The sequence below is a fragment of the Bos taurus genome, chromosome 1 (assembly GCF_002263795.3).
Source record: "Bos taurus isolate L1 Dominette 01449 registration number 42190680 breed Hereford chromosome 1, ARS-UCD2.0, whole genome shotgun sequence".
In the NCBI taxonomy this organism is placed as follows: Eukaryota; Metazoa; Chordata; class Mammalia; order Artiodactyla; family Bovidae; genus Bos; species Bos taurus.
Window position 1 is genome coordinate 8,167,123 of NC_037328.1, and position 72,089 is coordinate 8,239,211.

Below are 72,089 nucleotides of genomic sequence, written 5' to 3' on the forward strand. Positions count from 1 at the left end.
GGTGTTCTGGTTTCGGCTATGCTGGCCAGCAGGTGAAGACACTGAGATCCCCCTTCTCCTTCTGGAACTGGCAGGTAAGGTTCTGCTGTCTCCTATTAGGAGGGAGGCAGAATGGCAATTGAAGTGTCATTGAGTGGAAATTGAAGAAAGTAGGGAAAACCTCTAGACAATTCAGGTATGACCTAAATCAAATCCCTTATGATTATACAGTGGAAGTGAGAAATAGATTTAAGGGACTAGATCTGATAGAGTGCCTGATGAACTATGGATGGAGGTTCGTGACATTGTACAGGAGACAGGGATCAAGACCATCCCCATGGGAAAGAAATGCAAAAAAGCAAAATGGCTGTCTGGTGAGGTCTTACAAATAGCTGTGAAAAGAATAGACGTGAAAAGCAAAGGAGAAAAGGAAAGATATAAGCATCTGAATGCAGAGTTCCAAAGAATAGCAAGAATTCATAAGAAAGCCTTCCTCAGCGATCAATACAAAGAAATAGAGGAAAACAACAGAATGGGAAAGACTAGAGATCGCTTGAAGAAGATTAGAGATACCAAGGGAACATTTCATGCAAAGATGGGCTCGATAAAGGACAAAAATGGTATGGACCTAACAGAAGCAGAGGATATGAAGAAGAGGTGGCAAGAACACACAAAAGAACTGTACAGAAAAGATCTTCACGACCCAGATAATCACAATAGTGTGATCACTGACCTAGAGCCAGACATCCTGGAATGTGAAGTCAAGTGGGCATTAGAAAGGATCACTACGAACAAAGCTAGTACAGGTGATGAAATTCCAGTTGAGCTATTTCAAATCCAGTAAGATGATGCTGTGAAAGTGCTGCACTCAATATGCCAGCAAATTTGGAAAACTCAGCAGTGGCCACAGGACTGGAAAAGGTCAGATTTCTTTCCAATCCCAAAGAAAGGCAATGCCAAAGAATGCTCAAACTACTGCACAATTGCACTCATCTCACACGCTAGTAAAGTGATGCTCAAAATTCTCCAAGCCAGGCTTCGGCACTACATGCACCATGAACTTCTAGATGTTCAAGCTGGTTTAGAAAAGGCAGAGGAACCAGAGAACAAGTTGCCAACATCCGCTGGATCGTCAAAAAAGCAAGAGAGTTCCAGAAAAACATCTATTTCTGCTTCATTGACTATGCCAAATCCTTTGACTGTGTGGATCACAATAAACTGTGGAATCACAATAAACTGTGGATCACAATAAACTGTGGAAAATTCTGAAAGAGATGAGAATACCAGACCACCTGACTTGCCTCTTCAGAAACTTATATGCAAGTCAGGAAGCAACAGTTAGAACTGGACATGGAAGAACAGACTGGTTCCAAATAGGAAAAGGAGTACGTCAAGGCTGTCTATTGTCACCCTGCTTTTTAACTTCTATGCAGAGTACATCATGAGAAACACTGCACTGGAAGAAGCACAAGCTGGAATCCATATTGCCGGGAGAAATATCAATAACCTCATATATGCAGATGACACCACCCTTATGGCAGAAAGTGAAGAGGAACTCAAAAGCCTCTTGATGAAAGTGAAAGAGAGAATGAAAAAGTTGGCTTAAAGCTCAACATTCAGAAGATGAAGATCATGGCATCTGGTCCCATCATCTCATGGGAAATAGATGGAGAAACAGTGTCAGACTTTATTTTTTTGGGGCTCCAAAATCACTGCAGATGGTGATTGCAACCATGAAGTTGGAAGACGCTTACTCCTTGGAAGGAAAGTTATGACCCACCTAGATAGCATATTCAAAAGCAGAGACATTACTTTGTCAACAAAGTTCCATCTAGTCAAGGCTATAGATTTTCCAGTCCTCATGTATGAATGTGAGAGTTGGACTGTGAAGAAAGCTGAGTGCTGAAGAATTGATGCTTTTGAACTGTGGTGTTGGAGAAGACTCTTGAGAGTCCCTTGGTCTGCAAGGAGATCCAACCAGTCCATTGTGAAGGAGATCAGCCCTGGGATTTCTTTGGAAGGAATGATGCTAAAGCTGAAACTCTAGTACTTTGGCCACCTCATGAGAAGACTTGACTCATTGGAAAAGACTCTGATGCTGGGAGGGATTGTGGGCAGGAGGAGAAGGGGATGACAGAGGATGAGCTGGCTGGATGGCATCACTGACTCGATGGACAGGAGTTTGAGTGAACTCCGGAAGTTGGTGATGGACAGGGAGGCCTGGCGTGCTGTAATTCATGGGGTTGCAAAGAGTCAGACATGACTGAGTTCTGAACCGAACTGAACTGAACTGAGTGGAAATATCAGAAGTACATAGGGTACTGAGGTCTTCGTAGACAGAACAAAAAGGAAAAGTAGAAGAAGGTCTGAGAAGGTAAGCAAGATGGGAAGAAGTGAATCTAAGGCAACTGTATTGGAGTGTATGATTAAAAATTTAAAGAAGCGATTTGGAGGAGACTATGGGTTGAAGATGAAGCCTAACTGCCTCCACATACTCTGTGAGGTCGAACGGCCCCCTATGGGAGTAGGATGGCCATCAGAGAACCCCATGAACTTAAAAATAGTGGAAGCAGTCTATACAGTATTCACAGGGCAGCCAGAACACCTGGATCAATACCCATATATTGACTCATGCCTAGGGTTAGCTCAAGACCCTCCTCCATGGACAAGGCTTTGGATCCAGATGGAAAGGGAAAAATATTAATGGCTCAAAAATTGACTGATGATAAAATAGGATATTTTACAGGATATGGACGGGGATGACCCTACCCCTCCCCCATATTATATATGGATATTGACGTGCCTGCCTCTTAGTGCTCCACCAGGACTAGAGGGCGCCTTAATGCCCAAGCCAGGGCCAGGTGAAGTTCCTGCAGCAGCCACTACTCTTCCACCAGCTCTCCTGGAATTCACAGAGCTGCCATTTTGTCAGGCTCTGATCCCAGCAATGGAGACCTCTGGTCAATGGCCCCAGAATTCCACCTCAGCTGTTCCTTCTAGATTGTATCCATCTCTCCCGATCTGCACTCCACCAAGGAACAGGGGGAAAGAACCCCACTACAGATGCCCCTCAGAGAGCTACAACAGCCTCCAGTTCAGGACGCATGGGGGAGTACCATCAGCCCCCGTAGCCTATTATTACCAGCCATTTTCCTCTACGTATATATTAAACTGGCAGAGACATGCTCCACCATACTCGGGGGAGCCACAAGCCATGATTAGGCTAATGGAGACTATTTTTTGAACCCACTGCTCTACATAGGATAACATAATCCAACCATTCGTCTCTCTCTTCAGCACTGATGAAAGACACAGGATCCTAACTGAGGCTAGAAAATGGTTAAGACAAACGGTAGCTGAGGGTACTGCAAAGCCACAACGGTGGGCAGAACTAACCATTCCCAATAAGGGCCCAATTAGGACTGTAACACAGAAGAAGGGAGGGGCCACCTGGAGAGATAGCAGGTGACTATTTTACAAGGTCTCAAGGGGGGCGGGGGGCGAAAAGCTCCTTATTTTAGGAGGGACGGCAAAACCCTCCCAAGTGATTCTAAGGGAAAGTGAATCACCGTCTGAGTTCTATGAAAGACTGTGCGAGGCCTATAGACTTTATACGCCAATAGACCCAGCCAGAGCTGCTGGGTCTCAGATGGTGGTAAATGTAGCCTATATGTCTCTAGCCTACCCTGAAAATGTCAGATGGGGGGACACCAAGTGACTCATGAATTTTTATACATCCCTGAATGCCCAGTACCTTTGTTAGGAAGAGACTTGCTGTCTAAATTGGGGGTACAAGTGACCTTTCCAACCACGAAAGACCCACTGTTCCAGTGGGCTCAACTACCTGTTTACTCTTCCTCTCTGTAACCCCTCAAGATGAATGGAGGTTGCACAATCCCCCCGGAAAGGAAACCGGATGGGTTAAACAGTCAAGAAAGTGAAAGTGAAGTTGCTCAGTCGTGTCCCACTCTTTTCGACCCCATGGGCCCTAACCTTCCAGGCTCTTCTGACCATGGGATTTTCCAGGCAAGAGTACTGGAGTGAGTTGCCATTTCTTTCTCCAGGGGATCTTCCTGACCCAGGATTGAACACAGGTCTCCGCATTGCAGGCAGACGCTTTAATGGCTGCGCTACCAGGGAAGGCTAAACAGTCAAGAGAGAGAGTTAGGCTCTGGGTACTGGGCATTCAGGGATGTATAAAGATTCATGAGTCACTTGGTGTCCCTCCATCTGACATTTTCAGGGTAGGCTAGAGACATATAGGCTACATTTACCACCATCTGAGACCCAGCAGATGCATGATGATGTATGGCAAAACAAATGCAATATTGTAAAGTTAAAAAAAATAATAATAATAATAATAAATAAATTAAAAAAAAAAAAGAAAAGAAAAGAGAGAGAGAGAGTTAACTCAACAATTCCTGAGGTCTGGGAGGAACACAACCCCAACCCCAAAGGCTTGCAAAATAAGTCCTGCTGGTACTAGAACTCAAACCCGGTACAATTACATCAGCACCTGCCTTGGGCCTGCCAGACCTTGCTAAGCCATTTACTCTTTATGTGACTGAAAAGGACAAGGTGGCTATGGGAGTGGTATCCCAGATTATGGGGACATGGGACAGACCAGTGACTTATCTCTAATCAACTGGACAATGTTGGCACTGGGTGGCTGGGATTCTTACAGGCAGTTGCTGCAGTTGCCTTACTGGTCCGGGAGGCAACCGAGCTGACTTTGGGTCAAGATTTGTTCGCAAAAGTCCCACATGAGGTCAAACTCTCCTGCGAGGGGACCCCCATAAATGGGTGTCAACATCCCGGATACTCAATACCAGGGACTGTTATGTGAGAACCCCCATGTTACTACTGAGCCTTGTCAGGCCCTGAATCTGGCCACACTCTTTCTTGTGGGAGAAGGTGGGCCCTCACATGATTGCAAGGAAATATGCCAGCAGACCTGACTTGAGAGACCAGCCAATCCCGGACCGAATTTGGTCCTGTACACCAATGGCTCCAGCCTGGTGAAACAAGGACAGTGACTCGTTGGGAATGCAGTAGTCACGGAAGAAACCATCATTGAGGCTAGCTCTCTGCCATCACACCGGTCCACTCAACAGGCCAAACTATATGCTCTAATCCAGGCCCTCCAGCTGTCCAAAGGTAAGAAGACAAACATTGACAGAGACTCCAGGTATGCTTTTGCCACAGGACAGGGCTCTGTATAAGGGAGAGGCCTTTTACAGCTAGTGAAAAGGATATTATTAATAAGGAAGATATTAAGACCCTATTAGATGCTGCCTGGGAACCAGAAAAGGTTGCAGTCATACACTGCTGAAGACGTCAAAAAGAGGATACCCCCCGGGCTCAGGGAACACCCTGGCAGATGAGACCGCTATAAACAAGCAGCTGAGGGCTTGGGGGTGACAAGTGAAGCCCTTATGAAAGCTCTCATATTGTCGGAGCTACCTGAGCTAGTGCTAGACTCTCCAAAATACACTGAAGCCCAAAACCACTTAGCAAAGCAGAAGGGCCCATCAAAACTGAAAAGGGATGGTGGGAATTGCCAAGTGGCAAATTACTGGCACTACAGGAGTTGTCACCCACTCTGGTAAGCCAAACACACCAAGCAACCCATCTAGGCCATGATAAACAGAAAGAGGTAATTTGAAAATATTTCTTGGTTCCCCGCCTCTCTTCCCTATGCAGGACAAAATCTCAGAACTTCACTGCCTGATCAAAGGTCAGTGTTGCCTCTGGCCACAGACAGAAGCCTCCAGGGATTTAGGTAAAAGGCATGCTGCCCTTTGAACACCTGGGAATGGACTTCACTGAAAGGAATCCTCACCCACACTACCATTACCTGCTGGGCATGGTATGTACATTCTAGGGATGCGTAGAAGCTTTTCCTACCCAGACTGAAAGAGCATCAGAAGTAACCCGGTGCCTGCTTAGGGAGATAGTTCCCAGATTTGGGTTTCCTACCAGCATTGGTTCCAATCATTCATTCCAATCCCAATAAAGGTGATGCATTCATTCAAATCCCAAAGAAAGTCAATGCCAAAGAATGCTCAAACTACTGTACAATTGCACTCATCTCATATGCTAGTTTTCCAAGCCAGGCTTCGGCACTACATGAACCGTGAACTTCCAGATGTTCAAGCTGGTTTAGAAAAGCCAAAGGAACCAGACATCAAATTGCCAACATCCGCTGGATCATCAAAAAAGCAAGAGACTTCCAGAAAAGCATCTATTTCTGCTTTACTGACTATTTCAAAGCCTTTGACTGTGTGGATCACACTAAACTGTGGAAAATTCTGAAAGAGATGGGAATACCAGACCACCTGACCTGCCTTTTGAGAAACCTATATGCAGGTCAGGAAGCAACAGTTTGAACTGGACATGGAACAACAGACCGGTTCCAAATAGGAAAAGGAGTACAGTCAAGGCTGTCTATTGTTACCCTGCTTATTTAACTTCGATGCAGAGTACATCATGAGAAATGCTGGGCTGAAAGAAGCACAAGCTGGAATCAAGATTGCTGGGAAAATATCAATAACCTCAGATACGCAGATGACACCACCCTTATGGCAGAAAGTGAAGAGGAACTAAAAAGCCTCTTGATGAAACTGAAAGAGGAGAATGAAAAAGTTGGCTTAAAGCTCAACATTCAGAAGACGAAAATCATGGCATCTGGTCCCATCACCTCATGGGAAATAGATGGGGAAACAGTGGAAACAGTGTCAGACTTTATTTTTTTGGGCTCCAAAATCACTGCAGATGGTGATTGCAGCCATGAAGTTGGAAGACGCTTCCTCCTTGGAAGGAAAGTTATGACCCACTTAGATAGCATATTCAAAAGCAGAGACATTACTTTGCCAACAAAGGTCCGTCTAGTCAAGGCTCTGGTTTTTCCAGTCGTCATGTATGGATGACATTCACAGTTGGACTGTGAAGATAGCTGAGCACCAAAGAATTGATGCTTTTGAACTGTGGTGTTGGAGAAGACTCTTGAGAGTCCCTTGGACTGCAAGGAGATGCAAGGAGTCCATCCTAAAGGAGATCAGTCCTGGGTGTTCATTGGAAGGACTGATGCTGAAGCTCCAATTCTTTGGCTACCTCATGTGAAGAGTTGACTCATTGGAAAAGACCATGATGCTGGGAGGGATTGGCGGCAGGAGGAGAAGGGGACGAAGGAGGATGAGATGCCTGGATGGCATCACCGATTCAATGGGCATGAGTTTGAGTGAACTCCAGAAGTTGGTGATGGACAGGGAGGCCTGGCGTGATGCAATTCGTGGGGTGGCAAAGAATCAGGCATGACTGATGGACTGACCTGACCTGAACTGAACTGAACTGAACCAGCATTGGATCAGACAATGGCCTGGCTTTCGTAGCTGATTTAGTACAACAAGTAAGCAAAACTTACATCAAGTGGAAATTACATACAGCATATATGCCCCAGAGTCCAGAGATGGTGGAAGAAACCAACCAGACACTTAAAGAGACTCTCCCAGTGGATCTTAGAGACTGACTGTTCCTGGGTGGACTTGTTTCTGACAGCTCTGCTCAGGATGACCCCACAGTCCCATGGCTCCTCTCCGTACATAATTGTGTATGGGAGGCCCCCTCCCATAATAAAACATGTGTCAACAAATTTGTCTCAGGTAAAGGCATCCGGTCCCATCACTTCATGGGAAATAGATGGGGAAACAGTGGAAACAGTGTCAGACTTTATTTTTCTGGGCTCCAAAATCACTGCAGATGGTGACTGCAGCCATGAAATTAAAAGACGCTTACTCCTTGGAAGGAAAGTTATGACCAACCTAGATAGCATATTCAAAAGCAGAGACATTACTTTGCCAACAAAGGTCCATCTAGTCAAGGCTATGGTTTTTCCTGTGGTCATGTATGGATGTGAGAGTTGGACTGTGAAGAAGGCTGAGCGCCGAAGAATTGATGCTTTTGAACTGTGGTGTTGGAGAAGACTTTTGAGAGTCCCTTGGTCTGCAAGGAGATCCAACCAGTCCATTGTGAAGGAGATCAGCCCTGGGATTTCTTTGGAAGGAATGATGCTAAAGCTGAAACTCCAGTATTTTTGCCACCTCATGCGAAGAGGTGACTCACTGGAAAAGACTCTGATGCTGGGAGGGATTGGGGGCAGGAGGAGAAGGGGACGACAGAGGACGAGATGGCTGGATGGCATATCTGACTCAATGGACGTGAGTCTGAGTGAACTCCGGGAGTTGGTGATGGACAGGGAGGCCTGGCGTGTCGCGATTCATGGGGTCGCAAAAAGTCAGACACGACTGATCTGATCTGATCTGATCTGAAGGGGAGATGATATTTCACAGCAGATGGAACAACTGAGTAAGGTAATAAATCAGGTAACTAAGTTTGTACAAGAAAGGGTGCCATTCCCCCTCGGGGAACAGATTCACGAAATTGTGCCCGGGGATCAGGTGAGGTCAAGGACCGGAAACACGACTCCTTGGCCCCTGGAAGGGTCCGTATACTGTTGTTCTACCCATGGGGTTGCTCAGAGTAGGACACGACTGAGCGACTGAACTTTTACTTTTCACCTTCATGCATTGGAGAAGGAAATGGCAACCTAGTCCAGTGTTTTTGCCTGGAGAACCCCAGGGACGGGGGAGTGTGGTGGGCTGCTGTGTATGGGGTCGCATAGAGTCGGACACGACTGAAGCGACTTAGCAGCAGCAGCAGCAGCAACCAGCCCTACTGCAGTTAAAGTTGCAGGTGTCACTCCCTGGGTCCACCACATGAGGCCGAGGAGAGCATACCACGCAGACCTGGAGGACACCGAGCGGACTACACAAAAGGACCCCACTGATCCCTGTGAAACCAAGATCATCTTAAAGAAGAAACAGAGATGAAGCTCTACAATCAACTGCTGCTACTTGCTGGTATCATCTTGAAACTAACCATAGTTTCAGTACAAAGAAGGACCTGTGCTATAATCAAAATTGAGTGTTGTGTATATATTCCTGATTTATCCGGCTATATATCAGCCACCCTAGATGACATGAAAGGTCAGGTAAAAGTTATGTCTGATGACAATCTTCCTTTTTGGACTTCCGTCCTATCTTGGGTGAAGGGTGATTGGTGGAAAACTATATTTACCATTGTTATAGTTGCCTTGATAGTTCTGCTTTGTGGACCCTTTAGTTTACAATGTATTATGAACTTTGTAACCCAAAGGTTGACATCGTTCTCCCAAATTGGAGGTCGGAGAGTCAGGGTGCAATATATCCCTATGAATGCTGCTCATACTATGAGATAAGAGCATCAAGAGTGGGGAATGAAGGAGGAAACAGACAGAACCGGCTCCATCTTGAAAGCAGGACTCCATCTTGGGCCTGCCTGTGGACTTTGAGCTATATGCCCAGTATCTATGGAAACGACATACCAATTGGGAAACCAGCCCCCCTGGATGGAAGAGCCCCAAGGCTCGTACTTAGACTCTCTGTTGCCTAAAAGAATACCCTAATTATCTGTGTAACCGAATAGAATCATAAATTCTATTATGCTTATTGGGGTATGACCATAGGCCTATTGATAATTGTCCACTGTTAACTATCTAGGCTTAAGGCCTATGGATCACGGGATAACTTTGATTGTATGTTTCTTTTCCTTTGTTCAAACTAGTTTCAGGGAATTTAGGGAAGTGGGTTTGGGCACGTACACTTAGGGTAAAAGTTTTCAGAAAAACTGGTCAGGGTCCTTGGCTAAAGTCGACTCTGCCTTGGGCCCACCTGTGTAAGAAACTGTACTCCACTCTATGCATTGTCCTTCTGAATGAATTTGTTTCCCAGAACGTGTGGCTACAACATTCTTGGTGCCAGCAATGTAATATTTATTCACTCCCACTTGTTTTTCTCTTGGCCCATTTCTTTTGTATATTCTCATAAAATGACATTGGATTTGAAGACTCTGTTTTTTCAGTGTTGGAAGCCACAGGCTTCCTTGGTGGGTGAGGCAGAAAAAAAAATCTGTTTGCAAAGTGGGAGACCTAGTTCGATCCCTAGTTTGGGAAAATCCCCGAGTGAAGCGAATAGCTATGCACTCTCATATTCTTGGGGCTTTACTGGTGGCACAGAAGTTAAAAACCTTCCTGCAATATGGGAGACCTGGGATCAATCCCTGGGTCAGGAAGATTCTCCTGGTGAAGGGAATGGCTACCCACTCCAGTATTCTAGCTGGAGAATTCCTTGGACAGAGGAGACTGGCAGACAACAGTCCAAGGGGTAAGAAAAAGTTGGAAATGACAAAGCAACTGGCACTTTTTTAATATATGTATAGTAAAAGGGCTGATGATTCACCACCTATGGACACTGTACAAATTAATCTTCACTACATAAAATAGATGCTAAGTTTTACTCTGTTATAACTTTGTTTATATAAAATTATATAAATCTGAATTATGATGAATTGGGTCACAATGCTTTTCAGGTCTACTATATCCTTCTACTTCTCTGTTTAGCTGGACTTCCCTCGTGGTTTAGGTGGCAAGGAGTCTGCCTGCAATGCAAGAGAGACCCAGGCTTGATTCCTGGGTTGGAAAGATTCCCTGGAAAAGGAAATGGCAACCTACTCCAATATTCTTGTCTGGAGAATTCCATGGATGGAGGAGCCTGATGGGCTATAGCCCATGGCGTGGCAAGTGTCGGAAATGACTGAGCGACTTCTTTTCTCTGTATATCCATTCTATTAATTTTTTAGAGTTTGATATTGAATCTCCAACTAAAAATCTTAATTTGTCTACTTAAAAAGTAGTTGCAATATATAGTGGAACTACATATAACCTTGTTCTGTATTTTCCAAGTCTCCTATAAATGTGTTATTGTATTTTAAAAATAAAAATTCAAAGCCTTTTTAAAAGCATTTAGAATTGAAACAACTCTGTATCATTCTTCCTTTGATATTAGAAATAAAGATTCTAGACTAAGATGAATTTCCTCGCTGCCCCCACCCCCGCCTATTAATTATTATTTTTTCAAAAATTTCCATTTCCAACCACTAGATGTCATACAGAGACCATGAAGTAGAATATCTTGGCCTTCTTCCACATTACTCATTACCAATTTCCTCAGCTTCAAGATTTAAGGTGGTTTGGGAAAATTTAGGCACTGGGCATTAGAGATGCAGGTCAGTGCAATTTTTTTCATGGGATGCATGCACAGACTTTAAGTCAATACCATATAGAATGTAAAGTGCTACCTCATTCACTGTAAAGCATTTTTTCAGGAATCTGGAAAATTAATGAAATGCGTCTATGAGAAGGATTCCACAGCCTTCTTCAAGCAGTAGTCTTGTACTTTACCCTGGGAGGGGAAACCTGGAATTCAAACAACTGGAAAGAAAATATCATATACTAGGAAAAAAATCAAAGGATTTGGACTCAGGAAGCTTTTGGATTAAATACTAGCTTGGCAATATGCTAATTGAGTAAATCTGGTACAACACTTAACTTCTGTGAGTATCAGTTCTCTGGTCTGTACAGTGAAAATAATACCTAACAAACAGGAATTGTGACAATCTAATAAAACCCTATATGTCTATCATTTAGAAGAGTTCTTGTCATGTTGTTAGTGCTCAATAAATCTTACCCATAGTTTAGATGGAGTGTCTTTTCAAAATTAAAATATAATGAAAATATATTATAATAAAATGATACCATTTTAAACCTGTATGGAAACTTATAGTTTAGAAAAGAAGGGGCAAGGATGGTTCACAGATGAAGTGAGTCGTGAATTCAATCTCAGAGGATGGATAGGCAATCCATTGAAAGAGGAAGGAGATTCCAGGCGATGAGAGTGATAAGGCTTTGGTTGAGGAGAAATGACTTTTTTTTTTTAAATAAATAACAAGGGGTTTGCTGTGCCTGAAATGGGAGTAGATGTTAAAGAATTTGCCTGCAGTGCAGGGGACCCCGGTTCGATTCCTGGGTCAGGAAGATCCCTTGGAAAAGGGATAGGCTACACACTCCAGTATTCTTGGGCTTCCCTGGTGGCTCAGATGGTAAACAATCTGCCTGCAATACCAGAGACCTTAGTTCCCTCCCTCGGTTAGGAAGATCCCCTGGAGGAGGACATGGCAACCCACTCCAGTATTTTGCCTGGAGAATCCCCATGGACAGAGGAGCCAGGCCGGCTGCATTCCATGGGGTCGCAGAGTCGAACATGAATGAGCTACTAAGCACAGCACAGCACAGTGAGTGAGTAATGCATGTGTGGGTATGAGAATAGGAAGTTTTCATCAGATAGGAGGAAAAATTATAAAGTTTTATGTAGCCCAAGGTTTTTTGTTTGTTTGCTTCTGGCTGCCCTTTAAGTCTTGAGGTACTTTAGTTCCACAAGGAGAGATCCATGCCCCCTGCAGAGAAAGCTCAAATTCTTAACCACTGGACCACCAAGAAAGTACCTATTGTAAGCCATTTTAAGGAATCTAGATTTTTCTTTTCCTTTTTATATTCAGCAGTGTATTTTGGAAGAATTGAAAATTAATGAGTCACAGAATTAGATTCACACTTAATAAAGATATCCTTGTGTTCAGTGTGTAAGTTGTGTTTGAGGGGTCTAACATTAATTGGTTGCAGCAATGGTTTAGGGTCTACAAGGAGGAAATGTCCATGTGATATAAATGGAGTGAATTTGGAAGATTCAGATGGATCAAAGGTTATGGAAAGTGAAGAGAAGAATTTGACTCAGAGTTCAAGGTTTGGGCTTGGGGAGGAAGTGAGAGAAATATTAACTGAGATGGTGATAAAAGGAGACTCTACCAGTTTAAAGGTGAGGACATGGGATGACTTGCTCCATGATGTAACTGTCAATATGTGTCTGGATTGCAGAAGAGAGTTATAGGTCTGATAAGTGAGAGCTGAAGCCACTGGAGAAGATTAGGTTGCTCAAAAAGATGGCTTTAGATGGAAAATAACATGTGGTTTTAGGCACAGAAACAGTTTAGAAATAAGCTAGTGAGAGAAGAGAAAGCGTCTGCAAAGAAAACTGAGTGTATAAGCAAAAAGAGAATTTCAAGATTAATTCTTGCTTGTTTAGAATTCAAAATGCCTGCATTAGTGGGAAGGGAGAGAAAGAAGATAGGATAAAGGGGAAATTGACCAATAAAAATTCCCCAAGAGGCGAAAGGAGATGAGATCCAAACCCAGACAGAGCTGATTGGCAAGATAAAGGATCCCTCCTAACATATAATTTAAAATATAAACAATAATAAACCAAAATAAGTGTAAGGAAGGCCAGTGAAGTTTGTGGAAAGAAAAAAAAAAAATCCCACCCACCATCCCACAGAACAAATTTTGAGTCAAGAGAGAATTTATAAAATAGAAATCATGACCTTTTTTACTAAGAATCATACTGGGCATAAAAAGCTCTCTGTAGTACATGAGATATACAAATATATATATGCATATATTTATATCTTACATATATATAATATATCACACTTATAAATATGTTATATACATATATGTAATGTATGTATGTAATACGCTATATATAACTATTTTGAAAAATAAAATCATAAAGAATTTCTCCTTTTATATATTCTTGCACATATCCATAAATTCTGCATTCAGTTATTAGGAAATGGCCTATTGTCCTCAAACACTGTACCACGTGACCTACATAATCAATTTGAAAAAGTTGGATTAATCTTTTTTACAAAGAAAATTAAAAGTAATTTTTATGTTAAAATTATTTGAATCTTGATTTAAAAATAATATTGAGATTATGGATCTAGAAAACTGTATTAAATGTCAAAAATGGTCTTTACATAATATGCTCTTGTCATTTAATAGTGCACTAAAATATGAAGGACTTAAATTCATTTCATATTTTAATGCATTTAATATAAGTAACTTGTAATTTGTGATATACCATGTAAAGGGCAGGACAAGGAATTTTTAAGTGTAAAAAAGAAAACCACCAAGAAAATTAATACATTAGTAATAAAGACAGATACTGAGGTATGTCAGTTACTTTAAAGTCTTCAAACTTTCTTGGTTTTCAATATGCTTTCCAAAACATAAACACATTTGATAGGTTTTGTGATTCATTGAAGTTACTGGACTATTTGATAGAATTGTTTACAATAAGCACATTGACCACACATTTCTTAGCAATCTCTACTTCCTCTAAAGTATATGTTTGCACCTTAAATTCCTGTTAATAAGGATTTTGGTGACCACTTCTTAAAAAGTAAGAGGAAAAGAAGGCAGAAAAAACTGATTTTATTTCTACTCAGAGCACGATTGCAAATATGCACACCCCAACTACGTAATTCTGTACACAAGGATCTCATTGTTTATTTTCATAGTTGCTGCTTTATTTAAAATTTTGTCTCTAAAGTTTATATTTGGTAAGACCATTAATGAAAATAAGCTGGTTTACATTTTTCTTATTCCAAGGTGTGCATGTGTATGTGTATGTTTTAATTTCTTGTGGTTTATCCAGATGAGGGTATCAGTCTTAGAGACACGGCAACTCACGTAGAGTGTTTATATACAGTGGGGTCGGGAAGATCAACCACGTCCAAATTCTATTGAGATCAGTTTCACCTTGGTAATGTTTAAAACTGTATGACTCTTCTCAGTTTTTCTATTCCCCCTTTTCTCCTGCACTTTTGCTCAGAAAAGCATTAAGTTCAACTCAGGTGTATTTATTAGTAAAATGCTTCAATTTCAAGTTTTTAAAAGTCATTGGAAGCAGAGCACATGTCCTTATAAATTTCCACAATAAAAAATTCACTTTCATGAGTTATGTGTATCTAGATGGTAGTGTTATTGTTAGGAGGAAAAAAAAAAAGAGAACATTTGGTAACTATGGCAACAGAGATGTTTCGAAAGAAATATGAACTCTTTTTCCTTGAAGAAATTAGATATTTTCCTTGACTGGTATGTAGGGATCCAAGTCTAGAGAACGAATATCATTGTTTTTAGGTTTACTATTTTAGTCTTTTTTCTTTTCCTTTGCAAGTTGTTCCCCAGTCACATCTGACAAAATAAAGGATTTAATTTGAGGCTGCAGAAACAAAATAGCTGTTGAAATTTGCCAACATCTAGCCCACATGAGAGTAAGCAATCATAGTAGATTCCCATTTATCTAAAATTTAAGTAATGGTACTGCTCAAAAAATGATTTAATTTTTATTTCTCTAAAAGATACACAGAGAAGAAGCATTCTTATTACCAAGATTAATTGCAAAAGTCACTTCTGGTGTAAGTCACTACCTAATGGTTCAACCTAAGTCCCAAGTCAATAGTTTTGAACAATTTACTGTTTTCACTACAAAGATCCAGAGATATTGTATGACTATGAATTTCCTGAATCTCACTTTTTTTTGTACATATTTTTAGGGTTGAATGTGCATTATTCATATATAAAGTCTTTTAAAATGATGATAATATGTATGGTATGCTTCTAGCCATCAATGTGTAAAAGAGACCTCATTGTGAGCTCATGCAGGAGACAAATACACTAATGTGTAGGAGTGCAGGGTAGTGCTAGCATAAAAGGAGAACTTAAATAAGACAAGAGAATAAAACTTGAGTAAAAATGAGTCAGAAATAGGACAAAAACATTCCATCAGTGTACAATAAGGCATCAAATTTTACTGTGCCTCTGAATAAGACCCAGAGTTAGTAAATGTATCTACATACAGTCTGACAGTAGTTAATTTAAAAGTAACTTAAAGTAATTTAAAAGTAAAAGGCAGAAACTGGGGTTGTTATACCAGTAATTTTGTGGGATTTCAATGACTTATTTTAGGATTTGATTTTTAAACATTTCAGAAAATCAGTAAACATTGAATCCATCAGAATATTCAATTGACACAAAACATTCATTTTCTACTCATTTTAGATTAACTAAATTTTATATTATTTGTATATAGGTATAAATCCTTGAACATATTCACAAACTTTTACAAAGGTAAACCACTCTCTAAGCATAGCTTCTGCTTTCAGGGAAGTAAGTACAAGTGTTTACTTTCATGTGTCTTCCAAACGTAGTTTGCTTTTCCTTCCTCTGAATTCTACCCATCCCCCTTTTTGCAATAACAGTTATATCAGAACCATCTTCGTTTATCTGGAGACTGTTTTTGTTGGAGGAGGTCATCAAGAAGATGTGACCACTGGTTGGCCCGTGAGATGGAGCCAGGCTATCAGAGAGTATTCACTCCCTCCCATTGTCCTTGGAATAAATGTCTCAGCAGCTATTTCAAGGACACAACCTTGAGGAGCAATGTGTTGTTCAAACCATCTGAACTGGCACTCAGTTAAAGACTCCATACAAACTTTAAGATTCTAGCCGATGGGTACAAAGAACTGCTTATTAAGCCTGCCATTACCAATCGAGAGTGGTCATTTGGTGTCTGTCCTCCAGGCATGGAGGCCTGTTCCAAGTTTCATGTGAGGAACTCCCAAGACTGAAAACCAACACTCCTATAAATCTAAGTAATAATTTTTAATAATTATGCTTTTAAGAATCTACTATGTCAGACGATGGTTTAAGGGCTTTCTCTCTATCATCTCATTTAACTTCTCAATGATACTATGATGAATCATTATCTACATTTTAGAAATAAAGAAACTGAAGAAAAAATAGTTCATGTGAATTTCCCAGCACAGAGGTTGTAACGGACTGAGATAGCGTTTGAGAATTCCAGCTTCTAATTGCAGAGTTAGTACTCTTACATAGTTAAATTCTCACTGGAAGTGAAGGAAGATTGCTCTTATACATTCAACTCTAGCTGTATAACTGATGGAGTAAGCCAGATAAAATGACTGGATTTCCCATGGCTGATTCATGTCAATGTATGGCAAAAACCACTACAATATTGTAAAGTAATTATCCTCCAATTAAAATAGATAAATAAATTTAAATTTTAAGAGATGACTGAATTTGATAATAATTATAATTTGCGACTGAACATTCAGTTTAATATAGCCATATAAAGACATTTTTTACCTTCTAATGAAATATTTAAGCAATAATATATTAATTCTACTGTCAACTTAAGGGTTACGTTACTAGGAGGAATATTTGGTGATGGTTAAGGTTGATGATATATTTATGAAATAAAAATCACATACACAATTCTAAGTATTAATGTAAATGCTCATTTGATCAGTTTCAGTATCTGAATACGGATATATTCACAGCCTGAAGATAATTATTTTCTTTACATTGAATGTAGAAAAATAATAAATGATCTGAAGAAAGAAACTTTAAAAATCCCTTTACTGTTTATGTATGTCACAGAAGGAAAATTACTTTAAGATAAACTTTATTTTTAGAATACACTTAAAGTTACAGAAAAATTGTGTAGATACAAAAGTTTCCCATAAACTCCACACTCAGTTTCTTCTATTATTAACAGCTATTTAAGGTCTTCTGTTTTTCCATATAAGCTAGAATCTATTGATATCTACAAATGGCTTTCTGGGATTTTGATTAATATTGCATTGAACCTACACATCAAACAGGGAAGAATTAACATCTTAAAAATATTGATCTTTCCAAAACATGAACATTGAATATTTTATGATTTATTTAGATTTTTTTATTTCTTTGACCAGAATCTTGTCGTTTTTCACATATAGACTCTGTACCTCTTGGTTAGATTTACACCTAAGTGTTTCTTCTTTCTTATGCTATGGTAAATAGAATTTTTTTTTAATTTAAATTGCCTCTAATTGTTCTTTGCTGAAATTCATAAAAGCAACTAAAATAAGAGATACTGGTCTTTAGTTTTTCCTTTCTATAATATCTTTATCTGCTTTTAGTATTAGGCTTCACAGAATGAGTTAAAAAGTGTTACCTCTGCTTTTACTTTCTGAAAAAAATTGTGGATAATTGGTACTGTTTCTGTTTTTAAAGATTTAGTAGAATTCACTATCGAAACCATCTAGGTCTTGGGTTTCCTTAATAAGGGTTAATAATTATGAATCCCATTTATTTTATAAATATAGGATGGTACAGTCCAAAATATGTCTTATGAGGCTAAAATCAAGGTGGAAGCAGAAGTGAATTTCTTCTAGAAGTTCTGTGTAAAAACACAGCTACTAGAGGCTGTCTGTATTCCTTGGCTCATCGACATGTCAAGCCAACCCTGTTTCCTTTATCACAGCTCCTTCCTATGATTCTTGTCTACATCTTTCCCTCATAAGGGCCTTTGAAATTATACTTATCCTGCAGGGTTAATCCAGAATAGTGATCCCATTTAGAGACCCTTAATCCAATGTGCAAAGTCTGTTTTGCTTGTTAGGTAACATATTAATTAGTTAAGAGGATAAGGATATACTTAATCATAGTCTTTCTTCTGAACTCATATATTCATATCACACATGTTAAATGCACTTATTCCATCCAAATATTTTTCAAAGTTTCAACAAAATACATAATCAATTTAAGACTTAAAAACCTCATCTAGATCTCATCAGCTCAACAGTTTCAAATTTCATCATCTAAATCATTTAAATCATGTGTGAATTAGACTTTGAGTATGATCCATTCTGGGGCAAAATTCTTCTCCATTGGTACATCAGTGAAATCAGAAAATATGTTATTTACTACCAAATACAATGATGGAACAACCATCAAGTACAGGCATCTTCTCTGAGAAATGGAGAAAACTGAAAGAAAATGGAGTCACTAGTCTAAAGACATTTAAAAATCCAGGTAGGAAAGTAACATCAGATTTCATGACTTGGGAATAAATCTCTGTGGCATCATGGCCTTGCTTGCTAGGATCATGGCTCCAAATTCTGTCCGCTAGGCTCAGATTTCCACTCTTAGAATCATCTTTGTTTTTCTTTTTTATAAAAATTAAAACGTGTGCAGAGTTATCAACCTGTTTTCTACCTCTAGAAATTTGGGGATTCCAAAGCCTTCTCTAAACTTCATTCTTTCTGTCTCTTTTAGGCCAAGGTGTCAATGTTTCTGGTGGATTAAAATTATCAAGAACCTTGTGGATCTCCTAGATAGGGAGTGAGGATTTATTGGACAAGAGGCTTCTGTAAAGATCTTTTCTAGGTAATCTCATTTCTAACTTCTACTGAGAAGTTGACTGTAACTAGGAGTCACAGGCTAAATCTTTCCAAAGCAATTTCTGTGAAATAGAATGCTCTGAACTTTTAATTTTTCCAAGGTAATAGAAAAATGTTGTCCAGCCACATTCTCATGATCTTCGGTTTTTGAATGTTGAGTTTTAAGCCAGCTTTTTCACTCTCCTCTTTCACTTTCATCAAGAGGCTCTTCAGTTCCTCTTCACTTTCTGCCAAAAGGGTGGTATCATCTGCATATCTGAGGTTATTGATATTTCTCCCTGCAATCTTGATTCCAGTTTGTGCTTTATCCATCCCAGCATTTTGCATGATGTACTCTGTGTATAAGTTAAATAAACAGGATGACAATATACAGCTTTGACCTACTTCTTTCCCAATTTAGAACCAGTCTGTTGTTCCATGTATGGTTCTAACTGTTGCCTCTTGACCTGCATACAGATTTCTCAGGAGGAAGGTCAGGTGGTCTGGTATTCCCGTCTCTTTCAGAATTGTCCACAGTTTGTTGTGATCCACACAGTCAAAGGCTTTGGCATAGTCAATAAAGCAGAAATAGATGTTTTTCTGGAACTCTCTTGCCTTTTTGATGATCCAACATATGTTGGCAATTTGATCTCTGGTTCCTCTGTCTTTTCTAAATCCAGCTTGAACATCTGGAAGTTCTCAGTTCACATACTGTTGAAGCCTGGTTTGGAGAATTTTGTGCATTACTTTGCCAGCATATGAGATGAGTGCAATTGTGTGGTAGCTTGAGCATTCTTTGACATTGCCTCTCTTTGGGATTGGATTGAAAACGGCCCTTTTCCAGTCCTGTGGCCACTGCTGAGTTTTTAAAATTTGTTGGTATATTGAGTGCAGCACTTTTACAGCATCATCTTTCAGGATTTGAAATAGCTCAACTGGAATCCTGTTACCTCCACTTGCTTTGTTCATAGTGATGCTTCCTAAGGCCCACTTGACTTCACATTCCAGGATGTCTGGCTCTAGGTGAGTGATCACACCATCATGATTATCTGGGTCGTGAAGATCTTTTTTGTACAGTTCTTCTGTGTATTGTTGGCACCTCTTTTTAATATCTTCTGCTTCTGTTAGGTCCATACCATTTCTGTATTTTATTGTACCCATCTTTGCCTGAAATGTTCCCTTGGTATCTCTAATTTTCTTGAAGTGATCTGTAGTCTTTCCTATTCTGTTGTTTTCCTCTATTTCTTTGCATTGATCACTGAGGAAGGCTTTCTTATCTCTCTTGCTATTCTTTGGAACTCTGCATTCAGATGGGTATATCTTTCCTTTTCTCCTTTGCCTTTAGCTTCTCTTCTTTTCACAGCTATTTGTAAGGCCTCCTCACAGCCATTTTGCCTTTCTGCATTTCTTTTTCTTGGGGATGGCCTTGATCACCAGCTCCTGTACAGTGTTACAAATCTCCATCTCCATATTTCTCCAGGCACTCAGTTTATCAAATCTTCTTCTATATAAGCTGCCCAAATTATTAAGTTCTGTTTTCTTTTTGTTTATCAATTCTTCTTTCAATTTATCTCTTTTTGCATCTACATATAAGCTGTAAAGAGAAATAAGACCATACCCTCAACACTTTCTTAGAAGTATACTCAACTAAATGTTTAATTTCATTACTTTTTGCATAATTTAAGATGCAATTCATTCATACTTTCTGCCCCTATAAAACAAGGATCTCTTTTCTTCCAGCTTCTAAGGAAATGTTCCTCACTTCTTCCTAAACCTTCACTAGTGCTCTTAGTACCCATATCCTACCAATGATTTATGGTGCTGTAAATATTCCCGTAGACAATATAGGTATTCTCTAGAATGTTTCTTACTTTCCTATAAGCTGTCACTAGCAGATTCATGAATACTCATATTTATACCAACAATGTTCAAGGTAATCTAGATTTTTCTATCATGCTTCTTAAAATACCTTCTATATTTACTCATGGCTCAATTCCAAAGTCACTTCTCTGTTTTAAGTATTTATTCTATCAGCACTTCCCTGGAAATCCAGTGGGTAAGATTCTCTGCTTCCAGTGCCAAGGGTGTGAATTTCATCTCTGGTTGAAGGATTAAGATTCCACATGCTACCTGGAACAGCCAAAAAAAGTGTGTGTGTGTGTGTGGGGGGGGGGGAATGTATATATTCTATCTATCTATCATCTATCTGCTTTCCAGGTACCAAAAATCTGTGTTATTTTCCTGTTTCCGTTTAACTCGTTATCATAAGCTTATTAGTTAGTGACAATTTATTATCCCATTGCTTCTTATCTCTATTTATAGTAAGACATATTTAGTAAGATAATAGCAAATGCATCATCTTACTTCTCTGAAAAACAGAAGCCAAAACGTGTAAATATGGGACAAAAATCAAGGTTATCTCAAAGCTACATCCCTTTTGAAGGTTCTAGGTGAGAATTTATTTCATCCCTTTTCCAGTTTCTAGAGCCTGTTCTCATTCTTTGACTCATAGTTGTAACACTATGACCTTAGTCTCTTTAGTTCCATATTCTTTTCCAATTCCTCTACCTCCTTTTTTTCCTTACATGGTCCTTTGTGATTACATTGAACATACTTAGATAATAATTACTCTATTTCAAAATTATTGTTTTAATTACATGTGCAAAGTCCCTAATTGTATATGATAGCATATTCACTGATTCAGGGAATTATAATATGAATATCTTTACAGGGTCATTATTCTGCCTGGCACATTGATTTATATCATTTTCCTTCTCTGTGAAGAACTTTTTTAAAAAACCTTTCTTAGGGGAGTTCTGCCAGTTATGACTTTCTTCAGTTTTTACTTTTTATTTTTCTGAAAGAATACCTATTTCTTCTTTACTCTTGAAGGATAATTTCACTGGACACAAAAATATAGTTTGGTGGTTTTTTTTTTCTTTGCATACTTTAAAAATTTTTAATCTGCTCTCTCCCTGTCTACATGGTTTCTGATAAGAAGTCAATTGTAATTTGTGTTCTTCTTCCTCTCTAGGCAGAGTTGTATTTTTCTCTCTTCTTTAAAGATTTTGTCTTTGTTTTTTGTTGCTTCAATATGATATTTCCACATGTATGTTTGCTCTGCTTTGCATTTTCTGTGCTTCTTGGATCTGTGGTTTGATGTTTGTCATTAACTCTGGAAAATTCTTGGCCATTGTTCAAATATTTCTACTACTCCATTATTTATTTTTTCTCTGGTATTTTGTTGGTGTGTATGCTACATTTTTCAAAATTCCTCACAGTTCTTGAATGTTATTTTTTTCTTTTCCCACTTGAATCTTAGTTTATGAAACTTCTGTTGACATATCTTCAAACTTATTGACCGGTTCTTCCATGTCCAGTCTATTCTTGAGTTCACCAAAACAATTATTGTGTTATATAGTTTATAATTTCTTTCACTTTCCTTTGATTCTGTCTTACAGCTTTCATTATTCTGCTTATGTTACCCATTTTTTCTGCATAGTCTACACTTCCCATCACCTCTTAAAGTATTTATCATAGCAATTTAGGATTTCTTATATAATCCCCAAATCTGTGTATTCCCTGAGTTGGAAGCTGTTGCTTGCTTTATCTCTTAAAATTAGGATTTTTCCTATATTTAGGATTTCTTGTAATTTTATTTTTATAGCTAGGATGATGTATGGGATATAGGACCTGAGTTAAAATAAGTAATTAAGGTGAAGTTTTATAGAAGAATGATTAGGATTGAGTCTTTGTTTAATAGTTATGCTAGGTATAGATGCCAAAGACTTCAAATTCACCCAGTGACTATTTTGTCTCATCTGTTGTCTTCAGTTCAGTTCAGTTCAGTCACTCAGTCATGTCCAACTCTTTGCGACCCCATGAATCACAGCACACCAGACCTCCCTGTCCATCACCAACTCAAACTCATGTCCATGGAGTCGGTGATGCCATCAAGCCATCTCATCCCCTGTCGTTCCCTTCTCCTCCTGAGCCCAATCCCTCCCAGCATCAGGGTCTTTTCCAATGAGTCAACTCTTCGTATGAGGTGGCCAAAGTATTGGAGTTTCAGCTTCAGCATCAGTCCTTCCAATGAATACCCAGGACTGATCTCCTTTAGGATGGACTGGTTGGATCTCCTTGCAGTCCAAGGGACTCTCAAGAGCCTTCTCCAACACCACAGTTCAAAAGCATCAATTCTTCTGCATTCAGCTTTCTTCATAGTCCAACTCTCACATCTATACATGACCACTGAAAAAACCATAGCCTTGACTAGATGGATCTTTGTTGGCAAAGTAATATCTCTGCTTTTCAATATGCTATCTAGGTTGGTCATAACTTGCCTCCTAAGGAGTAAATGTCTTTTAATTTCATGGCTGCAATCACCATCTGCAGTGATTTTGGAGCCCCCAAAAATAAAGTCTGACACTGTTGTCTTAGGTTTTCACTAAGAAATCCTCCTCTAATAAGAGCCTATGTCTTTTAGCTCTTTCACTTATAAATCTCTGTTATTATGCTGTTTTTGTACATATAAGGTATGGGAGATGGGAAACTTTCTATTAACTTTTGATACATCTTAGTTTTTTAGTGGGCTGAGACAATGTCCCTAAGCTATAATCCTTACTAGTGTTTCTTAGTTGTATTCCCTCTTAGGGGGGACAAGATGGGTAAACAGATTGGAAATGAAAAAAAAAGTCATTTCCCCAGATGGTATAAGTCTGTGGGTAAAGTGTTTTTCTTGCTCTGTTACTAGAGCTACCAAGGACTCTTTCTTGACTCTTCAATGTGAGACCAAAGGGAAGCTTGTATCAGTCTTCCTAAGACTCCCCAGGAATTTCTCATTTATACCATACCCAGATTTCAGCAATTTGTCAAAAGTATCATTTAGACTTTCATCCCAGTTTATGGCTCCACTGGCTTCTGTTCCAAGTAAGTAGATCTCTGCTATTGATTCTGTGCATTTCCCTCTGTCTCTAGATGTCAGGGATAATTTGATGAGTCCAAAAAAAAGTAATTTATTTTCAGCTTGTCCAACTTTTTGTTGTTATAATGGGGGAAGTGAACAGAAATGAAATGCTTCAGAATATAGACCAGACTGGCGTCAGTTCAGTTCAGTCGCTTAGTTGTGTACGACTCTTTGCGACCCCATGAATGCAGCATGCCAGGCCCCCCTGTCCATCACCAACTCCCGGAGTTCACTCAGACTCACGTCCATCGAGTCAGTGATGTCATCCAGCCATCTCATCCTCTGTCATCCCCTTCTCCTCCTGCCCCCAATCCCTCCCAGCATCAGAGTCTTTTCCAATGAGTCAACTCTTCGCAGGAGGTGGCCAAAGTACTGGAGTTTCAGCTTTAGCGCCATTCCTTCCAGAGAAATCCAGGGCTGATCTCCTTTAGAATGAACTGGTTGGATCTCCTTGCAGTCCAAGGGACTCTCAAGAGTCTTCTCCAACACCACAGTTCAAAAGCATCAATTCTTCGGTGCTCAGCTTTCTTCACAGTCCAACTCTCACATCCGTACATAACCACTGGAAAAACCATAGCCTTGACAAGACTGGCATGGATATATTTAGACAATTAGAGCACAGGCTGTAATGGATTTAGTAATTTGAAAATGTGCTCTAAGGGGAAATTTTTATTGTTTATATCTTTCTCTAGGGCAAAATAAATAATTATTTGGCAGAATTTTGGTCTAACTTCATTTGTCAGGCAGTTCTACAGTAGGAGGATTTTTTTAAATGTGTTTTTATATATTTGATGCATATTTTGATAAATATTCCTGAAGGAAATGGAAAGAGAGAGAGATCCTAATTAGTAGAAAGGAAATCTCTCTCAGAAATGTTGGCAATTAAAATAATGTGTAGGTGAGCTGTTATAGCATTGACCACTAGGTATCCAGGAATATTTTCTTAACTTTGACCATAGTCCAAATTCTCAACTGAAGACACTACTACCTCCAGTTAGGTTTTCATCTTATTCTACGGGCTTTTTAGGCTACAGGAGTGTGGCTAAAATAGCCACTGTTATTCCTTAAATGACTTATTAAGGAGACGTCTAACATGGCTCAGATAAGTTGGAAAAAGTATGAGCAAAAATGTGTCTATCTTATTCAGAGCAACTAAAATGCCTTAAGAAAGACCACATTAAATATGGACTAAGCATGGAAGGTATGCAAAACTACCAGAGCAAAAATAAAGACAGACATGAAATACAGAAAAGACAGAATTCATTTTAGAAGAAAATGAAAGTGAAAAAGAAGAAAGTTTCCCACAGATGTTTTAGGCCATAGAAAACTTAAAGTGCCTATGTTTTTAATGAGAGAAGACATAAACTATGAGATAATTAAAAGTGTGAATGAGCTGAAAAGAGAGATTGTAAATTAAGTGTATAGAAGACCAAATTATACCATTGCAGAGCTATTTAAATAGAAACTCCAGGGAACAGATTAGACAGTGTGGGAAAATAAAATTAGCAACAGAAGAAAGCCATGAAATAGTCCCAGTAAATGAAGGACAAAAATATAAAATAAGTAAAAAGAAGTTAATATCCATGGTGTATAGGAAATGTTCATCCAAGATAGAGACAAATGGTGAGACCAGAGTGAAAGCCTATCAAATTAAAATTTAAAATTATATGTAATAGTAGAATATATTTCTGAAATTAAAAGTAATACTCCAAAATAAAAAGCACACTCTTTTCAAAAACTTTATTACAAGAACAATTTCATGACATTCTGGTAAAGTGATTGAGTATCAAGGATAAAGAAAGAATTCATTAGGTATCCAAGAACTTACAAAAGGAATATATCTGGTTGGACTCACCTACATCCATGGAAAAATGAAGTGCCAGAAGATAATAGAACAATATTTACAAACTTCTAAGGGAAAAGTATGTCTTGAGAATATTATAACCAAGGAAGTCTGGTCTCTCAGTCATGACCGACTCTTTGCGACCCCATGGACTGTAGCACACCAGGCTTTCCTGTCCATCACCAACTCCCGGAGTCCACCCAAACCCATGTCCATTGTGTCGGTGATGCCATCCAACCATCTCATCCTCCGTTGTCCCCTTCTCCTGCCCTCAATCTTTCCCAGCATCAGGGTCTTTTCCAAGGAGTCAGCTCTTTGCATCAGGTGACCAAAGTATTGAAGCTTCAACATTAGTCCTTCCAATGTATATTCAGGACTGATTTCCTTTAGGATGGACTGGTTGGATCCCCTTGCTGTCCAAGGGACTCTTAAGAGTCTTCTCCAACACCACAGTTCAAAAGCATCAATTCTTCTGCACTCAGCTTTTTTTATACATGACTTACATCCACACATGACTACTGGAAAAACCATAGCTACGACTAGGTGGACTTTTGTTGGCAAAGTAACGTCTCTGCTTTTTAACATGTTGTCTAGGTTGGTCATAGCTTTTCTTCCAAGGAACCAGTGTCTTTTATTTTCATGGCTGCAGTCACCATCTGCAGTGATTTGGATCCCCCCAAAATAAAGAGTGTAGCTTGCAGGGCTTCTCTGTCCACAAGAATCTCCAGGCAAGAATACTGGGGTGAGTTGCCATTCCCTCCTCCAGGGGATGTTCCCGACTCAGGAATCGAACCCTCCTCTTTACAAAATGGTAATACTAGCATAATTAATTATGCAAAAAACTCAGAATATCTTATCCCTCAGCCATCTTAGAATGCAATTATGTAGGAGACAAATGAAGAAAACACTGTAAAAGAATTGAATAATGAATGAGAAGGAAATCCAGAAATGAGGGGATATATGTATGTATATAACTGATTCAGTTTTCTGTATGGTAGAAATCAACACAACATTGTAAAGAAACTATATTCCAATAAAAAAAATAAGATAGGAAAAAACCTGAAAAAAAAAAACAACTGAATGGTGAACATTGAATCCATGTATACAAAATATGGAGTAAATAGTGTGAGAAATATCTTTTAAAATAGCAATTTAATCAATCAGCAAAAAAGTAATATATTAAAAAAGAATAATAGTTGTTAACTTTTAGATTAACATTCTATAATACAGTTGGTCAATTTTCTTAATGCATAGTTTGTAATATGATACAATTTTAAAATAATTCAATTTTTTGTTTAAAATACAGGGATTTATTATCTGAAGAAAGGCAATTTCATGATATGAACATCACTTAATTTTATGAAATATAGAATGTTAATGAAACTTATTATAGTATCTTACTGTTTAGGAAAAACATCTTGTATATACCAACTCTGTAAAAATACTGTAAGTTTCTTAGATGGTTTAGAAAAAGGCAGAGGCAAAGCTCTTAAAAATACTTAAAGCTATTTGGCAAGCATCTTACCCACAGGGCTAGGCATTAATTTAGTGGTTATTTATTTGGAGCTCAAAGATGCAGGGTGCTATGCTAAGCATTTTGACATTCTGTCCTTAAATCCTGAAGTTCACTTTGGACTATAAGACTTCTTACATAAATAGTTTCAAACCAAGGCATTTTGTTCAGTTTCTTAAAGTTAGCCTAGATAGCAGGTACAGTGAAATGCCTGCAGTATCTGAAATGACTTTTTTGGTGTAGTGGTTTGGCCAAACATTGTAGAAAAGTGGAACTTGAGTTGCACTTGGATGAATTGTTGGGTTTGGAGAGGCAGAAATGAGGGTGGAGTATTAGAAATTTGGAAGACAGTATAGTAAAGGCACAGTGGAAGAAAAATAACTAGGTTCATTAAAGGACTAGAGTAGAACAGTGGAAAAGTAGATGGAATTGGGTCCAATTGTCAAGAGCCTTGAGAGATTGTGAAATAATTTGGACTTTCTAGAACTGGCAGTATGGTCTTTGCATAGTTTAAGTGTGTATAAAGGATCAAAAGAAGATAATGATTTTGTTAAGATTAATCTACTGGCAGTGGAAGCAGCTGTTAAATAACTATTAATTAATTCACAATCTGGTTGTAACCATTTCTATGAAGCAAGGATTGTCTTCCACCATTCACTGGGTTTCCCATGAAAGAAACACAGACTTGATTTTTCTTTCTTTCTTTCATTAATCTGAGGGGGTACACAAATGTTTAAATTTTATTGTCAAATTATTGACAATTTATTTATTTATTTTTTGGCCATGTGGTTGGTGGGAATCCCAGTTCCCTGGACCTGGGCCACAACAGTGAAAGCACCAAATTCTAATCACTAGACCACCAGGGAACTCTCCCCATTATTTTTATACTTCAAAAGTTCTTTTCTATCTCTGAATTAGTTGAGTATTCACTTACAGTTTTTTTGTTTCTGATTATTTCTAGTTATGCTTAGTTCTCTAATCTATTAGGAATATGCTTTGTTAAAACTTTTCAGATGAGGATATATTTTCATAGCTACTGTAACATACTTAGTGAATATTTCTACTTTTTCATATATATGTATGATCGATCTGTATTATTTATTACAGATATTTACATGGAAAGATGTATTTCAGGGACATATCTTTCTTTCCATCTATCTTCTTGACCTCTCTAGGTTGTCTATTCTATTTCTCCACCATGTTTAGTTCAGTTCAGTAGCTCAGCCATGTCTGACTCTTTGTGACCCCATGAACTGCAGCATGCCAGGCCTCCCTGTCCATCACCAACTCCTGGAGTTCACTCAAACTCATGTCCATTGAGTCGGTGATGCCATCCAGCCATCTCATCCTCTATCGTCCCTTTCTCCTCCTGCCCCCAATCCCTCCCAGCATCAGAGTCTTTTCCAATGAGTCAACTCTTCACATGAGGTGGCCAAAGTACTGGAGTTTCAGCTTTAGCATCATTCCTTCCAAAGAACACCCTAGACTGATCTCTTTTAGGATGGACTGGTTGGATCTCCTTGCAGTCCAAGGGACTCTCAAGAGTCTTCTCCAACACCACAGTTCAAAAACATCAATTTTTCTGCACTCAGCTTTCTTCACAGTCCAACTCTCAGATCCATACATGACTACTGGAAAAACCGTAACCTTGACTCGATGGACCTTTGTTGGCAAAGTAATATCCCTGATTTTGAATATGCTATCTAGACTGGTCATAACTTTCCTTCCAAGAAGTAAGCATCTTTTAATTTCATGGCTGCTAATGTATAATTACAGCTTTATTGTCTGTATGCTTACATACATTTACATACTCTTAGTGAAGAAGGCTGAGCGCCGAAGAATTGATGCTTTTGAACTGTGGTGTTGGAGAAGACTCCTGAGAGTCCCTTGGACTGCAAGGAGATCCAACCAGTTCATTCTGAAGGAGATCAGCCCTGGGTGTTCTTTGGAGGGAATGATGCTAAAGCTGAAACTCCAGTACTTTGGCCACCTCATGCGAAGAGTTGACTCATTGGAAAAGACTCTGATACTTGGAGGGATTGGCAGCAGGAGAAGGGGACGGCAGAGGATGAGATGGCTGGATGGCATCACCGACTCGATGGATGAGAATTTGAGTGAACTCCAGGAGTTGGTGATGAACAGGGAGGCCTGGTATGCTGCGATTCATGGGGTTGCCAAGAGTCGGACGTGACTGAGTGACTGAACTGAACTGAACTGAGTGGGATTCATGGACCAGTAGTGTCAGCATCTCCTAGGAGCTTACTGAAAAATGGACCCTTGGATCCCAGCCTGAACAACTGAATTAAAAATCTGCATTTAAAAAAAAGGCCCCTGTATTGCTGATCCTGTTCGTGATGCCAATTGTCTTGCCGTTCGCACTGTTTGCTGAACCTAGGGTAGACAAGGCACTAACACAGAAGCTGGAAGAAGCCATGAGGAGCCAAAGGCACTGCAGACCCCTTTATTCTCCCCTGGCTGGCATGGTGGCCATAACACAGACTCTCCTGGCTGATGCAGCAGCCATAGCAGCAACCACAACATAACCGTAATGTAGCCACAGCATAGCCACAGCATAACCTCATATAACATAACCATGATGCCACTCAAATGTGGCTCCAATGCAGCAGCAGCCAGGGCTTTCATGGGGAAGCTCATACAGGCGTACCACACAAAGTAGCCCATGACCAAGTGAGTGCCTCCTAATGCACATGTGCAGTGTTCTAAGTGATCTCAGCTGTTCCATAATTATTATTTAGAAAATGTGGGGCAAGAGCCAGAGGCCATGGGAGGGGCAGAGAGACTGACCACACCATCTTGGCTAATTTGCTCTTTCCCCACAGCCCTCCAATGATCTGAGTGAACAGTAAAATTTGAAAAGCCCTACTTAACTAGACTACAGATCATTGAGGGAAAAAATTGTTTATCTTGTTCACCATAATATCTTCATCTCCTTGGACAATGCCTGGCATATAGTGTTTGCTCAGTAAGCATTTGAGAAAATAAATGAATTAGGTAGTTTAATAATATCAATAAAGAAGGTATTTGTGAATTATTATTAAAGAACATAAGCATGTCTATTTAATGAAGTGAACACAATTTGGAGGAGTGTTTATGAATGCTTACTGTGCTGGTGAAAAAAAAAAAAAAGAGGTATGGATTGTGATAGCTTCATCTTTTGAAATTTTGTATAACATGATTCATAGGTATGTATTCTTACCATAGCACAAAATTTCACAAGATAGCACTAATTTGCTTCAGTTGTGTCTGACTTTTTGTGACCCTATGGACTGTGGTCTGCTGGGTTCCTTTGTCCACGGAATTTTCTAGGCAAGAATTTTGGAGTGGGTTGCTATGCCCTCCTCCAGGGTATCTTCACAACTCAGAGATCTAATCCACATCTCTTATGTCTCTTGCATTAGCTGGTGGGTTCTTTATCACTGGTGCCACATTGGAACATTCAACCTGTCTACACATAAAGGTTGAGTTTAAGACTTCCATTTTTCCCAAGGCATGAAAAACTATGGAAATCTTTCCTTAAATTTCTTCAGGAAACTTGCATTTCTGATGATGCATTCATTTTCTGTATTCTTTTTTTTTAATTTTTTTAATTGAAAGATAATTGCTTTACAAAATTATGTTGTTTTCTGTCAAATTTCAATATGAATCAACCATAGGTATACATATATCACCTCCCTTTTAAATCTCCCTCCCATTTCCCCCCCATCCCACCCCTCTAGGTTGATACAGAGTCCTTGTTTGATACATTCTCTGTATTCTTATAGTCATTGTCCTCATTTCTTCTGCCCCCCTCACAGCTTAGTTTATTTCTTACATTATCCTCTCAAAGACAGGGATGTTTTCTAATTATTTTTGAAACTTCAGACTGAGAATAGCTATGTATTAATTTATTTCATTCTTAGAAGAAAATTATTATTCATTTATAAAGATTATAAGGGAATATATAGATATTTTTATTTTCCCAATTTGATCATTGTTAGATGGTGATTGCAGCCATGAAATTAAAAGACGCTTACTCCTTGGAAGGAAAGTTATGACCAACCTCAGTTCAGTTCAGTTCAGTTCAGTCACTCAGCCATGTCTGACTCTTTGTGACCCCATGAATTGCAGCACGCCAGGCCTCCCTGTCCATCACCAACTCCTGGAGTTCACTCAAACTCATGTCCATTGAGTCAGTGATGCCATCCAGCCATCTCATCCTCTATCGTCCCTTTCTCCTCCTGCCCCCAATCCCTCCCAGCATCAGAGTCTTTTCCAATGAGTCAACTCTTCACATGAGGTGGTCAAAGTATTGGAGTTTCAGCTTTAGCATCAGTCCTTCCAATGAACACCCAGGACTGATCTCCTTTAGAATGGACTGGTTGGATCTACTTGGAGTCCAAGGGTCTCTCAGGAGTCTTCTCCCACACCACAGTTCAAAAGCATCAATTCTTCCTAGACAGCATACTAAAAAGCAGAGACATTACTTTACCAACAAAGGTCCATCTAGTCAAGGCTATGGTTTTTCCATTGGTCATGTATGGATGTGAGAGTTGGACTGTGAAGAAAGCTGAGTGCCGAAGAATTGATGCTTTTGAACTGTGGTGTTGGAGAAGACTCTTTCGAGTCCCTTGGACTGCAAGGAGATCCAACCAGTCCATTCTAAAGGAGATCAGCCCTGGGATTTCTTTGGAAGGAATGATGCTAAAGCTGAAACTCCAGTACTTTGGCCACCTCATGTGAAGAGTTGACTTATTGGAAAAGACTCTGATGCTGGAAAGGATTGAGGGCAGGAGGAGAAGGGGACGACAGAGGATGAGATGGCTGGATGGCATCACCGACACGATGGACGTGAGTTTGAGTGAACTCCAGGAGTTGGTGATGGACAGGGAGGCCTGGTGTGCTGCAATTCATCGGGTCGCAGAGTCTGACATGACTGAGTGACTGAACTGAACTGAACCAAATAGGTCCAAGGTTAGGCTCCTGTATTTCATGGACTCAAAGATGTCATCATTGATAAAACTTGTGATTTTAATATTAAATTTGATGACAGCACCACTTCACTCAACGTACGCCAAACTTTTAAGATGTATTCCACTTTCAGAGAGGCTTCCCTAGTGGCTCAGATGGTAAAGAATCTGCCTGCAATGCAGGGGATCTGGGTTTGATCCCTGGGTCAGGAAGATTCCCTGGAGAAGAGCATGGCAACCCATTCCAGTATTCCTCACTGGAGAATTCCATGGACAGAGGAGCCTGGTGGGATATAGTCCATGAAACACAGAGCGGTTTTATGAAAGAGGAAATGCAGTTTTCATTCTGCTACCAGCATGAAAGTGACTAAGCTAACCAGGGACATTTGCTCTTTGTAAAGTATCTGCTGCCCATTTATCCATTTCAGTGTATCATTTAGAAAGCACCGCCAGTGCTCAATAAAGGCATCAACTGAAACCAACATCCTTGCAACACAAATTGATTCCTTATGTGGGAAAAAAAAAAAAAAAATCCCTACCCTACTGATGGACAATGTAATACCTTAGTTACTTCCTAGAAGTTACTTCCCTGGAACCTAAAGTAAATTTAATCAGGATCTGATTCACTGTTCAATATGACTCAAGGTTTTACTGTATCATTTTGTCATCGGATGAATAAATTACTCAGAAGCAATTAACATCAATGACGTGATCATAATGATCACTCCCTCAGTTGAGAGGTTTTCAGCTTCAAGTCATCAAATATACAACCAAAGGTAGACATTAATTATATCAGAGAACACAAAGTACAGATGCAAGGTGGTTCTAAGGTTGGTTTAGCACCTCGTTGGTGTGATTCATACCCTGGGTGCTTTCCATCACCGCACTTTGCTACAGGCCTATCAGCCCTGGGCAGGTGCCTATTTCCAAAATGGCCACAGCTGTTCAAGGCTCAGCAGGGATGCATGGTGGTGACCAGGCCCTCTGAAGGAGGCAAAGAGAATGTTCACCTTTTATTAAAGCAAAAAATGTACTGACACATTCTCAGCCATCACCCTGAAGACAATCATTCTTTTTCCTTAAGAGTAATTAGTTTTGTTGCTTTGACAGTCTTTTGTGATCACAAGCCCCTGACCTCAGACGTGGGGTAGCTCTTCTCAGCCGCGCTCTGTGAGCTGTTGCAGAGGACCCTGTGCCTGAGGGGTGGTGGCCGAGAGGGGCTACCCCATGTCTGAGGTCAGAGGTGACGGCCGGGAGGAGCAACCCCACGTCCAAGGAGCTGTGGCTGCACGGGTGGGCACCGGAGGGCCTAGAGGAGCTATTCCACGTTCAAGGTCAGGAGGGGTGGCAGTGAGGAGATACCCTTCATCCAAGGTAAGGAGCAGCGGCTGCGCTTTGCTGGAGCAGCCATGAAGAGATACCCCACGTCCAAGGTAAGAGAAACCCAAGTAAGATGGTAGGTGTTGCAAGAGGGCATCAGAGGGCAGACACACTGAAACCATACTCACAGAAAATTAGTCAATCTAGTCACACTAGGACCACAGCCTTGTCTAACTCAATGAAACTAAGCCATGCCTGTGGGGCCACCCAAGACGGGCGGGCATGGTGGAGAGGTCTGACAGAATGTGGTCCACTGGAGAAGGGAATGGCAAACCACTTCAGTATTCTTGCCTTGAGAACCCCATGAGCAGTATGAAAAGGCAAAATGATAGGACACTGAAAGAGGAACTCCCCAGGTCAGTAGGTGCCCAATATGCTACTGGAGATCAGTGGAGAAATAACTCCAGAAAGAATGAAGGGATGGAGCCAAAGCAAAAAGAATACCCAGTTGTGCATGTGACTGGGATAGAAGCAAGGTCCGATGCTGTAAACAGCAATGTTGCATAGGAACCTGGAATGTCAGGTCCATGAATCAAGGCAAACTGGAAGTGGTCAAACAGGAGATGGCAAGAGTGAATGTCGACATTCTAGGAATCAGTGAACTAAAATGGACAGGAATGGGTGAATTTAATTCAGATGACCATTATATCTACTACTGCGGGCAGGAATCCCTTAGAAGAAATGGAGTAGTCATCATGGTCAACAAGAGTCCGAAATGAAGTACTTGGATTCAATCTCAGAAATGAAAGAATGATCTCTGTTCATTTCCAAGGCAAACCATTCAATATCACAGTAATCCAAGTCTATGCCCCAACCAGCAACATTGAAGAAGCTGAAGTTGAACGGTTCTATGAAGACCTACAAGACCTTTTAGAACTAACACCCAAAAAAGATGTCCTTTTCATGATAGGGGACTGGAATGCAAAAGTAGGAAGTCAAGAAACACCTGGAGTAACAGGCAAATTTGGCCTTGGAATACGGAATGAAGCAGGGCAAAGACTAATAGAGTTTTGCCAAGAAAATGCATTGGTCATAGCAAACACCCTCTTCCAACACCAGATGGTCAACACCGAAATCAGATTGATTATGTTCTTTGCAGCCAAAGATGGAGAAGCTCTATACAGTCAGCAAAAACAAGACCAGGAACTGACTGTGGCTCAGATCATGAACTCCTTATTGCCAAATTCAGACTTAAATGAAGAAAGTAGGGAAAACCACTAGACCATTCAGGTATGACCTAAATCAAATCCCTTATGATTATACAGTGGAGTGAGAAACAGATTTAAGGGACTAGATCTGATAGAGTGCCTGATGAACTATGGACAGAGATTCATGACATTGTATAGGAGACAGGGATCAAGACCATCCCCATGGAAAAGAAATGTAAAAAAAGCAAAATGGCTGTTTGAGGAGGCCTTACAATAGCTGTGAAAATAAGAGACGCGAAAAGCAAAGCAGAAGAGGAAAGATATAAACATCTGAATGCAGAGTTCCAAAGAAGAGCAAGGAGAGATAAGAAAGCCTTCCTCAGTAATCAATGCAAAGAAATAGAGGAAAACAACAGAATGGGAAAGACTAGAGATCTCTTCAAGAAAATTGGAGATACCAAGGGAATTTTTCATGCAAAGATGGGCTCGATAAAGGTCAGAAATGGTATGGACCTAACAGAAGCAGATGGAGAAGGCAATGGCACCCCACTCCAGTACTCTTGCCTGGAAAATCCCATGAATGGAGGAGTCTGATAAGCTGCAGTCCATGGGGTCATTAAGAGTTGGACATGACTGAGTGACTTCACTTTGACTTTTCACTTTCATGCATTGGAGAAGGAAATGGCAACCCATTCCAGTGTTCTTGCCTGGAGAATCCCAGGGACTGGGGAGCCTGGTGGGCTGCTGTCTGTGGGGTCGCAGAGAGTCAGACACGACTGAAGCGAATTAGCAGCAGCAGCAGCAACAGAAGCAGAAGATATTAAGAAGAGGTGGCAAGAATACACAGAAGAACTGTACAAAAAAGATCTTCACGACCAAGATAATCATGATGGTGTGATCACTCACCTAGAGCCAGACATCCTGGAATGTGAAGTCAAGTGGGCCTTAGAAAGCATCACTATGAACAAAGCTAGTGGAGGTGATGGAATTCCAGTTGAGCTATTTCAAATCCTGAAAGACGATGCTGTGAAAGTGCTGCATCAATATGCCAGAAAATTTGGAAAACTCAGCAGTGGTCACAGCACTGGCAAAGGTCAGTTTTCATTCCAATCCCAAAGAAAGGCAATGCCAAAGAATTCTCAAACTACCGCACGATTGCAGTCATCTCACATACTGGTAAAGTAATGCTCAAAATTCTCCAAGCCAGGCTTCAGCAATATGAACCGTGAACTTCCAGATGTTCAAGCTGGTTTTAGAAAAGGCAGAGGAACCAGAGATCAAATTGTCAACAACCGCTGGATCATCAAAAAAAGCAAGAAAGTTCCAGAAAAACATCTATTTCTGCTTTATTGACTATACCAAAGCCTTTGACTGTGTGGATCACAATAAACTGTGGAAAATTCTGAAAGAGACGGGAATACCGGACCACCTGACCTGCCTCTTGAGAAACCTATATGCAGGTCAGGAAGCAACAGTTAGAACTGGACATGGAACAACAGATTGGTTCCAAATAGGAAAAGGAGTACATCAAGGCTGTATATTGTCACCCCGCTTATTTAACTTATATGCAGAGTACATCATGAGAAACGCTGGACTGGAAGAAGCACAAGCTGGAATCCATATTTCCGGGAGAAATATCAATAACCTCAGATATGCAGATGACACCACCCTTATGGCGGAAAGTGAAGAGGAACTCAAAAGCCTCTTGATGAAAGTGAAAGAGGAGAGTGAAAAAGTTGGCTTAAATCTCAACATTCAGAAAACTAAGATCATGGCATCTGTCCTCATCAGTTCATGGGGAATAGATGGGGAAACAGTGGAAACAGTGTCAGACTTTATTTTTTTGGGCTCGAAAATCACTGCAGATGGTGATTGCAGCCATGAAATTACAAGATGCTTACTCCTTGGAAGAAAAGTTATGACCAACCTAGAGAGCATATTGAAAAGCAGAGACATTACTTTGCCAACAATGGTCCGTCTAGTCAAGGCTATTGTTTTTCCAGTGGTCATGTATGGATGAGAGAGTTGGACTGTGAAGAAGGCTGAGCGCCGAAGAATTGATGCTTTTGTACTGTGGTGTTGGAGAAGACTCTTGAGAGTCCCTTGGACTGCAAGGAGATCCAACCAGTCCGTTCTGAAGGAGATCAGCTCTGGGATTTCTTTGGAAGGACTGATGCTGAAGCTGGAACTCCAGTACTTTGGTCACCTCATGCGAAGAGTTGACTCATTGGAAAAACCTCTGATGCTGGGAGGGATTGGGGGCAGGAGGAGAAGGGGATGACAGAGGATGAGATGACTGGATGGCATCACTGATTCGATGGACATGAGTCTGAATGAACTCTGGGAGTTGGTGATGCACAGGGAGGCCTGGCGTGCTGCGATTCATGGAGTCACAAAGAGTCGGACACGACTGAGCGACTGAACCAAACTGAAGTGAACTATCATCATGAGCTATGAAGTTCAGGAAATTATTAAAATATGTTTAAAAAAGTAAACATTTTTTGCTCTCATATCTAATGTCTCACAATAAACTGTCTCAGCAAATAATTTGTGAAGTGCTAGTATAACCTCTCAAAGTATGTCAAATTTCATCTATGAAGTGAAGAAAGTATAAATGATAAAGTACTCAATAAAGAGTTAATGGTTAGTGAAGGAATGCCAAAATTCTTTTTCTCCCCATGAGTTCTATCACAGTGATATTTATCTGAAGAGTGTATACATATAATCATATTGATGCAGAAGGCAGTTTTGTGTTTCTTTTCCTCCCTCCCTTTCTCCCTCCCTTCCTCCTTTTCTTTGTTCCTCTCTGTCTCCGTCCATTTCTCTTTCTTTCTTTTTTTTTATGCCATTTAAGATAATATTGACAAGTTTGAGGAACTGGGACATAAGGCATTTTTGGGGGGACACTTTTTGGCCTACTGATTCACTCATTCACTAATTTATTCATGTGTTTAACAAATGTTTAATGAGTAATCACAATGGTTCAGGCATTGCTCTGATGCTGGAGATATAACACTGAAGCAAATAGGCAGTTTTTGCATTCTTGGAGTTTGCATACTAGCATCAAGGTTGGCAACATTTTTCATAAAGGATCAGACAGTAAATATTATTTGAAGACCATACAGATCTCTCTGTTGGAAGTATTGAACTCTGCTATTGTAAGCAGGGATAGAACCCCCAAATTCAGAAATGAATGGTGTATGTGTATTCCAATAAAGATGAGTCCTTTCAATGTTTGCTTGAAACTATCACAACATTGTTTATCAGCTATACCCCTACACTCCGGGAGATGGTGAGGGACAGGGAGGCCTGGCATGCTGTAGTCCATGAGGTCACAAAGTTTCGGACACAACTGAGTGACTGAACAACAAAACTTTGGCACAAAATAAAAAGTAAGGCTGATTCATATTGATGTATGGCAGAAACCAATACAATATTGTAAAGCAATTATCTTCCAATTAAAAATAGATAAATAAAGCTTTACATTTACTATGATGAACCTAAACAGTGTATTAAAAAGCAAAGACATAGTTTTGCTGACAAAGGTCTGTATAGTCAAAGCTATGGTTTTTCCAGTAGTTATATGTGGATGTGAGAGTTGGACCATAAAGAAGGCTGAACGCTGAAGACTTGGTGCTTTCAAATTGTGGCTGGAGAAGACTCTTGAGAGTTCCTTGGATGGCTGCTGCTAAGTTGCTGCTAAGTCACTTCAGTCGTGTCCGACTCTGTGCAACCCCATAGATGGTAACCCACCAGGCTCCCCAATCCCTGGGATTCTCCAGGCAAGAACACTGGAGTGGGTTGCCATTTCCTTCTCCAATGCATGAAAGTGAAAAGTGAAGGTGAAGTCACTCAGTTGTGCCCGACCCTCAGCGACCCCGTGGACTGTCCGACCCCTCAGCCTTCCAGGCTCTTCCGTCCATGGGATTTTCCAGGCAAGAGTACTGGAGTGGGGTGCTGATCAAATTAGTCAATCCTAAGGGAAATAAACTCTGAATAGTCATTGTAAGGACTGTTGCTGAAGCTAAAGCTCTAATACTTTGGCTACCTGATGGGAAGAGCCAACACACTGAAAATGACTGAGGCTGGGAAAGATTGAAGGCAAAAGGAGAAGAGGGCGACAGAGGATGAGTGGGTTGGATGGCATCACTGATTCAATGGACATGAACTTGGGTGAATTCCGTCCTGGAGATAGTGAAGGACAGGGAAGCCTGGCATGCTCCATGGGGTTGCAAAGAGTCAGAAATGATTTAGTCACTGAACAATAACAACAGCACTTGAATAAAACTATTCAATAATTAAAAAAAGTTCAAAAAATGAAAAATAAAATCAAAAAATAAAAAATGATTATATAGATATATATGCCTTATAGTTTTGCATATATGCATATATTTGCATATATGCATGTATATGTGAGCAAAAATACAAAGCATGCTAGATTTTTCCCATAGGTTGTCATTTGCTGACCCTTGTTCCAGACAGATAACAAGGGCGGGGGGGGGAGGAAACAGTACGTAAATACAAAATAGGTCAGATTGTGATAAATGATAGAAGTAAAGCATATTCAGAGGAATGGGAAGTTCTAAAGGGAGGGATGTTAACTACGGTAACAGATCAATTGCAAAATAGCAGTGATTTCATAAATAGATGTTTCTCAGGGTGAATATGAAGTTCAATACTGAGATTTATGATCAGTGTGAAGTCTTCCATATGGTCATTCAGGAACCCAATCTCTTGTTCCCTGGCGTCTTGCCCTCTGGAGAACTTTAGAATTCTCGGTATAAAGTTAGTAGTTGAGGACAGGGAGTCAAAGGCATACACAGAAACTTTAATCCAACAGAATTGGAAGGGTTGATCAATTCTACTCAAATTATATACACTTACATTCCTACAACTTAAAATACAACATCAAATACACTTACAACTCAGTTTCCTGACCTCACTTAACTATAAGAAAAGGAAAAAATATAGTTGAGCTGGGTGTCCAGGAGCACAAAAACAAACAAACAAAAAGGATTGATAACCAGTTAGCAATACCCTTCAACTTAGAGGTTGTTGACGTTTTAAATAGGGCGTGTGTAGGGGTGCTCCGGGAGAAGGCAATGGCACCCCACTCCAGTACTGTTGCCTGGGAAATCCCATGGATGGAGGAGCCTGGTGGGCTGCAGTCCATGGGGTCACTAAGAGTCGGACACGACTGGGACTGGGCGACTTCACTTTGACTTTTCACTTTCATGCATTGGAGGAGGAAATGGCAACCCAATCCAGTGTTCTTGCCTGGAGAATCCCAGGGACGGGGGAGCCTGGTGGGCTGCTGTCTATGGGGTCGCAGAGTCGGACACGACTGAAGTGACTTAGCAGCAGCAGCAGGGGTGCTCAGTCATGTTTGATTCTTTATGACCCTGTGGACTGCAGTCCGTCGGTCTCTTCTGTCCATGAAATTTTCCAGGCAAGAATACTGGAGGGTGCTGCCATTTACTCCTCCAGGAGATAAAATGGAATTCATGTAGTGCCACTGTCAGATGTTTTTTATTGAGGTATAGTTGATTTATAAGGTTTTATTGGTTTCAAGTGTGTATATGTGTGTGTGTGTATGTGTTCCTTTTAAAATTATTTTCCCATAGAGCTTATTACAGAATATTGAGTTGAGTTCCCTATCCTATACAGTCAATCCTTTTTGTTTGTCTGTTTTATATAGAGTATTGTATATCTTTTAATCCCAAACACCTAATTTATCTCTGCTTCTCACTTTCCCCTTTTGTAGCTATTTTTTAAAAGATATAAATAAATTTATTTACAAAACAGAAATAGATCCACAGCAATTGTCAGACCCACATCCAGTGACAGGTATCATCTTCCTCAGTTAGCAGATTTATATCAAAAGGGAGACAGGGTCTACCTTTCATTTAAAAGTGATAGTTTTGGCTCTTTTACTGAGAAATCATGTGAAGGGAAGAGAAAACAGAGAAGCCCTTTAGGAAAGTATTGTTATATTTTCCTAAAGTATTACCTGCTTTCCTAAAAGTAAAAGGTGATGATATATTGGAACAGATGGTTTTGGTGCTGTGCTATGAGAGAAAAGGATAAATCAAGAGAAAGCATTCAATTATCCACAACAACATATGGAAGACACAGTTTGCTGCTAACCAAGAAGAAGACCTAAAACTTTTATTGGGAGGAGGGAGACAAGGAAGACAGAACATGGACATGAGATGTATTTTAGATATATTTAGAGTAGATATTTCAACCTGAAAATATAACTTTGGAAATCAGCAGCATGTACATGATAGAAGATTGGATGATTCCAGTAGGGTGGTAAGTGTTTTAGAAGAAAAGATATTGATGGGCTGAGTTCTCAGCACCCAGAATCCAGAGGCTGGACAGTTGATCAAACAAAGAAGAACACAATCTTTGGAGAGTAGTAGAAGAATCAAGACATTTGCATCCAAGAAATCAGTTATAAAACATGTTTCAAGAAAGAGACAGTGTTAGTTAATTCCAACATCGCTGTGAGAGAAGTAAGATAACTGGGGGCTAACCTCAGTTTAGCAACTCAGGGTCAACGGTGGTATTGACAGGACATATTACGGTAAAGCCATGGAACTGAGAGCCTTTTAGAACCAGATAAAGGAGAGAATTGTGAACAGCATACAGTTTGAAGAACTTTAAAATAAAGGGCTTCCCTGGTGGCTCAAATGGTAGCCTGCAGTGCAGGAGACCCAGATTTGATTCCTGGGTTAGGAAGACCCCATGGAGAAGGAAATGGCAACCCACTCAGTATTCTTGTCTGGATAATTCCATGGATAGAGGAAACTGGCAGGCTACAGTCCATGGGATCGCAAAGAGTAGGACATTACTTTCTTTCAAGGTAAAGAAAAGATTAATGGGAGAGAAAAGGGAAAGCAACCTTGAATCAAGAGACAGTTGTTTTTTTTTTTTTTGCTGTGAGCTAATATAGGGTCGCAAGGAGTTGGACACAACTGAGCGACTGAACTGAACTGAACTGAATATAGCTTTATATTTATAGAAATTCTTTAAAAAAGAAATAAGTTGGTTATACATGTGTAAATGAGGACAGATGCTAGAATAGAATTAGTGGAATCAAATGAGAAGAGCTTCTCTTTGAATGTGGTGCTCAGTTGCTCAGTTGAGCCAGACTCTGCCTTTGGGCTATAGCCTACCAGGCTCCTCTGTCCATGGCATTTTCAAGGCACTGCCTGGAAATGGAGTGTGCTGCCATTTCCTTCTCCAGGGGAATCTTCCCGATCAGACCCCTGTCTCTTGTGTCTCCTGTTTGGCAGGTAGATTCTCGCTGGTGGCTCAGCAGTAAAGAATCCACCTGCAATGCAAGAGATGCAGGAGACACGGGTTTGATTGCTGGATCTGAAAGATTCTCTGGAAAAGGAAATGACAACCCAGTATTCTTGCCTGAAAAATCCCATGGACAAAGGAGCCTGGTGGCTACAGCCCAAAGGGTCACAAAGAGTTGGACACAGCTGAGCAACTAAGCACATTGACACCTGGGAAGCGTTCTCTTTGGATAGAAGCACAGAAAGAATCTTTCACGGTGGCAGGAAGGAGAGCCAAGTGGGACAAATACAAATTGGAAAGATTGCCAAATTGGGACAAATATAGATACATGTACAGTGATAGTTTTCATGGTGGAAGTTTGTACAGTTTCCTTCTGATCTTTACTATTTTCTCTGTAACACAGGAACCAAGGTCATTCAATAAAATAGATATTAGTAGGTAGGGGGAGGAGGTAGGGAAAAGATTGAAAATCATCTAGGGAAGTGAAAAAAGCAAGAAAGAAGGTAACTTTGGTATTTGTGGTTATTGATAGCAGCCCATGTGATCTTCTTGTTTAGCAATTAATAGTGAAGTCAGGTGGCATGGCCGTGGGCTTTAACATATGTCTTTGACAAGTGTGAGAACAGACAAAAGAGTTAGATTTAACCAGGTGGGAATTGTGCCAGACTTCCATGACAAAGGGAGAGCAGGGTAAGGGAATTGAGATCCAATATTAGGAAATGAATGTCGCTTGATGAAGACAAAGGGTATGTTTATTAAGCTCACTGATGTGAATCAAGCACCTAAAAGAGTGCCAAGCATGCATAAACATAATGTTTGTTGAATGAATGAATGAAATAGAATCCCTTGAAATATCCATTGGTCTGGGGAGCACAGGAGAGGTAGAGGGAATTGTGAGAGAAAGAGTGAATGATTTAGAATTCATGGATTATGAGTATCAGAGACACAGGAGATACTTAAATGTGGATGAGTGACTTATTCTTGAGGCTTTTGTCCTCAAAAGTAAAACTGCAATATAATTACATGGAATCACTTCAATTCTTATGAAAAATGTTTAGCACAGTCCCTCATACGTAGTAAGCATTCACTAAGCAGTCTCTGTCACTGTTATATAGAGAAGGATATGTACTATTTTTTCTTTAATTCCTTGTCTTAAAAAAAATACTTGTTGGTATCATATATGCCTTAGTATTTCTATATATTTTTGCCCAAATTATTCTTTTTTGACTAAAATAAAAAGCACCTTACTGAATTGAAAGGAAATATTAAGTCAAATGGATTTCCCTGGTGGCTCAGCAGCAATGCAGGAGATGCAACAGGCACGGGTGCAATTTCTGAGTTGGGAAGATCCCCTGGAGGAGAGCATGGCAATCCACTCCAGTATTCTTGCCTGGAGAATCCCACAGACAGAGGAGCCTGGCAGGCTACAGTCCATAGTGTTGTGGACAGTCAGACATGACTGAAGTGACTGAGCATGCATGCACATTAAATTAAATATATGATTGAGAGACTTCCAGAAAAATCAAAGATCTTTTATCATTTAATGTCAAAATTTATATGAAACCATCTTCTAAAATTTTAGTATCCTCTACTATGTAAAGCCCTCCTAAAAGTTTCTATTCTAGGTTATATATTTTACCAACCTGTGTCTACAAATGCTGTGAACTGGAGCCAACCATGGCGGCTGACAATATCAGTTTTAGTAGAATGGATTAGATTCCATGTAATTAATACAGATCTCTGAGAGATGTGCAGAATGATTAGGGTTGCACAAATACATAAAGAAGCTGTGTTCCTCAGCTTCTCCTGCTCACTTGCCATCTCTCCATCATTCATGTTTAATTAAAAGATTAGTGGATAATTTGGGGGAAAAAAACCAAGGGAGGAAGTTCCTGTCTCCTTCTATGGTTTCAGGTAGTTGCTTTATTAAAAGGAAGAACTTCTTGCCAGAAAGACTTGGATAAAAACAGATCTCATCTTTTCATATCTGTGGCTTTTTTTTTTTTTCCTTTGACCTGTGTATTGAAGTTATAAATCAGTAAGAAACATGAGGAGATTTACCCTATGCAGTTAGGGTTTTAAGGAAAGCAGTGTGTGCTTGTGTGTGTGTTTTCTGTATCTTTGATATCTTTTTTGGTATTTAAGTTATTGTGTTAATCACTCAGTCATGTCTAACTCTTTGTGACCCCATGAACTTTAGCCTGCCAGGCTCCTATGCCTGTGGGATTTTCCAGGCATAATTAAGACTACTGCAGTGGGTTGGTGTTCCTTTCTCCAGGGGATCTTCCAGACCCAGGGATCAAACCTGGGTCACCTACATTGGAGGCAGATTCTTAAATATTTGGACCACCAGGGAAGCCCATATATTTTTATATATATATATATATATTTTGTATATTTATATTTAATGTTAATCTCCTGATGGAAACTGAGTTAGGTTTATATTTTGAATCTCTGCATTAAAGTAGGTCAGACTTGCTCACCCAACTTACTAGCCATCTCTAATAATATTTGACAGTCTTTTGATTGTCATTATTCAAGTTAGCTAACTACCAAATTCAGTCGAAATAGATAAGTCAAAAGGGCAGGAGTGCATGAAAATTTTACAGTGCCTTGGAAAGAGCATTGAATTAGACATGAGACTTGGGTCTTCACTGTGTTTCCACAGCAACACATTGGGTTTTATTTCCTTAGGCTTTAAGTGAGAAGTTAATTGATGCTTTTGAACTGTGCCATTGGAGAAGACTCTTGAGAGAGTCCCTTGGACACAAGGGAGATCCAACCAGTCCATCCTAAAGGAAATCAGTCCTGAATATTCATTGGAAGGACTGATGCTGAAACTCCAATACTTTGGCCACCTGATGAGAATAACTGATTCATTGGAAAAGACCCTGAAGCTGGGAAAGATTGAAGGTGGGAGGAGAAGGGGACGACAGAGGATGAGATGGTTGGATGGTATCACAGGCTCAAAGGACATGAGTTTGAGTAAGCTCCCTGAATTGGTGATGGACAGGGAGGTCTGGCATGCTGCAGTCCATGGGGTCACAAAGAGTTGGACATGACTGAGTGACTGAAGTGAACTGAACTGAGAAGTTAATATGAAGGTAGCCAGTGGTTCTTCCAAAATAAATATTTTAGAGGGGTTACATGAATGTGGGTTGACTAGTGAGGTTGATCTAAAAATGTCTGTAGGTGTGTCATAGGTCCCAAAAAGAGTGGAAAAGAAAAGTTAAGGCTGGGTGTGTTGTGTCTGTGTCTTTATATTTGTGTAGAGAAATGCTCACTCCAGTATTTCTACCTGGAAAATCCCACGGCAGAGGAGCATGGCAGGCTAATGGAGTCTCAGAGAGTCAGAGACAAATGAGCAACTGAGCATATAGAATGTGCAGCCATCACACACACATACACACACACACACATATACATGCAAATATATAACCCAAGGCCATTAGCTACATTTTCAACAAAAGGTCAATGCTGGGAAATTTATGAATCATCTTGTTGGAAGGAAACTGAGAATGCTGAAGTATTTTACTCCCTCAGGAATAAAACTGAAACAATAGTCTCTCTTCTTATTTTTTTTCTTTCCTGGCCACACCCCAAGTTATACAGGATCTTAGTTCCCCAGACAGGGATTGAACCTGCACCCCTTGCATTGGAAGGCAGAGTTTTTAACCATTGGACCACCAGGGAGGTCTTAAGGGTCTTTCTTGTTGCCTCAATCTCACTTCACATCCACAGAGCCTTGAAGACAAAGGCAAGGAGGAGGTAAGTCCCAGCTATGCCTAGCGAACCATTTACCTCAAGTCACATGTCAATGTATGGCAAAACCAATACAGTATTGTAAATTAGCCTCCAGTTAAAATAAACAAATTTATATTTAAAAAAAGAAATAATTTAGTGGAAACTAAGTAAATTTCCCATTCTTTTGTTTTGTGTGATACACTTGCATGGGTTTCAAGTAGTCTGAAGTTAAAGAAGCTATTTCAAGAATTCTTTACAGAAAAATATCTATTATTTTATGTGTCTCTGTTAGTCACTTAGTCATGTCTGACTTTTTGTGACCCCATGGACTGCAGCCCACCAGCCTCCTCTGTCCTTGGGATTCTCCAGGCAAGAATACTGAAGTGGGGTGCCATTTCCTTCTCCAATTATTTTCCATACATTTATGTAAAATATTAGTTTGTCTTATATTCAATAAGACTAATAATATTAATTTATTAGCATATATTTGAACACTAAGTATATTTTAAAGTCACTGCTTTTATAGTGGTAAATTCTGGAATTTAGATAGACCAGAATGTGGAGAATGGCATCTCTTGCTCAAAGGCAAAGGGAACAAAGCCAGTGTTAGTGATTCCACACAGGGGTCCAGGCTGACTGGCACTCTGCCAACTTCAATATACAGCTTCCTAAGTCATCCTGGTTGTCACCTTGGACCCATAAAGCTAGACTTGGAAAGAGCATGGAGGGAGGTTTTAATGGGCTAGGTCAGAAGTGGTTAATATCATTTTTGCTTTACATTCCATTGGGTGGAATGGAATTAATCCCATGGATGCCCTTACTGCATGGAAGCCTGAGAGAAATGATTAAGACCTATGCCCAGGAGGAAGAGACAAATGTGGATCTGGGTGAATTACTAGCAGCCTCTGCCATGAGTATTATATATGGTAAGTTTGATTATCACAAGGAAGAGCAATCTAAATGATTTATTAGGGCAAGTTTGACTACTAACAATATTTTAAGGTTACTGATATTCAATATTCTAAGCAGGCCAGTCATCTGGAATAGTTACTGCTAAAAACAAAATATAGTAAATCATGTCAACAACTTGATACAGTGGAATTTTATTGTAAATACTTATTAATTTATATGGCTTATCATTATTACCATTCTTATAGTTGGAATAGTAATAATAGTAAGGTTTAAACTTAATCCAGGCTCTTATCAAACTTAAGCACAGTAGAATAGGGAAAGAAGACAGTTGCTAAGGTATCTGCATGCGCAGTTAAGAACAAATCTTAAACTCGCATCTGTTCGGTATCTGATTTTTATTTTGTTTTTGTAACACAACCTGATGATGGAAAAAAGACATACTAGTAAAAACGTATATGCATTTTTAGAATTTTTTTACATATTGACATTATTATCTGTATTTGATTTTATATCATTTTGGTTCCTTCTGATATGAATAAACACTTCAGAACATGGTGAAAAACAAATTTATCAGTAAATAAAATTTATGATGATAATGCAACTGCTTAATAAAAATTTTATTTATATTAGTAAATTAGGCACCAAATATATATTTCTAATATATTAGATAAATAACTTTTTGGATGAAGACAATGGAAATTGCTTTGAAAAGAAATGAATCAACAGGAAAAGTATTGTAAAAAAGTAAAATTCCCATTGAAAGTCCCTAGAACAATTTATATCATTCCTTATTTGCCATTTAAATAGCAAAGACCCTAGTGTGCATGCATGGGTTCATACTCAGTTGTGTCTGTCTCTTTGCAACTCAGTGGACTGTAGCCTGCCAGGCTCCTCTGTCTATGGAATTTTCCAGGCAAGACTACTGGAGTGGGTTGCCATTTCCTACTCCAGGGGATCTTCCCAACTCAGTGATCAAACTTGCATCTCTTGCATCTCATGCATTGACAGATTCTTTATCATTGTGTCACCTGGGAAGAATTTTAAATAAATTTTACAAAGGCATTAGTTTGAATGAGAAACTGTGAATTCTTATAAGAAGTTAAAGGAATTAGCTCAATATATTGCATCAGATCAAATCAGATCAGATCAGTTGCTCAGTCATGTCTGACTCTTTGCAACCCCATGAATTGCGGCACGCCAGGCCTCCCTGTCCATCACCAACTCCCAGAGTTCACTCAGACTCACATCCATCGAGTTGGTGATGCCATCCAGCCATCTCATACTCTCTCGTCCCCTTCTCCTCCTTCCCCCAATCCCTCCCAGCATCAGAGTCTTTTCCAATGAGTCAACTCTTCGCATGAGGTGGCCAAAATACTGGAGTTTCAGCTTTAGCATCATTTCTTCCAAAGAAATCCCAGGGCTGATCTCCTTTAGAATGGACTGGTTGGATCTCCTTGCAGTCCAAGGGACTCTCAAGAGTCTTCTCCAACACCACAGTATATTGCATAGGAACTGCCAACCTTCTACATCTTGACTTGATTTTGTGGTACTCTGTTATTTCTTGTCTATATTTTATAGAGACAATTATATGCTTTGTAAATTTGAGATTTTATAAAGTTCTCTGGATTGCTCCTGAATGGCCAAAGTTTACTTTATTATGGGTTTTGATATTTTGGGTTATTTTATGAATCATGATCTATTTATCATTAATAGAATTTTAAATGATAGGAAAAATTGTGGCAGTGAAGATATTATTCCCAAGATGTTTGTTTATTTGTTTTTTATTTTGTTTTATTTTTTTCTTTTCTTTTGGTAAGAGGATAACCAGTGGCTAGTGCAGAAAGATATAACTAGGAAACCATGTATGTGGGAGGGTGTTTATGACTGTATGTATTACATAGCATCCATAGTATCAAATTTTACTATCATTAAGTAGAATTAGACATGGTAGATTTACAGACATTCCACCAAGTTTCATAAATATAATCTCTTCTTTCTTTGGAATGAAGAAGTACTCACTGTTTTCTATTTTGGACAAAATATGTTGCCCTAATAATTCTCCTGTCTAGGCTAACAAAATCTCTTAAAGGACTGTAACTTAAGAAACAAATGAAAGGCAAATATATGTGGGGAAGAGAATCAATTTCTACCCTTATAAAGTATTTACAATAGTGTTATTTTATACTTTAGAATATTTTCCAAATGAATCTTAAAGAGCATGCTGAAGCCAAGATTTTCTGCCGTCACCTTTATAAGCAACCCTAGACTTGACAAATCTTGAACACTTAAAACCAAACTCAAGTACTGGCCACATTTCCTGCCACCTTGTTTCTTGTCTGTCCATTGCTTAGTCATTTACTCAGTTCTCCAGACTTAGTTAGCTACCTTCTTCTGGGATATCTCTTTTTTTTTTCAGGAGTCATACAGAGAGCAATTAAATTAATTACCTGAGAGGCAAAAGCTTCTCAGGAGGAGTTAGTGGTAAAGAACACACCTGTCGATGCAGGAGACACAGGGGAAGCAGGTTTAATCCCTGGGTCAGGAAGATGCCCTGGAAGAGGGCATGGCAGTCCACTCCAGTATTCTTGCCTGGAGAATCCCATAAACAGAGGAACCTGGCAGGCTAAGGTCCAAAGATTCAGATACAACTGAAAAGAGTCTGCACAGAGTCAGATACAACTGAAGTGATTTAGCACTCGTACCAAAAGGTGTGTTCAATCTTATTCCTCAATCTTAGTAATCCGGCTTTTGCCTTGCTGGAAACCAGTTTAACACCTATGGTTTGTTTTTAAGATGAGTCCTCCCTTCCACCTGTTTACTCTGTGCTTGGATTCCTGAATTGGCGTTTTGACTCCTATTCCTTAGCTGTCGAATTGGAGAGAGCTCTGCTCCCTGGACTCAGGACTCCATTCTTGTCCATTGTTTACATTGTGACAATGCCATTTTCCCTATTTCTCTAATTTCTTGCAAATCTATTGGAAAATTACTAACTTTTGCTGGACTTCCTGGATGTTACTTTTTTGGCAGAACTTTATTTTCCCCACTGCATGTTTGAGCCAGGATTGATTTTCTACAGATACTATCAGAGAAAGCTTCTCTGGTAGTTCAGTCGGTAAAGAATCTGCCTGCAGTGCAGGAGACCTGAGTATGATCTCTAGGTCGGGTAGATCCTCTGGAGAAGGGAATAGCAATAACTCCAATATTCTTGCCTGGAGAATTCCATCAACAGAGGAGCCTGGCAGGCTACAGTCCATGGGATTGCAAGAGTCAAGACACGTTTAGCAACTAAACCACCACCGCTATCAGAGAGCTAATGTTAGATTTTGTTGAAAGATAGATATTTTCTGGGATTTCTCTGAGACACTATCTCTATTCTATCATTTTTGAGAGCAGTTACAAATTGAAAAATTAAGCCAAATGAATTATCTGGAAATTTCCCATACTTTTTCTCATATTTCAGTGTCCTTGGTATCCGTTAAGTCTACTACAGTTTTACTTAGTCAGCCAAGCTAACAAGGCCCCTATACAATAATAAAATATTGGCCAAAAATAACTTTTTTTTTGTAAAATAAAAAAATAAATAAACAGAACAAAGCCAAAGGGAGACTTAATCATGTTGTGAACTGACTGAAGGAAAAGTACTACGATTTTTTTCTTTGTTATCATAAATGGGGGAAAGAGAGCATTAAAGGCATTAAGGCATTATCTAAGAAACTAGAGACCAGGTATTGATTGGAGTCTTCCTCACATTTTACTCTGATTTCTCACCTAGGGTACATTCTGCTGCTGCTGCTAAGTTGCTTCAGTTGTGTCCGACTCTGTGCGACCCCATGGACTGCAGCCTACTAGGCTCCCCCGTCCCTGGGATTCTCCAGGCAAGAACACTGGAGTGGGTTGCCATTTTCTTCTCCAACGCATCAAAGTGAAAAATGAAAGTGAAGTTGCTCAGTTGTGTCCGACTCTTCGAGACCCCATGGACTGCAGCCCACCAGACTCCTCCGTCCATGGGACTCTCCAGGCAAGAGTACTGGAGTGGGGTGCCATCGCCTTCTCCAGAGGGTACATTCCAAGGCACACATTTATGGCTGCTGGACATTTGCCTCTGAAATTCAGATTTATGGTTCACTAGGAATTAAAAATAAAATTGTGCTCCAAATTTCACACACACACACACACACACAAAATGGAACCCATGATTATATACTGGAGTTACTGATCCAGTAGACTTTGCACTTCCTGTGTGTGAAGTTGTATCATCATAAGAACAATGCTCTCCCTTTCCAAAATTACCATAATTCTATGTGCTTTTATTTTCTCTTCAGTCTTATTTTATGAGTCAAGTTCCATGTTAAAGTAGCTGAAGGATATATTGCATTAATAATAATCTTTTTATATTTTCAAAATGGTTTTCACTTATGTATTATCAGGTATAATGGCTAAATTAGGCTACAGTACCCAAATATTTGGTCAAATGTTATTCTAGATTTTTTTTTCTTTATATGAGATTAACATTTAAATAAGACAACTTGGAGTGAATCAGATTGCTTTTCATGATGTGAGTAGACCCCATCCAATCAGCTGAAAGTCTTAATAGAAAAAGGCCAGCTTCCTTCAAAGAAGAGATAATTCTGCCAGAAGACTTCTTTCAAACTCAAACTGCAGCATCAATGCTTCCCTGGCTCTAGATTACCAGTCTACTCTGCAGATTTTGAACTTGCCAGCACCCACAATTGTATTAGCCAACCCCTTAAAATAAATCACTCTGTCTCTTTTATTCTCTCATATTTATAGGGGCTTCCCTGGTGGCTCAGATGGTAAAGAATCTGCCTGCAATGCAGGAGACCTGGATTCCATCCCTGGGTCAGGAAGATCCCCAGGAGAGTAGAATGGAAATCCAGTTCAATATTCTTGCCTGAAGAATTCCACGGACACAAGCCTGGCAGGCTATAGTCCATGGGGTTGCAGAGAGTCAGACATGACTGGGTGAGTAACACACTTCACACACACACACACGTATATGATACACCCACACATATTGTATAGATTCTGTTTCTCTGGCTAATCCTGGCTAGTACAATATGCCAGGTAAAAAGTTTAGCAGTTTTACAAATATAAATAGTTCTAAATGGCTCTTCTAGCCAAAATTATCACCACTCAGTGAGTACAATTTCTCCATCTCTCATAGGTGCACTAAATTTTCATGTTTTATTGGCAAGAGTGACAGTACTCTAATTCCTGTGCACTCATTATCAGCTTAGTGCAAATCAATCTGTCATAACATTTTGACTCAAGAGTTTGGGCAGGAGGATTGGCTTAATTACCACTAAGTGACTAGAAAAAATCAGATCTACAAAGCAAAAAAAGGAGGACTTCTCATGAGTTTGCTACCCAGGAAACACACCGAGGATGAGGGGAAAACAGGATAGATTTCCTACTGGGCTCAGATGAACCTCATGGGGGGAATTAACCAAAATAAAATAAAATAAAACTCTGACCAAATATCAAGAGAGAATGAAAGCATTGGATCGGTTTAGTGTAGTAATCCACCGTTCAGAGCAGTGCCTGTTGAGAAAGTGATAAACATAGAGTCAAACGGAGAACCATTTCCATGAAAGGCAGTAGCAGTGTAACAACAAGCAGTATCAGTTCCAAGGTCTAGACGTGATTTTTGATTCAATAAAATTAAACAAGTTAGTTACTTCCTTTGCTGCTGCTGCTGCTGCTAATTCGCTGCAGTTCAGTTCAGTTCAGTCACTCAGTTGTGTCTCTTTGCGACCCCGTGAATCGCAGCACAGCAGGCCTCGCTGTCCATCACCATCTCCTGGAGTTCACTCAGACTCGTGTATATCAAGTCAGTGATGCCATCCAGCCATCTCATCTTCTGTTGTCCCCTTCTCCTCTTGCCCCCAATCCCTCCCAGCATCAGAGTCTTTTCCAATGAGTCAACCTTTCTCATGAGGTGGCCAAAGTACTGGAGTTTCAGCTTTAGCATCATTCCTTCCAAAGAAATCCCAGGGCTGATCTCCTTCAGAATGGACTGGTTGGATCTCCTTGCAGTCCAAGGGACTCTCAAGAGTCTTCTCTAGCACCACAGTTCAAAAGCATCAATTCTTCGGCACTCAGCCTTCTTCACAGTCCAACTCTCACATCCATACATGACCACAGGAAAAACCATAGCTTTGACTAGACAGACCTTTGTTGGCAAAGTAATGTCTCTGCTTTTCAATATGCTATCTAGGTTGGTCATAACTTTTCTTCCAAGGAGTAAGAGTCTTTTAATTTCGCTTCAGTTGTGTCCAACTCTATGTGACTCCATAGATGGTAGCCCACCAGGCTTCTCTGTCCCTGGGATTCTCCAGGCAAGAATACTGGAGTGGGTTGCCATGCCCTTCACCAACGCATGCATGCATGCTAAGTCACTTCAGTCATGTCTGATTCTGTGACCCTATGGACAGCAGCCCACCAGGCTCCTCTGTCCACAGAATTCTCTAGGCAAGAATACTGGAGTGGGTCACCATTTCCTTCTCCAGTTACTTCCTCAGAGTTTCAGTTTTCTCAATTTGTTTTGTGCTAATATTAAGGTTTTAAAATTTAGCAAATTTGACACATAAAGTATTCATTAGTTCCCAAACCTGAGTGCAATAGGCCTTAAAAAAGACTGCAGAGTTCTTTAAAATTTGCTCTATGGCTTAGGAAATTCAAACAGGGGCTCTGTATCAATCTAGAGGGGTGGGATGGGGTGGGAGATTGGAGGGAGGTTCAAAAGGGAGGGGATATATATATATACCTGTGGCTGATTCATGTTGAGGTGTGACAGAAAACAGCAAAATTCTGTAAAGCAATTATCTTTCAATAAAAAAATAAATTAAAAAAAATTGCTGTTTCTTGGGCTTTCCCCCAGATATACTGAATTAGAATTTCAGAAATGTGAAATCCCAAACCTCTCCCTGGAAAAATGACTTCAGGTGACACTATTGTAGGTGGTGAATGGATCTGCCTTTGAAAATCATTAAGCTCTAGTGACTCATTCACTCCCTGGTCTAAAGAAAATGCCCACAGAAGGATGAACTTGAATATGCGGTACAAATGCATGGGTTGTATGCCTTCCTTACATTCTTGTTCTCATTCTCATTGGCTAGAATTCAGAGGGGGTGAATGTTCCCTTAGCTGAATCAGTACTGGCCTACATAGACCAGCACTGAAAGAATAGCTGGTTCCTATTGTGTCTGAAAATCTGTCCAGTACTCCACAGTTGTAGAATTCAGTTGGAGGATGTGACTAGACACAGCGAGATGATTTTTTAAGTCAGTTATCAAAAGTGGTAGCCAGTTCTCCTGGTGCTAGTTCTTCCCACCCCTCTGTCTTCCCCCAGTGGATTTCTTTAAACCCTCAGTAACTCAGCTGAACACTGAACATCATATGTAAAAAGTGAAAGTGAAAGTCGCTCAATCATGTCTGACTCTTTGTGACCCCATCAACTATAGAGTCCATGGAATTCTCCAGGCCAGTATACTGAAGTGGGTAGCCTTTCCCTTCTCCACTGAATCTTCCCAACCCAATCCCAGGGATTGAACCCAGGTCTCCTGCATTGCAGTTGGATTCTTTACCAGCTGAGCCATAAGGGAAGCCCAAGAATACTGGAGTGGGTGGCCTATCCCTTTTCCAGGGGATCTTCCAGACCCAGGAATAAAACCTGGGTCTCCTGCATTGCAAACAGATTCTTTACCAGCTGAGCTACCAGTAAAGGAAGAACATTATATTGATGATACTCTAAATTAAGAAATAATTTGGAGATGAGATTAAAAGTAGGACCCATATTGCCTGACACATGGATTTTTCAGATCGTGAATAGGGAGCTAAAATATATTGTTTTGCCATATACAGCCAGCTGTATTTTATATATTATGCTATATATAATCTAACTTTATATATAAAACAATTTTATTGACTGGTCCTCTCTAGAAGACTATTTCATGTGAGAAGTCACATATTAAAAAGAAAGGACAGAGGGAGATATGTTATTGTTTTTTAATAATGAGACAAAAATGCTACCATTCCACTGAAATACCCCTTCATGTGCTTAGATGTGACCACCTTCTTGCTAATATCAAGCTGTTCTTTATTTGTGATCATTCTTCCAATCTAGTTTGTTTATTATTGGTCACTTACTCCTTCTGAAAGTATATCACTTTCTCAGCTGTCCTTACTGATAACTGGATTCCTCCCAAGGCTCTGCTGGCTTCTCCCCTGTGTCCTGCACTCCTCACATGCCTCTCCCGTCTGGCCTCCTTTCAGTCCACACTCCATCATGGAACCCAGTCACTATAATGGCATATGGTTACCTGCCCCAAACCTTAATTTCTCCTGTCTAGCTCTCAGAGTTAACCATCGTGGTACTATTTGACCAGTCTCCCATGCTAGCTAAATTAACAAATTCACCTTTGATCTTTTACTGTCCCTCATTCTGTAAATCCACTATGTCATGAAAACCACCTTTTCTATTTGGGAAAAAAAAAAATTATAAAACTACAATTATCTTTCAACTCTCACATCTCCAGTATTAAGTTAAATCTATATCAACTTGTTCCTGGGTCACTTTAGAAGCTCCTTCCCAAATTTTCTTGAATCCAGTTTACCCCAGGAACACAAACCAGTGTTGACAATTTTTCCAAATAAACTTTCGTACATCAATTGCATAATCTAGTCAACATGAGCTAAATGTCTACTATTCACAGAATTCTGTGTTTTACATTATATGATACACAAAGCCAAAAAAGAAAAAAAAAGGATCAAGAGACCCAACCTTCAAGTAAAGTACTGTTTATTACTGGGGTAGTACAAGTTCAATTAGATAGCTAGAAAACAAAGAGAAAATGAAAGTGTTAGTTGCTCAGTCATGCCTGACTCTTTGTAACCCCATGGACTATATAGCCTGCCAGCTTCCTCTGTCCATGTAATTCTCCAGGCAAGAATACCAGAGTGGTTGTCATTTCCTCCTTCAGGGGTCTTCTCAACCCTGGGATCAAATCCTCGTCTGCATTGCAGGCAGATTCTTTACCATCTGAGCCACCAGGGAAGTCCAGGAAACAAAATGGAATATAAAAAATTACATAATAGATAAATATTAATAGATTTCTAAGAAAGTTATAACATCAAGGAAGAAGAAGACATGCCAAATCTATAGATTTTTAAAATTTATTTATTTTAATTGGAGGTTAATTACTTTACAATATTGTATTGGTTTTGCCATACATCAACATGAATTCACCACAGGTATACACATGTTCCCCATCCTGAACCCCCCTCCCTCCACCATCCCCGTACCATCCTTCTGGGTCATCCCAGTGCACCAGCCCCAAGCATCTGGTATCATGCATCGAACCTGGACTGGCGATTCGTTTAATATATGACATTATACATGTTTCAATGCCATTCTCCCAAATCATCCCACCCTCTCCCTCTCCCACAGAGTCCAAAAGACTGTTCTATTCATCTGTGTCTCTTTTGTTGTCTCACTTACGGGTTATCGTTACCATCTTTCTAAATTCCATATACATGCATTAGTATACTGTATTGGTGTTTTTCTTTCTGGCTTATTTCCCTCTGTATAATAGGCTCCAGTTTCATCCACCTCATTAGAACTGATTCAAATGTATTCTTTTTAATGGCTGAGTAATACTCCATTGTGTATATGTACCACAGCTTTCTTATCCATTCGTCTGCTTATGGACATCTAGGTTGCTTCCATGTCCTGGCTATTATAAACAGTGCTGCGATGAACATTGGGGTACATGTGTCTCTTTCAATATAGATTTTTTAAAAATACATTAATATGTTGCATTTAAGTGGTAGGATTCTTAGAATAAATATTCAGCCTATGAGGTGCAAGCAAAGCAAATTAGGAATTGTGTGCAACATTTAAAAAATCATTTAATAAACCTTCCCTGAGGTAAAAATGGGGTAGAAATAGAGGATCAACGATTGAAACTGATGGTTGAGGCTAGATTATTGACATATTGAATGTAAATAAATATGTGTATAGATAGATAAATATATGGATCAGTTCAGTTCAGTCGCTCAGTCATATACAACTCTTTGCGACCCCATGGACTGAGAATGCCAGGCCTCCCTGTCCATCACCAACTCCCAGAGTTTACTCAAACTCATGTCCATTGAGCTGGTGATGCCATCCAACCATCTCATCCTCGGTTGTCCCCTTCTCCTCCTATCCTCAATCTTTCCCAGCATCAGGGTCTTTTCAAATGAGTCAGTGCTTTGCATCAGGTGGCCAAAGTATTGGAGTTTCAGCTTCAGCATCAGACCTTCCAATGAACATTCAGGACTGATTTCCTGTAGGATGGACTGGTTGGATCTCCTTGCAGTTCAAGAGACTCTCAAGAGTCCTCTATGATATTTAGATACAAACAAAAAAGATGTACAAGTGTTAGATACATGAAACAATAGACAAATGGATGGATAGATGAGTGGATTAAACAATAGATACATGAATATAGGAAGAACATTATGCATAAAGATGAAGAAATTTAAAGGGCTCCAGGGAGATATTCAAGGAAATTGCTGTGAATAAGTTTCAAAATTTTAATTATTTTAGGATGAAGTGTCACCTGCCGATGTTTTAGTAAAAAGATAGGGACTGAGGATTTCCCCAGACATTAAACTCAGCGCAGAATTTCCAGGGACTGTGTTATTTTAAGTAACAGAAACAAGATATGGATGAATGTAGAGTTATTTTTATTTATAGGGGAGTTCTTGAGAAGTTGAGAGAGTTTTCTATAGGGAATCTGTAGTTCAAGAATAGAAGGCATTTCACTGAGGACAATGTCAAAAGTTGATGAATTCATTTTTTGCCCCCTCCCTTTTTTTTTAAGATAGATTACAGCATGGTTATGTCTCACATTTTAAAAATCTCTCACAGTACACAAAGTATTATTTTTTTTTTCTTTAGGTATTTGAGTGCAGTGATTGTATGACTTCCTAAGAGTCTATCTAAAAATAAGAAGACCCATTCCTGCTTTAGTATAATTTCTGGATAAAAGGAACGAATAAACATTTTTCATTCTGTTTATCCATTCAAACCCTGACAAAAGTCTGTATGGACACATCTAGAGTGAATGCTAACCTTCTACTATAAATAAGATATTTTACATTTTTTGAATCTTATGCAGACAAGTAAAAAGAATTGTTTATTCAGTCACCCCTTTTATTCATTTGTTGATATAAAAATCTAGTCTCATATGGATATTTTCAGCCATGGTATTTATGGCCAAAATCATATTAGTGAACAAAAATTCTAAATTCAATAATATTAAATCACATTGTTAAAAACAAGACAACAGGTCTTAAATGGAGTCAGTTATGCTAAGTCCCACATCACAAATTCAAGACTTACTAATTATAGCGTTAGCAATCCTGGAAGTGGAATGTTAGACCAGTCAAAGAGGAATCTCCTGGTCAGCACCAGTTAGGTCATCTTATGGCAGACCCCTGCCATCCCATAAAGGAAAGTGACCTTGTGATAACCAACCTGAGTTTTTCAGCTTATATAACTTCCTTGTTCCCACTCCCTTCTAGCTATAAAAGTCTTTCATATTGTACAACTCCTTGGTGTTCCTTTCTGTTAGATTGGATTCTGCTTGACTCAAATAAACTTAAGCAAATTTAATATCCTCAGTTTACTGGGATTACTTAGTAGCTCAACTGGTAGAGAATCCAACTGCAATGTAGGAGACTCCGGTTCAATTCCTGGGTCGGGAAGATCTGCTGGAGAAGGGATAGGCTACCCACTCCAGTATTCTTGGGCTTCCCTAGTGGCTTAGCTGGTAAAGAATCTCCCTGCAATGTGGGAGACATGGGTTTGATCCCTGGATCAGGAAGATCTCTTATCACCATCAAGCTGAAAGTTAGATTCAAACTTCCTAAGTGATATGGAACAATATTTACTGTGATAGATGTCTAACTAATGCACATCTAATATATTTTTACCCAATGTGATCCTACATTGGCCTCAAAATAAATAATACACTCTTTTCCAGCCTCTTAACAGCAGCCAACCTGTAAGGAAAGGAAAAATTGCCACAAGAATAATTCAAGTAAAGCAGTTGATGAAGGCATACATATTGAGCCTGTGTATTATACATGCAATAATTTAGACCAATGCTTAAGCTCAGGTGGCAAAGTAGACTTTTAGTCTTCATTTAACATTTATGTTTCATCTAACTGGTATTGCTAGAAAATACTTTTGCTATATTTGGCTACTTTATAATCTCAAATATATAAGTTCTCTTTGACCTTCTGAATATGAAGAATTTTTTTCTTCTCTGTCTATATCAAGTTTCTAGAAACAAAATCAGCAGTGCAGCTCCTTTCAGATATCATACTAATATTGCTTATGTAGAAAAATTCCTTGAAATGATTTATTCTTGACATTAATGTTAAGGATTGAATAGATCTAGCAAATGATTAACGTGCTAACCTTCTGACCATTTTAGGGCAATGTTTGCACATGGCTAAACAAATAGATCTTTGCAGAGCATAATAAGATATGCGTCTGCTCTCTGCTTTCTTGATTGATTTGGCTTGCTGTACAATTATTAAGCTGAAGTTCCTCTTAAAGGGTAGAAAGGACTTCTGGCAGGGAGCCACTTTGGCAGGCTCTCCTGTGTTGTGGTCCGTTTGGTTCATCCACAGAGACATGGATTAAGATAGAATTATAGGAAATCCTATTGAGGTAAAGGCCTACTGGATAAGAGCAGGGAAAATTAATTTAAGCCTCTCTACTCCTTCAACATAACCTTTTAAAATACCAGGTTACAGTGTGTTCATTTCACTTGTAATTCTGATATAAGATACTAATGGAAATGACATTTGAAAAGGGATTGACTTTTGTGTATAAATTGTCACTGGTAGGTCCTAATAGTACCTTTCCATGTGGGCCTTAAATATGATAATATTTTCCAGGTTGTGAGCACAGATGAGATGCTCTTAAATTCTAAACCTGTGCAGATATGCATGTATAATCTTTATCGAGAGTAAAGAGCTCTGAAATGTTGATTTAGAGATTAAAATATTAACCCAGTACTGTTACAGATATCATAGGTTTGTAGCTGTTTCTTTAATGCGGATGGAGCTTTCAAAAGACATCATTGTTCTTCCTTTTCCTTTAAAAAGCCCACTGTAATGATACCAACTGCTGCTTTCAAGAGAGAAAAGAGCAATTTAGCTAAGAGATAGCCTTGAACTAGTTAATTGAATTCCTTCAGCGTATGCCCTTTCATCCAAGTCAGCCATAGATTAGGGGCCCTCTGACCTAACAGTAATAACAATACATATAGTATAGCATCCTTGCTCCTCACAGAGTCCTTTAATAGGGTTGATTCTGTAGATAAGCTGCCAGGATCTGAGAGAATTTAAATGACTTTTCTAAACTCACAGGATCAGTCGGTAATGGGGCTAGAAGACGAGTTAAAAATCTGCTTGAGATCAACTGGAGTATTCTAGTAGTGTCAGCTGTAGGTGCAGCTCATATTGTTCTTGGGGATTAAAGAAATAAGGAAAAGAGGAGACAGGAAAGAACAGAGAAGAAGTAAACAGCTCCTGGAGTTTTGGCAGAACAATCCCTGATGCCCTGACATAAAGGCGAGGTCTCAGATTCTGAGGACGCAGATGTGTGGCCTGCAATAAAGTGGTCACTGGCCAGACAGCCAGATACCATCCAGAGAAGGCTGTGTTCTGGGGCTAGGAGAATAAAGTGGGGGAGGGGCACTAAATGGTGTGCCCAATAAAACCAAAAAAAAGCCAGAATGTTGCTTGGTCAGCTCGCTTACTATTTTAACCAAACTTTTGGACACCATAGCTAATGAAAGTATCCAAAAAAAGTTTGAATAGCTGCTGTCTGAAACAGGCTGGAAAATGAGAGTGGAAAGACAAACAGAATAAAAGATACCATGGGTCTGTGTGTGTCCCTCATGGTGCAGTGAGACTGTCTCAGCAAACTGGCAACTTCCAGGGAAGACGGCAACATCTTAGGAGCAATTGCCCTTGGTCTTTTTTCCAAGTGTTTCTATCCTTTGATCAACCTAACAATTTTAGCCTCTAGTGAGGAAATGGGCAACAGAAATATGGAAGCAGAAAAAAAAAATCAGAATTCATATTTTTAAAGACTAAAGATGTCCTCTTTGCTTTAGAAATAGCCTGTGTTTAATGAACTCAAAATGACTTCAGACTTGGGAGGAAGCTGTCTCGTTTCCACATAACATTCATTCTTAATTGATTTATATTTCTTTGTCTTTTCTTCATTGATATGTATAATTGGGAGTGGTTAGGGTAGGAAGGTAAAAAAGGAGACTGCACTGTGCAAGTGTAAGCCTCTGTTCCATTTATTCTTTTTAAAATGATCAAAGCAGGTACTTCAAAATTTGCAATCAAAACTTGTTATGTGACATAAATAATATACAATATTCAACAAGTCATTAGGATAAAATATCTTTAGTTGACATAGTGTTTAAACATAGTGTGTGGGTGATGTGTTTGTGTGGGGTATGTGATGTTTTGTGTGGTGTGTGATGTGGGGTGTGTGTGTGTGTGTGAATTGCAGTATTCATCTAATGATGATTAAAATCGACTATATCCACTATCCACATGCTCAGGGAAACTGAAGCATTGCTGATATTGCTGATAAGTGTGTATATATATATATATATATATATATATATATATATGTACATTCTATATAGATGTACTAGAATATGCTAAAATTTTCCAGAGTGTTAAAATACCACTTCTTGAGAATAATTATCTGCCTAACAGAAAGTGGGCAAAAAGACACGGATGCTTGTTATACGCTAATCCAAGTCTATTTAAGACTGTGCCAGAAGATGCTTTGAAGGCCACAGTGAAAGGAAGCTTTGAGGAACTCACTGTGGGCCCCTATAGTGACCTGTGTGTGCTTTGGAAACTGACCCTATGGATCCCATAGTGACTAGTGCCTGTTTTTTTCAGGTAACATTTGAACAGAACTTTCAGTTCAGGCAGGCCACGGGTTACAGGATGTGTGGAAGTGGTTGGGGTGAGCTTTGGCTAATGAACCAGCTCAAAGAGGATGGCAGGCAGGACCAAACAAATCCAGCTAAGGGTCTACACTGGGTCATACCGACAGAGTAGAAGACGATTAGGAGGAGGTGGCTGCTTCAGAGAATTGCAGGATGTTAGTACTCAATGGGGAAGTTGTCAAATAGCCTTCAAAGGCACCCATGCGGATAAAAGACCAATATTTGAAGTTGACACCCCAGAGAGCGGTGATAGTGGATTACAAATGCACCTGTGAAGTAGGGCGTGCCCTTTCCCTCCCAGCCAGCCTCTCCGGTAGCTTAATAAGTTGGCAGGGACAGAAAAGGAAAGAGAAAAAACAGTAATAAATACACACATATATATGCACACACATGTGTACATGTGTGCACAAATCTACATACACATTCCAGTCCTCTTGGTTACTGCAAGATTTCAAACTGAGGTCAAGAGGTCTGGGTTGGATTCCTGTGTGTATCCTTGCGTGTTTGTAGAATCTTTGAAATGGATGTGAGATTAAAGTGAAGGTTTTATCCACCTCATTAGAACTGATTCAAAAGTATTCTTTTTAATGGCTGAGTGGGAAAGGGAGAGGGAGAGGGTGGGATGATTTGGGAGAATGGCATTGAAACATGTATAATATCATATATGAAATGAGTCGCCAGTCCAGGTTCAATGCACGATACTGGATGCTTGGGGCTGGTGCACTGGGACAACTCAGAGGGATGGTACGGGGAGGGAGGAGGGAGGAGGGTTCAGGATGGGGAACACGTGTATACCTGTGGCGGATTCATGTTGATATATGGCAAAACCAATACAATATTGTAAAGTTATAAAAAAAAAGTCTATTTTGTCTGGTAAAAACAACAACAACAAAAAAATCAAGTGACGGTTTTATGTTTGACTTTGTTTAATTTGAGAAAAATCAGAAAACATTTCCAGCATTTTAATTTACACTGTGACACACATATACCACATGTTTATAACAAGACATAAGTCATCTAGTTACCTGTTTGCTTGTGCTCTAAATATACATTAGAAGAAGCATGTTTGCTTCATAACACATGCACACAACAAAGATTCATAGAATAAACATTTTGGGAGGGGGTAATTTGTTGATATTAATGGTTACTATATGACTTTACATGGCTAATTTTAAAATTTAGTGAGAAATTGCAGATTATCTCACTCTTCTTGAATTGGACAGAAGCTATTCTTGTGAGGTTTCCTGTATAATCTTCAATTTTTTTTTCCCAAGTAAAATGAGAAAGTTGACTTTTAAATAAGCTTTTGCTTCTTGGGATTTGTGCTTTCAAGATAAATATTGGATGCAAACAATTCTCTCATTTATACCATGTCTAATTTTATTTGAAATATTTCCCATTATATTAACATAATTTTTTGTATTACTCAAACATAATTTTTAATGGGTTTATCTTTTGACCATAAAGGCTATTAGATTTTTTTTTAAGTTATGAGGATAATTCTTTAGTCATTTTTCACTAAGCCAAACAACCAACTGAGATGTGAATTTTAGAGCTAGTTGGATAAAAGACCATTACTAGTTGGGAAAGATGAAAGAAGATGAAAGTCTTCAAAATACATATGTGTAATCTCCTCATATTGATGCCACTATTTACACATAGGTGATCCATCCATGAATTATGAAGCATGAATAATTTCAGAAATGAGGAAGAAAAATGCATGTCATGACCACCACCTGAGGTCATGACTTATATTTTTTGTCATTAACCAGCAGGCTTCCCTGGTGGCTCAGATGGTAAAGAATCAGCCTGCAGTGTGGGAGACCTGGGTTTGATCCTTGGGTGGGGAAGATCCCCTGAAGGAGGGCATGGCACCCCACTCCAGTATTCTTGCCTGGAGAATCTCCATGGACAGAGGAGCCTGACGGGCTATAGTCCATGGGGTTGCAAAGAGTTGGAAATGACTGAGCGACTAAACACAGCAGCATAATGTATAATTATGTTCAAGACTTTTATTTACTGATTGATTATCCCTTCCTAGGGGAAAAACATTAAATAGCAATTTGATTTTCACCTATACTTGGTTAATATTCCTTAGTATAAAATGGATTTGGCTAAATTCAACATGCATCATTTGAAATTTCTTGGTTTTACTTGCTGTTCTTTATTTAACCCAATAGATTAGGTTTATTATATTTAAAAAATATTTTTTACAAGTTAAATGTATGCCTGTGATATTGAGGAACATATGTCTTTAAGCGCTTGTGATAGAGAAGATTCTTATTATGTCCCCTTGTTGCTTTATTTTCAGTCTATGTGGTTTGGATTCTCATCTCTACTGACAGTGTGTGGACAGTACCTCTAGAATTTCATTTTAGTTAACATATCTCCCATCTAAACAACAGGACAGCTTGAAGTGTTGCACTTCAAGCAGGCACAAGTGTTTTTTATCGCAGAGGCACTGGCTGTGGTTTGCCAGAAAGGCCAGTGGCAGGTGACGAGACATTTTGGGACTGATGGGTGATAAGAGATTGTTGCTGTCACAAAGCAAGATGTCAAGAAGGCTTCACAGCTGTTTGCCAGATGACAGACTGGTTGGGAATATTTGGTGTGAAATAATCATTCTCATTCACACTCAAACATTTCAGCAATAACTTCAGCATTTCCTCTAGAGATAAATAAAAAGAACATGTAGGAGCAGGCATCTGGTCTACTTTACAGAGAGCATTAGAGGTTTTCCTATTTTCTAGCTACATACATTTCCTTTTAATGCTTGTTTTACATGACGTGGGGGTTTTTATCTCATTACAAGTAATGCCTGGCCTAAAAATCCTTAGTTCTACTGCTTTGAGATTGATTTTGGCATTCTACTTTGTTGGCTTCTAAAAACAAAACTACTTTTTTTTTTTTTTTTTAAGGAATGTCTAAATATCTCTTGGAATAAACTCTATCCAGATTTTTCACCTGTCCTTTTCTTTTTTTAATCTTTAGGGTAATGCTGACATCATTGGTTAAGACTTTGGGTATGAATGTACAAAACAAACTCTTAAATGCACTCATATTGGCAGCTCACCCTAGAAACAAACTGTTCAATAGACAGTGGTCCTTTCTTGCATGAAAAACTTGAGATAATTGACAGAGAAAGCAATTCAAGAGTCTACAGAAAGGCTCCTGGTGTGCCTCAAAGGTAACTGAACATGTCTCAGTAAACAGAAATAAAAGATGCATATAGTGAAAGATAAAGTACTGAAAGACCAAAGGATTATAAAGTTGAGACAAGATTAGCACATTTAGGCAGAAGCCTATCAGAAAATTAAAATCACATTTCTAACTGCAACATAAGAATCTCTACTAAATATTTTTCATCTTGTAGTTGCTGTCTAGTTGTGATAGTATTCAAAATTCTACATGTAAATTATTCTTAGACTTTAGTTTACTCAACACATACCTGCAACATAACTGCTATTACACAGGAAGGCAGAATGAGCTGCTCACATATTTACATGAATTCTCACTTAGAAACATCTATATCAGCAGGTCCCTAATAGGAACAAGTTTACCCTCTATGAGTACTATAGATAGCAATTAATTAGTTAACTTGGATACATGATAAAATTAATATTTTGTAGCATTAGATAGGAGAAGGCAATGCCATCCCAAACCAGTACTCTTGCCTGGAAAATCCCATGGATGGAGGAGCCTGGTAGGCTGCAGTCCATGGGGTCGCACAGAGTCGGACATGACTGAAGCGACCTAGCAGTAGCAGCAGCAGCATTAGATATATACAATACTCTGGTCAAAAAACCTAAAATGCAAAGAGTTCATTGAAGTATTATAGAATTTTTCTGCCCAAGGCTAACACTGAAGACCTGTGTTTCATTTGTTGATACAAAAGCTATATCTGGCTTGAAAAATGGCAAAATCTCTTGACGTAAAGCCCATGTACGTCACTAGTCACACACTGCTTCTTTCTAATGTTGAAGAGAAGCCAAATCATAATGTTTACATAAACCTGTTCATTTACTTCAAGACACCCACAAAAAGAAATGTGACAAAATTTAAACAGCCATACTACTATTTAGACTTTTTTCCATGAAAATCAAGCTAAGCTTATTTTCCTAAAATTATTCCCTAAAGAAAGCAGGGCTTTACCTTATCATGTTAACTTGGGAATTTTCCATGAAAGATTTTAAAGTACGTGTAGGATTTAAAAGGCATATTACAGTATATTACTATTCAAAAATGCCTTTAAACTGTTTTAAAATTCCAGTGCTGTACCTCCATGCAACACTCTTAATTGCCTTACAACTCCTTTATAATTCTGATGGAAAAAGGGAAATGTGAAGCAGGAAGTCTAAATATTCATTCCTTCATGTTATAATTCATAAATATAAAATCACAGTGATATTAGCATAAATTGTTGTTTGCTTTCACTGGGGAATATATGGACTAAAAATGCTCTTATCATATGCTTTATCCTCCTTGATTACTAAGGAGAATATAAGAGAAGTTCTCATTTGAGAAAATTACTGATTTGCTAAATGACCCAACTGTAAGATAAGTGGTTCCAGGACTTGAATTCAAACACAGCATAGTATCTAATATCCAGGGTAAACTACCTCACCTATAGTTTAACAGAAGAAGCTGAGCCTACAGCACACCCATGGTCTTTGGCCTAATTTGATTATTCTCAAATATTCACAATTAAATGTTATTGTACATTTTGGTCAAATAATAATTACTGAAGTGTAACCAAGTATTGGTGGAATTTGAGTTCACAAATTATTTACGGTCATGAGAAAACTGTAAAAGTCTGAACTGCAATCCATTTTTATCTTTTTTTCCTCTTCACTAAATTTAAGAAAGCATGTGAGTGTGTATATTTGCATTTTAAGTTGTTGACAATAAAGGAAATTGGAATATACAGGTTCCCATATGGCTACAAGGAAGAGATTACATTGGATGTAATTTAAACAAGTCATTTTATTAGGAAAAAGAGAAGGAGGAGGAGGGAAAAATAGAAAGAGTAAGGAGACAGAAGGAAATGCTAAAGAAAAGGAATTTGTGAGTCAGTCTGGAATTCCCTTAAATGCTTCCTTGGGAAGAGGTAGCAGCCTTGCTGAAGTGAATCAAAGGGATTGTCATTACCTTATATGTAGCAATGGAATGAATGATAACGCTTTCTTAATGTTCATTCATTCATCTGACAAGTATTTATGAGCCTGAGCCCTTGTATGTGATAGGCATTGTTCTAGGTTCCGGGGCTACAGTAATTAACAAAATCAACAAACATCCCTGACCATACGTAATTTATTTTTATGGGGGAGGGGTAGAGGGACACATATTAAAATACTTAAGTTATATATGTGTGTGTTTGTTAGTTGCTCAGTTGTGTCTGACTCTGTGATCCCATGGATTGTAGCCTACCAGGTTCCTCTGTCCTTGAAATTCTCTAGACAAGGATACTGGAGTGGGTAGCCTTGGCTACCACTCAAGTATTCTGGCCTGGAGAATTCTGTGGACTGTATAGTCCACGGGGTTGCAAAGAATCAGACATGACTGAGTGACTTTCACTTTCACATACTTACATATATATATATATATATATATATATATATATACACATATATATTATGACAGATGGTGACAACTAAAATAGAAAAAAAATAAAAGCAGTAATAAAGTAGGTTAGGAATACTAGAAATGAGGAAAGCTTAAATAGTTAAGTAAGAGAAACCCTGTCTAAAAACATAGTATTTGAGTCAAGTTCCAAAAGAAATGAGAGAAGGAGCCATGTGGATATTCGTGGGGAGGATGTTTGCAGATGAAAGGAAACAGAAAACTTAAAGGCTTGGGTTGGAAATAAACTGGCATGGATAAGGCATGATGCATAAGCCAGTGTGTCTTTAAAGGAGTAAGCAGAATGAGAGTAGTAGGAAACAGACTGAGCAGAAAGAGAAAAGAAACCCAAGTTAACAAAGCACAATTTTCTCTTATTTCAACCAATATATAATTATATCAAGAGCAGTCAAGTTACAGAGCACCCTGCCTTTTTTCATTTCTCTCATCTTAACTTCCCTCAGTGGAAATTTGATAATGCCATTTAGTCTTCTAGCCCAGGAGTAAGTCATTTAGGGAATAGAAGGCCATTGTAAGGCAGCCAATGATGGCTTAGAAGAGAGAAAAGTCATGATCTGACTTGGATTTTTTGAAGACCACTCTTGAGGGCTATGCCAAGTGTAGATGGCATAGACTAAAAGCAAAAGCCAACTAGGAAGCCATGGCAAAAATTTGAGTGAGAGATGATGGAGACTTGGACTAAAGTGGTAACAGTGGAGGTGGTGAAAAGGATTGAATCCAGAAATGTATTTTCTGAAGGTAGAGGAACTGGAAGGATAAAGTTGTTGATGACTGAGATGGGAAGGGCTACAAGAGGATCATATTATGGTTAAAAAATTAGAATTCATTTTGGACATGTGGAATTTGAAATACCTATTATTAGGCTACCGGGTCCAGTGAAAGTGAGTATGCTGTTGACTGATGTGTAATTGACACAAAATTGCAACTCATTTGTACCACTCATTTATTCATTCCACAATATTTGTTGAAGACCTACTATGTGACCAACACCATGGTTGGCACAGATGTGTCTCAAGAGCAATGGAAATATATTTAAAGAAATTGATAGTAAAGACAAAATTAAGAGAACAATCAAAAATATATTCACAGTATCATTGATTGTAGCTTGAGATTTAGTAGGCTTCAATGACATATATTATCCTATCTGATTGATAAATGAACAACATGTAAGAAGTGATCACCTACCACTTCTGTATCTATTTCTCACTTACTGCATTTATACCTATCCTTTCAGTTTACAGGTTTATCTGGCATCAAGAATGAGAATTTATTTGGCCCCTATAACTTCTGGCCACAGTGACTCCCTAGAACCTATGAAAAAGTTGTGAAAAAACTTTTTCAAAATAAATTCCTACTAAAGATCAAAGAGAATGAAAAAGAACTCAAAATGAATACAGTACTGTTTTCACATTATAGTTTAATCAAAATTTAACTATATTGAGAGATGATGTTACATACATTCTCTCACTTTTTATTTCTCTTTTCCTAATTTTGCCTGCTTGACACTTGATCATTTCACTCCAGTCTGTAGCTCAAGAGTCATTTAAGACTCATTTCTTTGTTTTAGAGAGATTTCAGTTTCTGAAAGATTTGACTGTTAGTCTTTTCTGTAGATATAAACCAACTCTTAGGAAAATGCTGCATCCATTCAGATCCCCCCCACCTTTTTTTCCCCCATGTACTGAATATTCTCTTTAATTTGTCAAGAGTATATTCAGTAGCCACATTTAAATGGACTCATCAACTTTGGTGAAACTTGGCTTCATTGTGGAACCTGTTTTCTAAACTTATGTCTACACTATGTTTATTTTTTTGGTCAAACACGAAGGCCAATGACATTGGGTTTGGAAATAAACTTGCTCAAGTCTTTGCAACAGTCATGCCAGAAACTTTCGGTTTTAAATGCTTTCCTCTTTCACTTACAAGTCCTTGAATGTACCGTCAAGATTGTCTGAGGAATACTTCCAATTCTCAGGTCATTTGCAGCTTTGTTTGATTCAAGTTAATACTCCCACCTACTTCTCCATATTTACTCTCTGTCCCTCTAAGCCACAGTTCCACTAAGATTGATTTTTTTTTCAGAAAACTAGTATTTTAAACATGAAGCATGCTGAGTAAGTTCTTTTAGAAATAATACACATTATTAAGAAACGATGCATACTATTGCTTTTATGCATGAACTAATCTCTACTTATATTAATCTAAAACTGTAAAACAATTGTACCTGTTTATACAACTTACATATCTACAGATAAAGTGTCAGCAGGTACTTCTGTGTTTTGACAAGTTGCTTCTGATGGTAAAGTCACTAAGTGAAATGGAAAGTATTTGGTAACAATCATAAAAAATGATTTACTTTACTGCCTCTGACAAGGACCTCTTGACTGAGGTACACTTTTGGACACTGTTCGAAAAAACTAAGCAATGATTCATTGAGGGCTCTGCAAACACCCTGTTAACACCAAAAATCTTATTAATTTGTTAACAGCTATATATAATTCTTATACTTTCCTTGAAAGGAAACCACTATACCACTATGTAAACATGTAGTCTAGTTAGAAAAAATAATTTATGGAAAAAAATTTTTTAAAAACATGTGAATTCATTATAAAGCTGGAAAAGTTATGCATGCTTTATGCAGAACAGAACTTGGAAGCTTATATAATCACACAAAAATACATTTTAAGATGTTTCAACTTAAGATAAAAACTAGCTATAATAATATTATTATTAATATAAAATAAACATTATCTTAATATTAAATTTGTATTAATATTGTATTAATATTATAAATATAATAATTATAAATATAATATTTTGTTTTAATCCATATGTTAACATAAAGACATGAAAATAATAATTCACATCATATATAATATGTATATAAATAACTCACATATTTATCCATTAAGCAGACTTTTTCTTGTCCACTCCTGCTGCTGCTGCTGCTGCTATGTCGCTTCAGTCGTGTCCGACTCTGTGTGACCCCATAGACGGCAGCCCACCAGGCTCCCCCGGCCCTGGGATTCTCCAGGCAAGAACACTGGAGTGGGCTGCCATTTCTTTCTCCAATGCACGAAAATGAAAAGTGAAAGTGAAGTCGCTCAGTCGTGTCAGACTCCTAGCGACCCCATGGACTGAAGCCTACCAGGTTCCTCCGTCCATGGGATCTTCCAGGCAAAAGAGTACTGGAGTGGGGTGCCATTGCCTTCTCCCCACTCCTGTTGAGGAGGTTCTGGGACCACTAAGGATAGTGAAAATTTACTCTACTAGGAATTAGATCTTTAAGATGCACCAAAATTTAAAGAGTAACATTGGGGATATTTGTAGAGTTTCTGTAGTTTCTATGGAATTAAATAGAAAAATTCAGAGTCAATTTTTTGTTGCAATATTTGTTTCTACAGAGAGAAGGAGGAAAGCTGGAAGGTGAAACAGTATGAGGAAAAGCAAAGAGATTCTATAGAGTGGGCTCAATAGAGAAGAGAAACTCATGAAAGAAACCTTTGCAAAAATCTGGAAAAGACAGTGCAGACATTAAGTTTGAGGAGCTATTGACATTTCTCAGAATTAGGACCCCAGCTAGGTTTAGGATCATGGTGAGAACATAAGACTGGAAAAGAAATCCCAGATTAATTCTTTTTTTTCTTTTTTTTTCAATTTTATTTTATTTTTTAACTTTACAAATTCTTTAAGTACTACATAGAAGATTTTAAAGAATCTAGGTTATTATTATTTTTTTTAAGCACATTGTGTGTGCGTGTGTGTGTGTGTGTGTGTGTGTGTGTAGGGGGTGGCAGTCAATGATGTATGAAGAAGAAATTGGGAAGGAGGCAGGTTATTGATAGGATTTATATTTCAGGGAATTCCCTGGTGGTCCAGAGTTGACTCTGCACTTCAACTTCAGGGGCCATGGGTTTCATTCCTTGTCTGGGAACTAAGATTCCACATGCCTTGGAGGTGCACCAAAGGGGTAAAAAACATAAGTTATATTTCAGAAAGATTCTTGGATATAGTGTAGAGATTCTTGGATATAGTGTAGAGATTCTTGGATATAGTGTAGAGATTCTTGGATATAGTGTAGAGAATGGCATGGGTATGAATATGATAAAACAAAGTAATTTGGAAATAATTTAATTCAGAAGTGATATAGAGATGGAAAGAAAGTATTTGTGGAATGGAGGAATTCATCCTAAAAGAAATAACCAAGTAAGAATTACAAGTTGCAACTATAAATGGATTTTTTAAAAAAGACAAAATTTAAGACTACTTTCCCTGAGTGCAAGATTTATTTGAAAAAGTCAAGGAGAAGCAGTCTATGGGGAGCAGTAGGTCCTGTGAAACTGCAGAGTAGGTAGGAAATGTCCCAGGTGGGGATTATATACATGGGTATTTGACACAGAAAACTCAAGTTTACCTACTTCACAATTTAGCTTTATGATGGCTCCGTATGATGGGATAAAGAAACTGTCTAACAACTTTCATGATTTCAAAAATCACAGAATCAACAGTCAGTAACAGGAAGTATCACAATTATCTGTTACTTTGTGATATTCCCTCACCTA